Below are 72,089 nucleotides of genomic sequence, written 5' to 3' on the forward strand. Positions count from 1 at the left end.
GATATCTGCATTCAAGTCACAGAGCTGAACATTCCCTTTCATAGCCAAGGTTTGAAACACTCTTTCTGTAGTATCTGGAAGTGGACATTTTGAGCGAATTCAGGCCTACGGTGAAAACAGAAATATCTTCCCATAAAAAAGAGACAGAAAGATTCTCAGAAACTTAATCGGGATGTGTGTACTCAGTTACCAGAGTTGAACCTTTCTGTTGATACAGTAGTTTGGAAACACACTTTTTGTAGAATCTGCATGTGGATATTGGGATAACTTTGAAGATTTCGTTGGAAACGGGAATATCTTCATATAAAATCTAGACAGAAGCATTCTCAGAAACTTCTTTGTGATGTGTTTTCTCTACTTACAGAGTTCAACCTTTCTTTTGATACAGCAGTTTGGAAACACACTTTTTGTAGAATCGGCAAGTGGATATTTGGATAACTGTGAAGAGTTCGTTGGAAACGGGAATATCTTCATATAAAATCTAGACAGAAGCATTCTCAAAAGCTTGTTTGTGATGAGTGTCCTCAACTAACGGAGCTCAACCATTCTTTTGATACAGCAGTTTGGAAACACTCTTTTGGTAGAATCTGCAAGTGGATATTTGGATAACTGTGAAAATTTCGTTGGAAACGGGAATATCTTCATATAAAATCTAGACGGAAGCATTCTCAGAAACGTCTTTGACATGAGTTTCCTCAACTAAAGGAGTTCAACCTTTCTTTTCATACAGCAGTTTGGAAACCCTCTTTTAGAAGAATCTGCAAGTGGATATTTGGATAACAGTGAAGATTTCGTTGGAAACGGGAATATCTTCATATAAAATCTAAACAGAAGCATTCTCAGAAACTTCATTGTGATGTGTGTCCTCCACTAACAGAGTTCAAACTTTCTTTTGACACTGTAGTTTGGAAACACTCTTTTTGTAGAATCTGCAAGTGGATATTTGGATAACTGTGAAGATTTCGTTGGAAATGGGAATATCTTCAAATAAAATCTAGACAGAAGCATTCTCAGAAACATCTTTTTGATGTGTGTCTTCAACGAACCGAGTTCCACCTTTCTTTTGATAGAGCAGTTTGGAAACACTCTTTTTGTAGAATCTGTAAGTGGATATTTGGATACCTCTAACAATTTCATTGGAAACGGGAATATCTTCATATAAAATCTAGACAGAAGCATTCTCAGAAACTTCTTTGTGATGTGTTTTCTCTACTTACAGATTTCAACCTTTCTTTTGATACAGCAGTTTGTAAACACTCTTTTTGTAGAATCGGCAAGTGGATATTTGGGTAACTGTGAAGAGTTCGTTGGAAACGGGAATATCTTCATATAAAATCTAGACAGAAGCATTCTCAAAAGCTTGTTTGTGATGAGTGTCCTCAACTAACGGTGCTCAACCATTCTTTTGATACAGCAGTTTGGAAACATTCTTTTGGTAGAATCTGCAAGTGGATATTTGGATAACTGTGAGAATTTCGTTGGAAACGGGAATATCGTCATATAAAATCTAGACGGAAGCATTCTCAGAACCTTCTTTGACATGAGTTTCCTCGACTAAAGGAGTTCAACCTTTCTTTTCATACAGCAGTTTGGAAACCCTCTTTTAGAAGAATCTGCACGTTGATATTTGGATAACAGTGAAGATTTCGTTGGAAACGGGAATATCTTCATATAAAATCTAAACAGAAGCATTCTCAGAAACTTCATTGTGATGTGTGTCCTCCACTAACAGAGTTCAAACTTTCTTTTGACACTGTAGTTTGGAAACACTCTTTTTGTAGAATCTGCATGTGGATATTTGGATAACTGTGAAGATTTCGTTGGAAATGGGAATATCTTCAAATAAATTCTAGACAGAAGCATTCTCAGAAACATCTTTTTGATGTGTGTCTTCAATTAACCGAGTTCCACCTTTCTTTTGATAGAGCAGTTTGGAAACACCCTTTTTGTCGAATCTGTAAGTGGATATTTGGATACCTCTAACAATTTCATTGGAAACGGGAATATCTTCATATAAAATCTAGACAGAAGCATTCTTCGAAACTTCTTTGTGATGTGTGTCCTCAACTAACAGAGTTCAACCTTTCTTTTGATACAGAAGTTTGAAAACCCCCTTTTGGTAGAATCTGCATGTGGATATTTGGATAACTGTGAAGATTTCGTTGGAAACGGGAATATCTTCATATAAAATCTAGACAGAAGCGTTCTCAGAAGCTTGTGATGAGTGTCCTCAACTAACAGAGTTCAACCATTCTTTTGATACAGCAGTTTGGATACTCTCTTTTTGTAGAATCTGTAAGTGGATATTTGGATACCTCTAAAGATTTCGTTGGAAATGGGAATATCTTCATATAAAATCTAGACAAAAGCATTCTCAGAAACTTCCTTGTGGTGTGCGTCCTCAACTAGCAGAGTTCAACCTTTCTTTAAATAGAGCAGTTTGGAAACTCTCTTTCTCTAGAATCTGTAAGTGGATATTTGGATAGCTCTAACGATTTCGTTGGAAACGGGAATATCTTCATCTAAAATCTACACAGAAGCACTGTCAGAAACTGCTTTGTGATATCTGCATTCAAGTCACAGAGCTGAACATTCCCTTTCATAGCCCATGTTTGAAACACTCTTTCTGTAGTATCTGGAAGTGGACATTTTGAGCGAATTCAGGCCTACGGTGAAAACAGAAATATCTTCCCATAAAAAAGAGACAGAAAGATTCTCAGAAACTTAATCGGGATGTGTGTACTCAGTTACCAGAGTTGAACCTTTCTGTTGATACAGTAGTTTGGAAACACACTTTTTGTAGAATCTGCAAGTGGATATTTGGATAACTTTGAAGATTTCGTTGGAAACGGGAATATCTTCATATAAAATCTAGACAGAAGCATTCTCAGAAACTTCTTTGTGATGTGTTTTCTCTACTTACAGAGTTCAACCTTTCTTTTGATACAGCAGTTTGTAAACACTCTTTTTGTAGAATCGGCAAGTGGATATTTGGGTAACTGTGAAGAGTTCGTTGGAAACGGGAATATCTTCATATAAAATCTAGACAGAAGCATTCTCAAAAGCTTGTTTGTGATGAGTGTCCTCAACTAACGGAGCTCAACCATTCTTTTGATACAGCAGTTTGGAAACATTCTTTTGGTAGAATCTGCAAGTGGATATTTGGATAACTGTGAAAATTTCGTTGGAAACGGGAATATCTACATATAAAATCTAGACGGAAGCATTCTCAGAAACTTCTTTGACATGAGTTTCCTCAACTAAAGGAGTTCAACCTTTCTTTTCATACAGCAGTTTGGAAACCCTCTTTTAGAAGAATCTGCAAGTGGATATTTGGATAACAGTGAAGATTTCGTTGGAAACGGGAATATCTTCATATAAAATCTAAACAGAAGCATTCTCAGAAACTTCATTGTGATGTGTGTCCTCCACTAACAGAGTTCAAACTTTCTTTTGACACTGTAGTTTGGAAACACTCTTTTTGTAGAATCTGCAAGTGGATATTTCGATAACTGTGAAGATTTCGTTGGAAATGGGAATATCTTCAAATAAAATCTAGACAGAAGCATTCTCAGAAACATCTTTTTGATGTGTGTCTTCAACTAACCGAGTTCCACCTTTCTTTTGATAGAGCAGTTTGGAAACACTCTTTTTGTAGAATCCGTAAGTGGATATTTGGATACCTCTAACAATTTCATTGGAAACGGGAATATCTTCATATAAAATCTAGACAGAAGCATTCTTCGAAACTTCTTTGTGATGTGTGTCCTCAACTAACAGAGTTCAACCTTTCTTTTGATATAGAAGTTTGAAAACCCCCTTTTGGTAGAATCTGCATGTGGATATTTGGATAACTGTGAAGATTTCGTTGGAAACGGGAATATCTTCATATAAAATCTAGACAGAAGCATTCTCAGAAGCTTCTTTGTGATGAGTGTCCTCAACTAACAGAGTTCAACCATTCTTTTGATACAGCAGTTTGGATACTCTCTTTTTGTAGAATCTGTAAGTGGATATTTGGATACCTCTAAAGATTTCGTTGGAAACGGGAATATCTTCATATAAAATCTAGACAAAAGCATTCTCAGAAACTTCTTCCTGGTGTGCGTCCTCAACTAACAGAGTTCAACCTTTGTTTAAATAGAGCAGTTTGGAAACTCTCTTTTTGTAGAATCTGTAAGTGGATATTTGGATATCCCTAACGATTTCATTGGAAACGGGAATATCTTCATCTAAAATCTACACAGAAGCACTGTCAGAAACTGCTTTGTGATATCTGCATTCAAGTCACAGAGCTGAACATTCCCTTTCATAGCCCAGGTTTGAAACACTCTTTCTGTAGTATCTGGAAGTGGACATTTTGAGCGAATTCAGGCCTACGGTGAAAACAGAAATATCTTCCCATAAAAAAGAGACAGAAAGATTCTCAGAAACTTAATCGGGATGTGTGTACTCAGTTACCAGAGTTGAACCTTTCTGTTGATACAGTAGTTTGGAAACACTCTTTTTGTAGAATCTGCAAGTGGATATTTGGATAACTTTGAAGATTTCGTTGGAAACGGGAATATCTTCATATAAAATCTAGACAGAAGCATTCTCAGAAACTTCTTTGTGATGTGTTTTCTCTACTTACAGAGTTCAACCTTTCTTTTGATACAGCAGTTTGTAAACACTCTTTTTGTAGAATCGGCAAGTGGATATTTGGGTAACTGTGAAGAGTTCGTTGGAAACGGGAATATCTTCATATAAAATCTAGACAGAAGCATTCTCAAAAGCTTGTTTGTGATGAGTGTCCTCAACTAACGGAGCTCAACCATTCTTTTGATACAGCAGTTTGGAAACATTCTTTTGGTAGAATCTGCAAGTGGATATTTGGATAACTGTGAGAATTTCGTTGGAAACGGGAATATCTTCAAATAAAATCTAGACGGAAGCATTCTCAGAAACTTCTTTGACATGAGTTTCCTCAACTAAAGGAGTTCAACCTTTCTTTTCATACAGCAGTTTGGAAACCCTCTTTTAGAAGAATCTGCAAGTGGATATTTGGATAACAGTGAAGATTTCGTTGGAAACGGGAATATCTTCATATAAAATCTAAACAGAAGCATTCTCAGAAACTTCATTGTGATGTGTGTCCTCCACTAACAGAGTTCAAACTTTCTTTTGACACTGTAGTTTGGAAACACTCTTTTTGTAGAATCTGCAAGTGGATATTTGGATAACTTTGAAGATTTCGTTGGAAACGGGAATATCTTCATATAAAATCTAGACAGAAGCATTCTCAGAAACTTCTTTGTGATGTGTTTTCTCTACTTACAGAGTTCAACCTTTCTTTTGATACAGCAGTTTGTAAACACTCTTTTTGTAGAATCGGCAAGTGGATATTTGGGGAACTGTGAAGAGTTCGTTGGAAACGGGAATATCTTCATATAAAATCTAGACAGAAGCATTCTCAAAAGCTTGTTTGTGATGAGTGTCCTCAACTAACGAAGCTCAACCATTCTTTTGATACAGCAGTTTGGAAACATTCTTTTGGTAGAATCTGAAAGTGGATATTTGGATAACTGTGAGAATTTCGTTGGAAACGGGAATATCTTCATATAAAATCTAGACGGAAGCATTCTCAGAAACTTCTTTGACATGAGTTTCCTCAACTAAAGGAGTTCAACCTTTCTTTTCATACAGCAGTTTGGAAACCCTCTTTTAGAAGAATCTGCAAGTTGATATTTGGATAACAGTGAAGATTTCGTTGGAAACGGGAATATCTTCATATAAAATCTAAACAGAAGCAATCTCAGAAACTTCATTGTGATGTGTGTCCTCCACTAACAGAGTTCAAACTTTCTTTTGACACTGGAGTTTGGAAACACTCTTTTTGTAGAATCTGCAAGTGGATATTTGGATAACTGTGAAGATTTCGTTGGAAATGGGAATATCTTCAAATAAAATCTGGACAGAAGCATTCTCAGAAACATCTTTTTGATGTGTGTCTTCAACTAACAGAGTTCCACCTTTCTTTTGATAGAGCAGTTTGGAAACACTCTTTTTGTAGAATCTGTAAGTGGATATTTGGATACCTCTAAAGATTTCGTTGGAAACGGGAATATCTTCATATAAAATCTAGACAAAAGCATTCTCAGAAACTTCCTTGTGGTGTGCGTCCTCTACTAGCAGAGTTCAACCTTTCTTTAAATAGAGCAGTTTGGAAACTCTCTTTTTGTAGAATCTCTAAGTGCATATTTGGATAGCTCTAACGATTTCGTTGGAAACGGGAATATCTTCATCTAAAATCTACACAGAAGCACTGTCAGAAACTGCTTTGTGATATCTGCATTCAAGTCACAGAGCTGAACATTCCCTTCCATAGCCCAGGTTTGAAACACTCTTTCTGTAGTATCTGGAAGTGGACATTTTGAGCGAATTCAGGCCTACGGTGAAAACAGAAATATCTTCCCATAAAAAAGAGACAGAAAGATTCTCAGAAACTTAATCGGGATGTGTGTACTCAGTTACCAGAGTTGAACCTTTCTGTTGATACAGTAGTTTGGAAACACTCTTTTTGTAGAATCTGCAAGTGGATATTTGGATAACTTTGAAGATTTCGTTGGAAACGGGAATATCTTCATATAAAATCTAGACAGAAGCATTCTCAGAAACTTCTTTGTGATGTGTTTTCTCTACTTACAGAGTTCAACCTTTCTTTTGATACAGCAGTTTGTAAACACTCTTTTTGTAGAATTGGCAAGTGGATATTTGGGTAACTGTGAAGAGTTCGTTGGAAACGGGAATATCTTCATATAAAATCTAGACAGAAGCATTCTCAAAAGCTTGTTTGTGATGAGTGTCCTCAACTAACGGAGCTCAACCATTCTTTTGATACAGCAGTTTGGAAACATTCTTTTGGTAGAATCTGCAAGTGGATATTTGGATAACTGTGAGAATTTCGTTGGAAACGGGAATATCTTCATATAAAATCTAGACGGAAGCATTCTCAGAAACTTCTTTGACATGAGTTTCCTCAACTAAAGGAGTTCAACCTTTCTTTTCATACAGCAGTTTGGAAACCCTCTTTTAGAAGAATCTGCAAGTGGATATTTGGATAACAGTGAAGATTTCGTTGGAAACGGGAATATCTTCATATAAAATCTAAACAGAAGCATTCTCAGAAACTTCATTGTGATGTGTGTCCTCCACTAACAGAGTTCAAACTTTCTTTTGACACTGTAGTTTGGAAACACTCTTTTTGTAGAATCTGCAAGTGGATATTTGGATAACTGTGAAGATTTCGTTGGAAATGGGAATATCTTCAAATAAAATCAAGACAGAAGCATTCTCAGAAACATCTTTTTGATGTGTGTCTTCAACTAACCGAGTTCCACCTTTCTTTTGATAGAGCAGTTTGGAAACACTCTTTTTGTAGAATCCGTAAGTGGATATTTGGATACCTCTAACAATTTCATTGGAAACGGGAATATCTTCATATAAAATCTAGACAGAAGCATTCTTCGAAACTTCTTTGTGATGTGTGTCCTCAACTAACAGAGTTCAACCTTTCTTTTGATACAGCAGTTTGAAAACCCCCTTTTGGTAGAATCTGCATGTGGATATTTGGATAACTGTGAAGATTTTGTTGGAAACGGGAATATCTTCATATAAAATCTAGACAGAAGCATTCTCAGAAGCTTGTGATGAGTGTCCTCAACTAACAGAGTTCAACCATTCTTTTGATACAGCAGTTTGGATACTCTCTTTTTGTAGAATCTGTAAGTGGATATTTGGATACCTCTAAAGATTTCGTTGGAAACGGGAATATCTTCATATAAAATCTAGACAAAACATTCTCAGAAACTTCTTCGTGGTGTGCGTCCTCAACTAACAGAGTTCAACCTTTCTTTAAATAGAGCAGTTTGGAAACTCTCTTTTTGTAGAATCTGTAAGTGGATATTTGGATAGCTCTAACGATTTCATTGGAAACGGGAATATCTTCAGCTAAAATCTACACAGAAGCACTGTCAGAAACTGCTTTGTGATATCTGCATTCAAGTCACAGAGCTGAACATTCCCTTTCATAGCCCAGGTTTGAAACACTCTTTCTGTAGTATCTGGAATTGGACATTTTGAGCGAATTCAGGCCTACGGTGAAAACAGAAATATCTTCCCATAAAAAAGAGACAGAAAGATTCTCAGAAACTTAATCGGGATGTGTGTACTCAGTTACCAGAGTTGAACCTTTCTGTTGATACAGTAGTTTGGAAACACACTTTTTGTAGAATCTGCAAGTGGATATTGGGATAACTTTGAAGATTTCGTTGGAAACGGGAATATCTTCATATAAAATCTAGACAGAAGCATTCTCAGAAACTTCTTTGTGATGTGTTTTCTCTACTTACAGAGTTCAACCTTTCTTTTGATACAGCAGTTTGTAAACACTCTTTTTGTAGAATCGGCAATTGGATATTTGGGTAACTGTGAAGAGTTCGTTGGAAACGGGAATATCTTCATATAAAATCTAGACAGAAGCATTCTCAAAAGCTTGTTTGTGATGAGTGTCCTCAACTAACGGAGCTCAACCATTCTTTTGATACAGCAGTTTGGAAACATTCTTTTGGTAGAATCTGCAAGTGGATATTTGGATAACTGTGAGAATTTCGTTGGAAACGGGAATATCTTCATATAAAATCTAGACGGAAGCATTCTCAGAAACTTCTTTGACATGAGTTTCCTCAACTAAAGGAGTTCAACCTTTCTTTTCATACAGCAGTTTGGAAACCCTCTTTTAGAAGAATCTGCAAGTTGATATTTGGATAACAGTGAAGATTTCATTGGAAACGGGAATATCTTCATATAAAATCTAAACAGAAGCAATCTCAGAAACTTCATTGTGATGTGTGTCCTCCACTAACAGAGTTCAAACTTTCTTTTGACACTGTAGTTTGGAAACACTCTTTTTGTAGAATCTGCAAGTGGATATTTGGATAACTGTGAAGATTTCGTTGGAAATGGGAATATCTTCAAATAAAATCTGGACAGAAGCATTCTCAGAAACATCTTTTTGATGTGTGTCTTCAACTAACCGAGTTCCACCTTTCTTTTGATAGAGCAGTTTGGAAACACTCTTTTTGTAGAATCTGTAAGTGGATATTTGGATACCTCTAAAGATTTCGTTGGAAACGGGAATATCTTCATATAAAATCTAGACAAAAGCATTCTCAGAAACTTCCTTGTGGTGTGCGTCCTCTACTAGCAGAGTTCAACCTTTCTTTAAATAGAGCAGTTTGGAAACTCTCTTTTTGTAGAATCTGTAAGTGGATATTTGGATAGCTCTAACGATTTCATTGGAAACCGGAATATCTTCATCTAAAATCTACACAGAAGCACTGTCAGAAACTGCTTTGTGATATCTGCATTCAAGTCACAGAGCTGAACATTCCCTTTCATAGCCCAGGTTTGAAACACTCTTTCTGTAGTATCTGGAAGTGGACATTTTGAGCGAATTCAGGCCTACGGTGAAAACAGAAATATCTTCCCATAAAAAAGAGACAGAAAGATTCTCAGAAACTTAATCGGGATGTGTGTACTCAGCTACCAGAGTTGAACCTTTCTGTTGATACAGTAGTTTGGAAACACTCTTTTTGTAGAATCTGCAAGTGGATATTTGGATAACTTTGAAGATTTCGTTGGAAACGGGAATATCTTCATATAAAATCTAGACAGAAGCATTCTCAGAAACTTCTTTGTGATGTGTTTTCTCTACTTACAGAGTTCAACCTTTCTTTTGATACAGCAGTTTGTAAACACTCTTTTTGTAGAATCGGCAAGTGGATATTTGGGTAACTGTGAAGAGTTCGTTGGAAACGGGAATATCTTCATATAAAATCTAGACAGAAGCATTCTCAAAAGCTTGTTTGTGATGAGTGTCCTCAACTAACGGAGCTCAACCATTCTTTTGATACAGCAGTTTGGAAACATTCTTTTGGTAGAATCTGCAAGTGGATATTTGGATAACTGTGAGAATTTCGTTGGAAACGGGAATATCTTCATATAAAATCTAGACGGAAGCATTCTCAGAAACTTCTTTGACATGAGTTTCCTCAACTAAAGGAGTTCAACCTTTCTTTTCATACAGCAGTTTGGAAACCCTCTTTTAGAAGAATCTGCAAGTGGATATTTGGATAACAGTTAAGATTTCGTTGGAAACGGGAATATCTTCATATAAAATCTAAACAGAAGCATTCTCAGAAACTTCATTGTGATGTGTGTCCTCCACTAACAGAGTTCAAACTTTCTTTTGACACTGTAGTTTGGAAACACTCTTTTTGTAGAATCTGCAAGTGGATATTTGGATAACTGTGAAGATTTCGTTGGAAATGGGAATATCTTCAAATAAAATCTAGACAGAAGCATTCTCAGAAACATCTTTTTGATGTGTGTCTTCAACTAACCGAGTTCCACCTTTCTTTTGATAGAGCAGTTTGGAAACACTCTTTTTGTAGAATCCGTAAGTGGATATTTGGATACCTCTAACAATTTCATTGGAAACGGGAATATCTTCATATAAAATCTAGACAGAAGCATTCTTCGAAACTTCTTTGTGATGTGTGTCCTCAACTAACAGAGTTCAACCTTTCTTTTGATACAGCAGTTTGAAAACCCCCTTTTGGTAGAATCTGCATGTGGATATTTGGATAACTGTGAAGATTTTGTTGGAAACGGGAATATCTTCATATAAAATCTAGACAGAAGCATTCTCAGAAGCTTGTGATGAGTGTCCTCAACTAACAGAGTTCAACCATTCTTTTGATACAGCAGTTTGGATACTCTCTTTTTGTAGAATCTGTAAGTGGATATTTGGATACCTCTAAAGATTTCGTTGGAAACGGGAATATCTTCATATAAAATCTAGACAAAACATTCTCAGAAACTTCTTCGTGGTGTGCGTCCTCAACTAACAGAGTTCAACCATTCTTTAAATAGAGCAGTTTGGAAACTCTCTTTTTGTAGAATCTGTAAGTGGATATTTGGATAGGTCTAACGATTTCATTGGAAACGGGAATATCTTCATCTAAAATCTACACAGAAGCACTGTCAGAAACTGCTTTGTGATATCTGCATTCAAGTCACAGAGCTGAACATTCCCTTTCATAGCCCAGGTTTGAAACACTCTTTCTGTAGTATCTGGAATTGGACATTTTGAGCGAATTCAGGCCTACGGTGAAAACAGAAATATCTTCCCATAAAAAAGAGACAGAAAGATTCTCAGAAACTTAATCGGGATGTGTGTACTCAGTTACCAGAGTTGAACCTTTCTGTTGATACAGTAGTTTGGAAACACACTTTTTGTAGAATCTGCAAGTGGATATTGGGATAACTTTGAAGATTTCGTTGGAAACGGGAATATCTTCATATAAAATCTAGACAGAAGCATTCTCAGAAACTTCTTTGTGATGTGTTTTCTCTACTTACAGAGTTCAACCTTTCTTTTGATACAGCAGTTTGTAAACACTCTTTTTGTAGAATCGGCAATTGGATATTTGGGTAACTGTGAAGAGTTCGTTGGAAACGGGAATATCTTCATATAAAATCTAGACAGAAGCATTCTCAAAAGCTTGTTTGTGATGAGTGTCCTCAACTAACGGAGCTCAACCATTCTTTTGATACAGCAGTTTGGAAACATTCTTTTGGTAGAATCTGCAAGTGGATATTTGGATAACTGTGAGAATTTCGTTGGAAACGGGAATATCTTCATATAAAATCTAGACGGAAGCATTCTCAGAAACTTCTTTGACATGAGTTTCCTCAACTAAAGGAGTTCAACCTTTCTTTTCATACAGCAGTTTGGAAACCCTCTTTTAGAAGAATCTGCAAGTTGATATTTGGATAACAGTGAAGATTTCATTGGAAACGGGAATATCTTCATATAAAATCTAAACAGAAGCAATCTCAGAAACTTCATTGTGATGTGTGTCCTCCACTAACAGAGTTCAAAATTTCTTTTGACACTGTAGTTTGGAAACACTCTTTTTGTAGAATCTGCAAGTGGATATTTGGATAACTGTGAAGATTTCGTTGGAAACGGGAATATCTTCAAATAAAATCTGGACAGAAGCATTCTCAGAAACATCTTTTTGATGTGTGTCTTCAACTAACCGAGTTCCACCTTTCTTTTGATAGAGCAGTTTGGAAACACTCTTTTTGTAGAATCTGTAAGTGGATATTTGGATACCTCTAAAGATTTCGTTGGAAACGGGAATATCTTCATATAAAATCTAGACAAAAGCATTCTCAGAAACTTCCTTGTGGTGTGCGTCCTCTACTAGCAGAGTTCAACCTTTCTTTAAATAGAGCAGTTTGGAAACTCTCTTTTTGTAGAATCTGTAAGTGGATATTTGGATAGCTCTAACGATTTCATTGGAAACCGGAATATCTTCATCTAAAATCTACACAGAAGCACTGTCAGAAACTGCTTTGTGATATCTGCATTCAAGTCACAGAGCTGAACATTCCCTTTCATAGCCCAGGTTTGAAACACTCTTTCTGTAGTATCTGGAAGTGGACATTTTGAGCGAATTCAGGCCTACGGTGAAAACAGAAATATCTTCCCATAAAAAAGAGACAGAAAGATTCTCAGAAACTTAATCGGGATGTGTGTACTCAGCTACCAGAGTTGAACCTTTCTGTTGATACAGTAGTTTGGAAACACTCTTTTTGTAGAATCTGCAAGTGGATATTTGGATAACTTTGAAGATTTCGTTGGAAACGGGAATATCTTCATATAAAATCTAGACAGAAGCATTCTCAGAAACTTCTTTGTGATGTGTTTTCTCTACTTACAGAGTTCAACCTTTCTTTTGATACAGCAGTTTGTAAACACTCTTTTTGTAGAATCGGCAAGTGGATATTTGGGTAACTGTGAAGAGTTCGTTGGAAACGGGAATATCTTCATATAAAATCTAGACAGAAGCATTCTCAAAAGCTTGTTTGTGATGAGTGTCCTCAACTAACGGAGCTCAACCATTCTTTTGATACAGCAGTTTGGAAACATTCTTTTGGTAGAATCTGCAAGTGGATATTTGGATAACTTTGAAGATTTCGTTGGAAACGGGAATATCTTCATATAAAATCTAGACGGAAGCATTCTCAGAAACTTCTTTGACATGAGTTTCCTCAACTAAAGGAGTTCAACCTTTCTTTTCATACAGCAGTTTGGAAACCCTCTTTTAGAAGAATCTGCAAGTGGATATTTGGATAACAGTGAAGATTTCGTTGGAAACGGGAATATCTTCATATAAAATCTAAACAGAAGCATTCTCAGAAACTTCATTGTGATGTGTGTCCTCCACTAACAGAGTTCAAACTTTCTTTTGACACTGTAGTTTGGAAACACTCTTTTTGTAGAATCTGCAAGTGGATATTTGGATAACTGTGAAGATTTCGTTGGAAATGGGAATATCTTCAAATAAAATCTAGACAGAAGCATTCTCAGAAACATCTTTTTGATGTGTGTCTTCAACTAACCGAGTTCCACCTTTCTTTTGATAGAGCAGTTTGGAAACACTCTTTTTGTAGAATCCGTAAGTGGATATTTGGATACCTCTAACAATTTCATTGGAAACGGGAATATCTTCATATAAACTCTAGACAGAAGCATTCTTCGAAACTTCTTTGGATTGTGTGTCCTCAACTAACAGAGTTCAACCTTTCTTTTGATACAGCAGTTTGAAAACCCCCTTTTGGTAGAATCTGCATGTGGATATTTGGATAACTGTGAAGATTTTGTTGGAAACGGGAATATCTTCATATAAAATCTAGACAGAAGCATTCTCAGAAGCTTGTGATGAGTGTCCTCAACTAACAGAGTTCAACCATTCTTTTGATACAGCAGTTTGGATACTCTCTTTTTGTAGAATCTGTAAGTGGATATTTGGATACCTCTAAAGATTTCGTTGGAAACGGGAATATCTTCATATAAAATCTAGACAAAACATTCTCAGAAACTTCTTCGTGGTGTGCGTCCTCAACTAACAGAGTTCAACCATTCTTTAAATAGAGCAGTTTGGAAACTCTCTTTTTGTAGAATCTGTAAGTGGATATTTGGATAGCTCTAACGATTTCATTGGAAACGGGAATATCTTCATCTAAAATCTACACAGAAGCACTGTCAGAAACTGCTTTGTGATATCTGCATTCAAGTCACAGAGCTGAACATTCCCTTTCATAGCCCAGGTTTGAAACACTCTTTCTGTAGTATCTGGAATTGGACATTTTGAGCGAATTCAGGCCTACGGTGAAAACAGAAATATCTTCCCATAAAAAAGAGACAGAAAGATTCTCAGAAACTTAATCGGGATGTGTGTACTCAGTTACCAGAGTTGAACCTTTCTGTTGATACAGTAGTTTGGAAACACACTTTTTGTAGAATCTGCAAGTGGATATTGGGATAACTTTGAAGATTTCGTTGGAAACGGGAATATCTTCATATAAAATCTAGACAGAAGCATTCTCAGAAACTTCTTTGTGATGTGTTTTCTCTACTTACAGAGTTCAACCTTTCTTTTGATACAGCAGTTTGTAAACACTCTTTTTGTAGAATCGGCAATTGGATATTTGGGTAACTGTGAAGAGTTCGTTGGAAACGGGAATATCTTCATATAAAATCTAGACAGAAGCATTCTCAAAAGCTTGTTTGTGATGAGTGTCCTCAACTAACGGAGCTCAACCATTCTTTTGATACAGCAGTTTGGAAACATTCTTTTGGTAGAATCTGCAAGTGGATATTTGGATAACTGTGAGAATTTCGTTGGAAACGGGAATATCTTCATATAAAATCTAGACGGAAGCATTCTCAGAAACTTCTTTGACATGAGTTTCCTCAACTAAAGGAGTTCAACCTTTCTTTTCATACAGCAGTTTGGAAACCCTCTTTTAGAAGAATCTGCAAGTTGATATTTGGATAACAGTGAAGATTTCATTGGAAACGGGAATATCTTCATATAAAATCTAAACAGAAGCAATCTCAGAAACTTCATTGTGATGTGTGTCCTCCACTAACAGAGTTCAAACTTTCTTTTGACACTGTAGTTTGGAAACACTCTTTTTGTAGAATCTGCAAGTGGATATTTGGATAACTGTGAAGATTTCGTTGGAAACGGGAATATCTTCAAATAAAATCTGGACAGAAGCATTCTCAGAAACATCTTTTTGATGTGTGTCTTCAACTAACCGAGTTCCACCTTTCTTTTGATAGAGCAGTTTGGAAACACTCTTTTTGTAGAATCTGTAAGTGGATATTTGGATACCTCTAAAGATTTCGTTGGAAACGGGAATATCTTCATATAAAATCTAGACAAAAGCATTCTCAGAAACTTCCTTGTGGTGTGCGTCCTCTACTAGCAGAGTTCAACCTTTCTTTAAATAGAGCAGTTTGGAAACTCTCTTTTTGTAGAATCTGTAAGTGGATATTTGGATAGCTCTAACGATTTCATTGGAAACCGGAATATCTTCATCTAAAATCTACACAGAAGCACTGTCAGAAACTGCTTTGTGATATCTGCATTCAAGTCACAGAGCTGAACATTCCCTTTCATAGCCCAGGTTTGAAACACTCTTTCTGTAGTATCTGGAAGTGGACATTTTGAGCGAATTCAGGCCTACGGTGAAAACAGAAATATCTTCCCATAAAAAAGAGACAGAAAGATTCTCAGAAACTTAATCGGGATGTGTGTACTCAGCTACCAGAGTTGAACCTTTCTGTTGATACAGTAGTTTGGAAACACTCTTTTTGTAGAATCTGCAAGTGGATATTTGGATAACTTTGAAGATTTCGTTGGAAACGGGAATATCTTCATATAAAATCTAGACAGAAGCATTCTCAGAAACTTCTTTGTGATGTGTTTTCTCTACTTACAGAGTTCAACCTTTCTTTTGATACAGCAGTTTGGAAATACTCTTTTTGTAGAATCGGCAAGTGGATATTTGGGTAACTGTGAAGAGTTCGTTGGAAACGGGAATATCTTCATATAAAATCTAGACAGAAGCATTCTCAAAAGCTTGTTTGTGATGAGTGTCCTCAACTAACGGAGCTCAACCATTCTTTTGATACAGCAGTTTGGAAACATTCTTTTGGTAGAATCTGCAAGTGGATATTTGGATAACTGTGAGAATTTCGTTGGAAACGGGAATATCTTCATATAAAATCTAGACGGAAGCATTCTCAGAAACTTCTTTGACATGAGTTTCCTCAACTAAAGGAGTTCAACCTTTCTTTTCATACAGCAGTTTGGAAACCCTCTTTTAGAAGAATCTGCAAGTGGATATTTGGATAACAGTTAAGATTTCGTTGGAAACGGGAATATCTTCATATAAAATCTAAACAGAAGCATTCTCAGAAACTTCATTGTGATGTGTGTCCTCCACTAACAGAGTTCAAACTTTCTTTTGACACTGTAGTTTGGAAACACTCTTTTTGTAGAATCTGCAAGTGGATATTTGGATAACTGTGAAGATTTCGTTGGAAATGGGAATATCTTCAAATAAAATCTAGACAGAAGCATTCTCAGAAACATCTTTTTGATGTGTGTCTTCAACTAACCGAGTTCCACCTTTCTTTTGATAGAGCAGTTTGGAAACACTCTTTTTGTAGAATCCGTAAGTGGATATTTGGATACCTCTAACAATTTCATTGGAAACGGGAATATCTTCATATAAAATCTAGACAGAAGCATTCTTCGAAACTTCTTTGTGATGTGTGTCCTCAACTAACAGAGTTCAACCTTTCTTTTGATACAGCAGTTTGAAAACCCCCTTTTGGTAGAATCTGCATGTGGATATTTGGATAACTGTGAAGATTTCGTTGGAAACGGGAATATCTTCATATAAAATCTAGACAGAAGCATTCTCAGAAGCTTGTGATGAGTGTCCTCAACTAACAGAGTTCAACCATTCTTTTGATACAGCAGTTTGGATACTCTCTTTTTGTAGAATCTGTAAGTGGATATTTGGATACCTCTAAAGATTTCGTTGGAAACGGGAATATCTTCATATAAAATCTAGACAAAACATTCTCAGAAACTTCTTCGTGGTGTGCGTCCTCAACTAACAGAGTTCAACCATTCTTTAAATAGAGCAGTTTGGAAACTCTCTTTTTGTAGAATCTGTAAGTGGATATTTGGATAGGTCTAACGATTTCATTGGAAACGGGAATATCTTCATCTAAAATCTACACAGAAGCACTGTCAGAAACTGCTTTGTGATATCTGCATTCAAGTCACAGAGCTGAACATTCCCTTTCATAGCCCAGGTTTGAAACACTCTTTCTGTAGTATCTGGAATTGGACATTTTGAGCGAATTCAGGCCTACGGTGAAAACAGAAATATCTTCCCATAAAAAAGAGACAGAAAGATTCTCAGAAACTTAATCGGGATGTGTGTACTCAGTTACCAGAGTTGAACCTTTCTGTTGATACAGTAGTTTGGAAACACACTTTTTGTAGAATCTGCAAGTGGATATTGGGATAACTTTGAAGATTTCGTTGGAAACGGGAATATCTTCATATAAAATCTAGACAGAAGCATTCTCAGAAACTTCTTTGTGATGTGTTTTCTCTACTTACAGAGTTCAACCTTTCTTTTGATACAGCAGTTTGTAAACACTCTTTTTGTAGAATCGGCAATTGGATATTTGGGTAACTGTGAAGAGTTCGTTGGAAACGGGAATATCTTCATATAAAATCTAGACAGAAGCATTCTCAAAAGCTTGTTTGTGATGAGTGTCCTCAACTAACGGAGCTCAACCATTCTTTTGATACAGCAGTTTGGAAACATTCTTTTGGTAGAATCTGCAAGTGGATATTTGGATAACTGTGAGAATTTCGTTGGAAACGGGAATATCTTCATATAAAATCTAGACGGAAGCATTCTCAGAAACTTCTTTGACATGAGTTTCCTCAACTAAAGGAGTTCAACCTTTCTTTTCATACAGCAGTTTGGAAACCCTCTTTTAGAAGAATCTGCAAGTTGATATTTGGATAACAGTGAAGATTTCATTGGAAACGGGAATATCTTCATATAAAATCTAAACAGAAGCAATCTCAGAAACTTCATTGTGATGTGTGTCCTCCACTAACAGAGTTCAAAATTTCTTTTGACACTGTAGTTTGGAAACACTCTTTTTGTAGAATCTGCAAGTGGATATTTGGATAACTGTGAAGATTTCGTTGGAAACGGGAATATCTTCAAATAAAATCTGGACAGAAGCATTCTCAGAAACATCTTTTTGATGTGTGTCTTCAACTAACCGAGTTCCACCTTTCTTTTGATAGAGCAGTTTGGAAACACTCTTTTTGTAGAATCTGTAAGTGGATATTTGGATACCTCTAAAGATTTCGTTGGAAACGGGAATATCTTCATATAAAATCTAGACAAAAGCATTCTCAGAAACTTCCTTGTGGTGTGCGTCCTCTACTAGCAGAGTTCAACCTTTCTTTAAATAGAGCAGTTTGGAAACTCTCTTTTTGTAGAATCTGTAAGTGGATATTTGGATAGCTCTAACGATTTCATTGGAAACCGGAATATCTTCATCTAAAATCTACACAGAAGCACTGTCAGAAACTGCTTTGTGATATCTGCATTCAAGTCACAGAGCTGAACATTCCCTTTCATAGCCCAGGTTTGAAACACTCTTTCTGTAGTATCTGGAAGTGGACATTTTGAGCGAATTCAGGCCTACGGTGAAAACAGAAATATCTTCCCATAAAAAAGAGACAGAAAGATTCTCAGAAACTTAATCGGGATGTGTGTACTCAGCTACCAGAGTTGAACCTTTCTGTTGATACAGTAGTTTGGAAACACTCTTTTTGTAGAATCTGCAAGTGGATATTTGGATAACTTTGAAGATTTCGTTGGAAACGGGAATATCTTCATATAAAATCTAGACAGAAGCATTCTCAGAAACTTCTTTGTGATGTGTTTTCTCTACTTACAGAGTTCAACCTTTCTTTTGATACAGCAGTTTGTAAACACTCTTTTTGTAGAATCGGCAAGTGGATATTTGGGTAACTGTGAAGAGTTCGTTGGAAACGGGAATATCTTCATATAAAATCTAGACAGAAGCATTCTCAAAAGCTTGTTTGTGATGAGTGTCCTCAACTAACGGAGCTCAACCATTCTTTTGATACAGCAGTTTGGAAACATTCTTTTGGTAGAATCTGCAAGTGGATATTTGGATAACTTTGAAGATTTCGTTGGAAACGGGAATATCTTCATATAAAATCTAGACGGAAGCATTCTCAGAAACTTCTTTGACATGAGTTTCCTCAACTAAAGGAGTTCAACCTTTCTTTTCATACAGCAGTTTGGAAACCCTCTTTTAGAAGAATCTGCAAGTGGATATTTGGATAACAGTGAAGATTTCGTTGGAAACGGGAATATCTTCATATAAAATCTAAACAGAAGCATTCTCAGAAACTTCATTGTGATGTGTGTCCTCCACTAACAGAGTTCAAACTTTCTTTTGACACTGTAGTTTGGAAACACTCTTTTTGTAGAATCTGCAAGTGGATATTTGGATAACTGTGAAGATTTCGTTGGAAATGGGAATATCTTCAAATAAAATCTAGACAGAAGCATTCTCAGAAACATCTTTTTGATGTGTGTCTTCAACTAACCGAGTTCCACCTTTCTTTTGATAGAGCAGTTTGGAAACACTCTTTTTGTAGAATCCGTAAGTGGATATTTGGATACCTCTAACAATTTCATTGGAAACGGGAATATCTTCATATAAACTCTAGACAGAAGCATTCTTCGAAACTTCTTTGTGATGTGTGTCCTCAACTAACAGAGTTCAACCTTTCTTTTGATACAGCAGTTTGAAAACCCCCTTTTGGTAGAATCTGCATGTGGATATTTGGATAACTGTGAAGATTTCGTTGGAAACGGGAATATCTTCATATAAAATCTAGACAGAAGCATTCTCAGAAGCTTGTGATGAGTGTCCTCAACTAACAGAGTTCAACCATTCTTTTGATACAGCAGTTTGGATACTCTCTTTTTGTAGAATCTGTAAGTGGATATTTGGATACCTCTAAAGATTTCGTTGGAAACGGGAATATCTTCATATAAAATCTAGACAAAACATTCTCAGAAACTTCTTCGTGGTGTGCGTCCTCAACTAACAGAGTTCAACCATTCTTTAAATAGAGCAGTTTGGAAACTCTCTTTTTGTAGAATCTGTAAGTGGATATTTGGATAGCTCTAACGATTTCATTGGAAACGGGAATATCTTCATCTAAAATCTACACAGAAGCACTGTCAGAAACTGCTTTGTGATATCTGCATTCAAGTCACAGAGCTGAACATTCCCTTTCATAGCCCAGGTTTGAAACACTCTTTCTGTAGTATCTGGAATTGGACATTTTGAGCGAATTCAGGCCTACGGTGAAAACAGAAATATCTTCCCATAAAAAAGAGACAGAAAGATTCTCAGAAACTTAATCGGGATGTGTGTACTCAGTTACCAGAGTTGAACCTTTCTGTTGATACAGTAGTTTGGAAACACACTTTTTGTAGAATCTGCAAGTGGATATTGGGATAACTTTGAAGATTTCGTTGGAAACGGGAATATCTTCATATAAAATCTAGACAGAAGCATTCTCAGAAACTTCTTTGTGATGTGTTTTCTCTACTTACAGAGTTCAACCTTTCTTTTGATACAGCAGTTTGTAAACACTCTTTTTGTAGAATCGGCAATTGGATATTTGGGTAACTGTGAAGAGTTCGTTGGAAACGGGAATATCTTCATATAAAATCTAGACAGAAGCATTCTCAAAAGCTTGTTTGTGATGAGTGTCCTCAACTAACGGAGCTCAACCATTCTTTTGATACAGCAGTTTGGAAACATTCTTTTGGTAGAATCTGCAAGTGGATATTTGGATAACTGTGAGAATTTCGTTGGAAACGGGAATATCTTCATATAAAATCTAGACGGAAGCATTCTCAGAAACTTCTTTGACATGAGTTTCCTCAACTAAAGGAGTTCAACCTTTCTTTTCATACAGCAGTTTGGAAACCCTCTTTTAGAAGAATCTGCAAGTTGATATTTGGATAACAGTGAAGATTTCATTGGAAACGGGAATATCTTCATATAAAATCTAAACAGAAGCAATCTCAGAAACTTCATTGTGATGTGTGTCCTCCACTAACAGAGTTCAAACTTTCTTTTGACACTGTAGTTTGGAAACACTCTTTTTGTAGAATCTGCAAGTGGATATTTGGATAACTGTGAAGATTTCGTTGGAAACGGGAATATCTTCAAATAAAATCTGGACAGAAGCATTCTCAGAAACATCTTTTTGATGTGTGTCTTCAACTAACCGAGTTCCACCTTTCTTTTGATAGAGCAGTTTGGAAACACTCTTTTTGTAGAATCTGTAAGTGGATATTTGGATACCTCTAAAGATTTCGTTGGAAACGGGAATATCTTCATATAAAATCTAGACAAAAGCATTCTCAGAAACTTCCTTGTGGTGTGCGTCCTCTACTAGCAGAGTTCAACCTTTCTTTAAATAGAGCAGTTTGGAAACTCTCTTTTTGTAGAATCTGTAAGTGGATATTTGGATAGCTCTAACGATTTCATTGGAAACCGGAATATCTTCATCTAAAATCTACACAGAAGCACTGTCAGAAACTGCTTTGTGATATCTGCATTCAAGTCACAGAGCTGAACATTCCCTTTCATAGCCCAGGTTTGAAACACTCTTTCTGTAGTATCTGGAAGTGGACATTTTGAGCGAATTCAGGCCTACGGTGAAAACAGAAATATCTTCCCATAAAAAAGAGACAGAAAGATTCTCAGAAACTTAATCGGGATGTGTGTACTCAGCTACCAGAGTTGAACCTTTCTGTTGATACAGTAGTTTGGAAACACTCTTTTTGTAGAATCTGCAAGTGGATATTTGGATAACTTTGAAGATTTCGTTGGAAACGGGAATATCTTCATATAAAATCTAGACAGAAGCATTCTCAGAAACTTCTTTGTGATGTGTTTTCTCTACTTACAGAGTTCAACCTTTCTTTTGATACAGCAGTTTGTAAACACTCTTTTTGTAGAATCGGCAAGTGGATATTTGGGTAACTGTGAAGAGTTCGTTGGAAACGGGAATATCTTCATATAAAATCTAGACAGAAGCATTCTCAAAAGCTTGTTTGTGATGAGTGTCCTCAACTAACGGAGCTCAACCATTCTTTTGATACAGCAGTTTGGAAACATTCTTTTGGTAGAATCTGCAAGTGGATATTTGGATAACTTTGAAGATTTCGTTGGAAACGGGAATATCTTCATATAAAATCTAGACGGAAGCATTCTCAGAAACTTCTTTGACATGAGTTTCCTCAACTAAAGGAGTTCAACCTTTCTTTTCATACAGCAGTTTGGAAACCCTCTTTTAGAAGAATCTGCAAGTGGATATTTGGATAACAGTGAAGATTTCGTTGGAAACGGGAATATCTTCATATAAAATCTAAACAGAAGCATTCTCAGAAACTTCATTGTGATGTGTGTCCTCCACTAACAGAGTTCAAACTTTCTTTTGACACTGTAGTTTGGAAACACTCTTTTTGTAGAATCTGCAAGTGGATATTTGGATAACTGTGAAGATTTCGTTGGAAATGGGAATATCTTCAAATAAAATCTAGACAGAAGCATTCTCAGAAACATCTTTTTGATGTGTGTCTTCAACTAACCGAGTTCCACCTTTCTTTTGATAGAGCAGTTTGGAAACACTCTTTTTGTACAATCCGTAAGTGGATATTTGGATACCTCTAACAATTTCATTGGAAACGGGAATATCTTCATATAAAATCTAGACAGAAGCATTCTTCGAAACTTCTTTGTGATGTGTGTCCTCAACTAACAGAGTTCAACCTTTCTTTTGATACAGCAGTTTGAAAACCCCCTTTTGGTAGAATCTGCATGTGGATATTTGGATAACTGTGAAGATTTCGTTGGAAAAGGGAATATCTTCATATAAAATCTAGACAGAAGCATTCTCAGAAGCTTCTTTGTGATGAGTGTCCTCAACTAACAGAGTTCAACCATTCTTTTGATACAGCAGTTTGGATACTCTCTTTTTGTAGAATCTGTAAGTGGATATTTGGATACCTCTAAAGATTTCGTTGGAAACGGGAATATCTTCATATAAAATCTAGACAAAAGCATTCTCAGAAACTTCCTTGTGGTGTGCGTCCTCAACTAATAGAGTTCAACCTTTCTTTAAATAGAGGAGTTTGGAAATTCTCTTTTTGTAGAATCTGTAAGTGGATATTTGGATAGCTCTAACGATTTCGTTGGAAACGGGAATATCTTCATCTAAAATCTACACAGAAGCACTGTCAGAAACTGCTTTGTGATATCTGCATTCAAGTCACAGAGCTGAACATTCCCTTTCATAGCCCAGGTTAGAAACACTCTTTCTGTAGTATCTGGAAGTGGACATTTTGAGCGAATTCAGGCCTACGGTGAAAACAGAAATATCTTCCCATAAAAAAGAGACAGAAAGATTCTCAGAAACTTAATCGGGATGTGTGTACTCAGTTACCAGAGTTGAACCTTTCTGTTGATACAGTAGTTTGGAAACACACTTTTTGTAGAATCTGCAAGTGGATATTTGGATAACTTTGAAGATTTCGTTGGAAACGGGAATATCTTCATATAAAATCTAGACAGAAGCATTCTCAGAAACTTCTTTGTGATGTGTTTTCTCTACTTACAGAGTTCAACCTTTCTTTTGATACAGCAGTTTGTAAACACTCTTTTTGTAGAATCGGCAAGTGGATATTTGGGTAACTGTGAAGAGTTCGTTGGAAACGGGAATATCTTCATATAAAATCTAGACAGAAGCATTCTCAAAAGCTTGTTTGTGATGAGTGTCCTCAACTAACGGAGCTCAACCATTCTTTTGATACAGCAGTTTGGAAACATTCTTTTGGTAGAATCTGCAAGTGGATATTTGGATAACTGTGAGAATTTCGTTGGAAACGGGAATATCTTCATATAAAATCTAGACGGAAGCATTCTCAGAAACTTCTTTGACATGAGTTTCCTCAACTAAAGGAGTTCAACCTTTCTTTTCATACAGCAGTTTGGAAACCCTCTTTTAGAAGAATCTGCAAGTGGATATTTGGATAACAGTGAAGATTTCGTTGGAAACGGGAATATCTTCATATAAAATCTAAACAGAAGCATTCTCAGAAACTTCATTGTGATGTGTGTCCTCCACTAACAGAGTTCAAACTTTCTTTTGACACTGTAGTTTGGAAACACTCTTTTTGTAGAATCTGCAAGTGGATATTTGGATAACTGTGAAGATTTCGTTGGAAATGGGAATATCTTCAAATAAAATCTAGACAGAAGCATTCTCAGAAACATCTTTTTGATGTGTGTCTTCAACTAACCGAGTTCCACCTTTCTTTTGATAGAGCAGTTTGGAAACACTCTTTTTGTAGAATCCGTAAGTGGATATTTGGATACCTCTAACAATTTCATTGGAAACGGGAATATCTTCATATAAAATCTAGACAGAAGCATTCTTCGAAACTTCTTTGTGATGTGTGTCCTCAACTAACAGAGTTCAACCTTTCTTTTGATACAGCAGTTTGAAAACCCCCTTTTGGTAGAATCTGCATGTGGATATTTGGATAACTGTGAAGATTTTGTTGGAAACGGGAATATCTTCATATAAAATCTAGACAGAAGCATTCTCAGAAGCTTGTGATGAGTGTCCTCAACTAACAGAGTTCAACCATTCTTTTGATACAGCAGTTTGGATACTCTCTTTTTGTAGAATCTGTAAGTGGATATTTGGATACCTCTAAAGATTTCGTTGGAAACGGGAATATCTTCATATAAAATCTAGACAAAACATTCTCAGAAACTTCTTCGTGGTGTGCGTCCTCAACTAACAGAGTTCAACCATTCTTTAAATAGAGCAGTTTGGAAACTCTCTTTTTGTAGAATCTGTAAGTGGATATTTGGATAGCTCTAACGATTTCATTGGAAACGGGAATATCTTCATCTAAAATCTACACAGAAGCACTGTCAGAAACTGCTTTGTGATATCTGCATTCAAGTCACAGAGCTGAACATTCCCTTTCATAGCCCAGGTTTGAAACACTCTTTCTGTAGTATCTGGAATTGGACATTTTGAGCGAATTCAGGCCTACGGTGAAAACAGAAATATCTTCCCATAAAAAAGAGACAGAAAGATTCTCAGAAACTTAATCGGGATGTGTGTACTCAGTTACCAGAGTTGAACCTTTCTGTTGATACAGTAGTTTGGAAACACACTTTTTGTAGAATCTGCAAGTGGATATTGGGATAACTTTGAAGATTTCGTTGGAAACGGGAATATCTTCATATAAAATCTAGACAGAAGCATTCTCAGAAACTTCTTTGTGATGTGTTTTCTCTACTTACAGAGTTCAACCTTTCTTTTGATACAGCAGTTTGTAAACACTCTTTTTGTAGAATCGGCAATTGGATATTTGGGTAACTGTGAAGAGTTCGTTGGAAACGGGAATATCTTCATATAAAATCTAGACAGAAGCATTCTCAAAAGCTTGTTTGTGATGAGTGTCCTCAACTAACGGAGCTCAACCATTCTTTTGATACAGCAGTTTGGAAACATTCTTTTGGTAGAATCTGCAAGTGGATATTTGGATAACTGTGAGAATTTCGTTGGAAACGGGAATATCTTCATATAAAATCTAGACGGAAGCATTCTCAGAAACTTCTTTGACATGAGTTTCCTCAACTAAAGGAGTTCAACCTTTCTTTTCATACAGCAGTTTGGAAACCCTCTTTTAGAAGAATCTGCAAGTTGATATTTGGATAACAGTGAAGATTTCATTGGAAACGGGAATATCTTCATATAAAATCTAAACAGAAGCAATCTCAGAAACTTCATTGTGATGTGTGTCCTCCACTAACAGAGTTCAAACTTTCTTTTGACACTGTAGTTTGGAAACACTCTTTTTGTAGAATCTGCAAGTGGATATTTGGATAACTGTGAAGATTTCGTTGGAAACGGGAATATCTTCAAATAAAATCTGGACAGAAGCATTCTCAGAAACATCTTTTTGATGTGTGTCTTCAACTAACCGAGTTCCACCTTTCTTTTGATAGAGCAGTTTGGAAACACTCTTTTTGTAGAATCTGTAAGTGGATATTTGGATACCTCTAAAGATTTCGTTGGAAACGGGAATATCTTCATATAAAATCTAGACAAAAGCATTCTCAGAAACTTCCTTGTGGTGTGCGTCCTCTACTAGCAGAGTTCAACCTTTCTTTAAATAGAGCAGTTTGGAAACTCTCTTTTTGTAGAATCTGTAAGTGGATATTTGGATAGCTCTAACGATTTCATTGGAAACCGGAATATCTTCATCTAAAATCTACACAGAAGCACTGTCAGAAACTGCTTTGTGATATCTGCATTCAAGTCACAGAGCTGAACATTCCCTTTCATAGCCCAGGTTTGAAACACTCTTTCTGTAGTATCTGGAAGTGGACATTTTGAGCGAATTCAGGCCTACGGTGAAAACAGAAATATCTTCCCATAAAAAAGAGACAGAAAGATTCTCAGAAACTTAATCGGGATGTGTGTACTCAGCTACCAGAGTTGAACCTTTCTGTTGATACAGTAGTTTGGAAACACTCTTTTTGTAGAATCTGCAAGTGGATATTTGGATAACTTTGAAGATTTCGTTGGAAACGGGAATATCTTCATATAAAATCTAGACAGAAGCATTCTCAGAAACTTCTTTGTGATGTGTTTTCTCTACTTACAGAGTTCAACCTTTCTTTTGATACAGCAGTTTGTAAACACTCTTTTTGTAGAATCGGCAAGTGGATATTTGGGTAACTGTGAAGAGTTCGTTGGAAACGGGAATATCTTCATATAAAATCTAGACAGAAGCATTCTCAAAAGCTTGTTTGTGATGAGTGTCCTCAACTAACGGAGCTCAACCATTCTTTTGATACAGCAGTTTGGAAACATTCTTTTGGTAGAATCTGCAAGTGGATATTTGGATAACTTTGAAGATTTCGTTGGAAACGGGAATATCTTCATATAAAATCTAGACGGAAGCATTCTCAGAAACTTCTTTGACATGAGTTTCCTCAACTAAAGGAGTTCAACCTTTCTTTTCATACAGCAGTTTGGAAACCCTCTTTTAGAAGAATCTGCAAGTGGATATTTGGATAACAGTGAAGATTTCGTTGGAAACGGGAATATCTTCATATAAAATCTAAACAGAAGCATTCTCAGAAACTTCATTGTGATGTGTGTCCTCCACTAACAGAGTTCAAACTTTCTTTTGACACTGTAGTTTGGAAACACTCTTTTTGTAGAATCTGCAAGTGGATATTTGGATAACTGTGAAGATTTCGTTGGAAATGGGAATATCTTCAAATAAAATCTAGACAGAAGCATTCTCAGAAACATCTTTTTGATGTGTGTCTTCAACTAACCGAGTTCCACCTTTCTTTTGATAGAGCAGTTTGGAAACACTCTTTTTGTAGAATCCGTAAGTGGATATTTGGATACCTCTAACAATTTCATTGGAAACGGGAATATCTTCATATAAACTCTAGACAGAAGCATTCTTCGAAACTTCTTTGTGATGTGTGTCCTCAACTAACAGAGTTCAACCTTTCTTTTGATACAGCAGTTTGAAAACCCCCTTTTGGTAGAATCTGCATGTGGATATTTGGATAACTGTGAAGATTTTGTTGGAAACGGGAATATCTTCATATAAAATCTAGACAGAAGCATTCTCAGAAGCTTGTGATGAGTGTCCTCAACTAACAGAGTTCAACCATTCTTTTGATACAGCAGTTTGGATACTCTCTTTTTGTAGAATCTGTAAGTGGATATTTGGATACCTCTAAAGATTTCGTTGGAAACGGGAATATCTTCATATAAAATCTAGACAAAACATTCTCAGAAACTTCTTCGTGGTGTGCGTCCTCAACTAACAGAGTTCAACCATTCTTTAAATAGAGCAGTTTGGAAACTCTCTTTTTGTAGAATCTGTAAGTGGATATTTGGATAGCTCTAACGATTTCATTGGAAACGGGAATATCTTCATCTAAAATCTACACAGAAGCACTGTCAGAAACTGCTTTGTGATATCTGCATTCAAGTCACAGAGCTGAACATTCCCTTTCATAGCCCAGGTTTGAAACACTCTTTCTGTAGTATCTGGAAGTGGACATTTTGAGCGAATTCAGGCGTACGGTGAAAACAGAAATATCTTCCCATAAAAAAGAGACAGAAAGATTCTCAGAAACTTAATCGGGATGTGTGTACTCAGTTACCAGAGTTGAACCTTTCTGTTGATACAGTAGTTTGTAAACACTCTTTTTGTAGAATCGGCAATTGGATATTTGGGTAACTGTGAAGAGTTCGTTGGAAACGGGAATATCTTCATATAAAATCTAGACAGAAGCATTCTCAAAAGCTTGTTTGTGATGAGTGTCCTCAACTAACGGAGCTCAACCATTCTTTTGATACAGCAGTTTGGAAACATTCTTTTGGTAGAATCTGCAAGTGGATATTTGGATAACTGTGAGAATTTCGTTGGAAACGGGAATATCTTCATATAAAATCTAGACGGAAGCATTCTCAGAAACTTCTTTGACATGAGTTTCCTCAACTAAAGGAGTTCAACCTTTCTTTTCATACAGCAGTTTGGAAACCCTCTTTTAGAAGAATCTGCAAGTTGATATTTGGATAACAGTGAAGATTTCATTGGAAACGGGAATATCTTCATATAAAATCTAAACAGAAGCAATCTCAGAAACTTCATTGTGATGTGTGTCCTCCACTAACAGAGTTCAAACTTTCTTTTGACACTGTAGTTTGGAAACACTCTTTTTGTAGAATCTGCAAGTGGATATTTGGATAACTGTGAAGATTTCGTTGGAAACGGGAATATCTTCAAATAAAATCTGGACAGAAGCATTCTCAGAAACATCTTTTTGATGTGTGTCTTCAACTAACCGAGTTCCACCTTTCTTTTGATAGAGCAGTTTGGAAACACTCTTTTTGTAGAATCTGTAAGTGGATATTTGGATACCTCTAAAGATTTCGTTGGAAACGGGAATATCTTCATATAAAATCTAGACAAAAGCATTCTCAGAAACTTCCTTGTGGTGTGCGTCCTCTACTAGCAGAGTTCAACCTTTCTTTAAATAGAGCAGTTTGGAAACTCTCTTTTTGTAGAATCTGTAAGTGGATATTTGGATAGCTCTAACGATTTCATTGGAAACGGGAATATCTTCATCTAAAATCTACACAGAAGCACTGTCAGAAACTGCTTTGTGATATCTGCATTCAAGTCACAGAGCTGAACATTCCCTTTCATAGCCCAGGTTTGAAACACTCTTTCTGTAGTATCTGGAAGTGGACATTTTGAGCGAATTCAGGCCTACGGTGAAAACAGAAATATCTTCCCATAAAAAAGAGACAGAAAGATTCTCAGAAACTTAATCGGGATGTGTGTACTCAGCTACCAGAGTTGAACCTTTCTGTTGATACAGTAGTTTGGAAACACTCTTTTTGTAGAATCTGCAAGTGGATATTTGGATAACTTTGAAGATTTCGTTGGAAACGGGAATATCTTCATATAAAATCTAGACAGAAGCATTCTCAGAAACTTCTTTGTGATGTGTTTTCTCTACTTACAGAGTTCAACCTTTCTTTTGATACAGCAGTTTGTAAACACTCTTTTTGTAGAATCGGCAAGTGGATATTTGGGTAACTGTGAAGAGTTCGTTGGAAACGGGAATATCTTCATATAAAATCTAGACAGAAGCATTCTCAAAAGCTTGTTTGTGATGAGTGTCCTCAACTAACGGAGCTCAACCATTCTTTTGATACAGCAGTTTGGAAACATTCTTTTGGTAGAATCTGCAAGTGGATATTTGGATAACTGTGAGAATTTCGTTGGAAACGGGAATATCTTCATATAAAATCTAGACGGAAGCATTCTCAGAAACTTCTTTGACATGAGTTTCCTCAACTAAAGGAGTTCAACCTTTCTTTTCATACAGCAGTTTGGAAACCCTCTTTTAGAAGAATCTGCAAGTTGATATTTGGATAACAGTGAAGATTTCATTGGAAACGGGAATATCTTCATATAAAATCTAAACAGAAGCAATCTCAGAAACTTCATTGTGATGTGTGTCCTCCACTAACAGAGTTCAAACTTTCTTTTGACACTGTAGTTTGGAAACACTCTTTTTGTAGAATCTGCAAGTGGATATTTGGATAACTGTGAAGATTTCGTTGGAAACGGGAATATCTTCAAATAAAATCTGGACAGAAGCATTCTCAGAAACATCTTTTTGATGTGTGTCTTCAACTAACCCAGTTCCACCTTTCTTTTGATAGAGCAGTTTGGAAACACTCTTTTTGTAGAATCTGTAAGTGGATATTTGGATACCTCTAAAGATTTCGTTGGAAACGGGAATATCTTCATATAAAATCTAGACAAAAGCATTCTCAGAAACTTCCTTGTGGTGTGCGTCCTCTACTAGCAGAGTTCAACCTTTCTTTAAATAGAGCAGTTTGGAAACTCTCTTTTTGTAGAATCTGTAAGTGGATATTTGGATAGCTCTAACGATTTCATTGGAAACCGGAATATCTTCATCTAAAATCTACACAGAAGCACTGTCAGAAACTGCTTTGTGATATCTGCATTCAAGTCACAGAGCTGAACATTCCCTTTCATAGCCCAGGTTTGAAACACTCTTTCTGTAGTATCTGGAAGTGGACATTTTGAGCGAATTCAGGCCTACGGTGAAAACAGAAATATCTTCCCATAAAAAAGAGACAGAAAGATTCTCAGAAACTTAATCGGGATGTGTGTACTCAGCTACCAGAGTTGAACCTTTCTGTTGATACAGTAGTTTGGAAACACTCTTTTTGTAGAATCTGCAAGTGGATATTTGGATAACTTTGAAGATTTCGTTGGAAACGGGAATATCTTCATATAAAATCTAGACAGAAGCATTCTCAGAAACTTCTTTGTGATGTGTTTTCTCTACTTACAGAGTTCAACCTTTCTTTTGATACAGCAGTTTGTAAACACTCTTTTTGTAGAATCGGCAAGTGGATATTTGGGTAACTGTGAAGAGTTCGTTGGAAACGGGAATATCTTCATATAAAATCTAGACAGAAGCATTCTCAAAAGCTTGTTTGTGATGAGTGTCCTCAACTAACGGAGCTCAACCATTCTTTTGATACAGCAGTTTGGAAACATTCTTTTGGTAGAATCTGCAAGTGGATATTTGGATAACTTTGAAGATTTCGTTGGAAACGGGAATATCTTCATATAAAATCTAGACGGAAGCATTCTCAGAAACTTCTTTGACATGAGTTTCCTCAACTAAAGGAGTTCAACCTTTCTTTTCATACAGCAGTTTGGAAACCCTCTTTTAGAAGAATCTGCAAGTGGATATTTGGATAACAGTGAAGATTTCGTTGGAAACGGGAATATCTTCATATAAAATCTAAACAGAAGCATTCTCAGAAACTTCATTGTGATGTGTGTCCTCCACTAACAGAGTTCAAACTTTCTTTTGACACTGTAGTTTGGAAACACTCTTTTTGTAGAATCTGCAAGTGGATATTTGGATAACTGTGAAGATTTCGTTGGAAATGGGAATATCTTCAAATAAAATCTGGACAGAAGCATTCTCAGAAACATCTTTTTGATGTGTGTCTTCAACTAACCGAGTTCCACCTTTCTTTTGATAGAGCAGTTTGGAAACACTCTTTTTGTAGAATCTGTAAGTGGATATTTGGATACCTCTAACAATTTCATTGGAAACGGGAATATCTTCATATAAAATCTAGACAGAAGCATTCTTCGAAACTTCTTTGTGATGTGTGTCCTCAACTAACAGAGTTCAAACTTTCTTTTGATACAGAAGTTTGAAAACCCCCTTTTGGTAGAATCTGCATGTGGATATTTGGATAACTGTGAAGATTTCGTTGGAAACGGGAATATCTTCATATAAAATCTAGACAGAAGCATTCTCAGAAGCTTCTTTGTGATGAGTGTCCTCAACTAACAGAGTTCAACCATTCTTTTGATACAGCAGTTTGGATACTCTCTTTTTGTAGAATCTGTAAGTGGATATTTGGATACCTCTAAAGATTTCGTTGGAAACGGGAATATCTTCATATAAAATCTAGACAAAAGCATTCTCAGAAACTTCCTTGTGGTGTGCGTCCTCTACTAGCAGAGTTCAACCTTTCTTTAAATAGAGCAGTTTGGAAACTCTCTTTTTGTAGAATCTGTAAGTGGATATTTGGATAGCTCTAACGATTTCATTGGAAACGGGAATATCTTCATCTAAAATCTACACAGAAGCACTGTCAGAAACTGCTTTGTGATATCTGCATTCAAGTCACAGAGCTGAACATTCCCTTTCATAGCCCAGGTTTGAAACACTCTTTCTGTAGTATCTGGAAGTGGACATTTTGAGCGAATTCAGGCCTACGGTGAAAACAGAAATATCTTCCCATAAAAAAGAGACAGAAAGATTCTCAGAAACTTAATCGGGATGTGTGTACTCAGTTACCAGAGTTGAACCTTTCTGTTGATACAGTAGTTTGGAAACACACTTTTTGTAGAATCTGCAAGTGGATATTTGGATAACTTTGAAGATTTCGTTGGAAACGGGAATATCTTCATATAAAATCTAGACAGAAGCATTCTCAGAAACTTCTTTGTGATGTGTTTTCTCTACTTACAGAGTTCAACCTTTCTTTTGATACAGCAGTTTGGAAATACTCTTTTTGTAGAATCGGCAAGTGGATATTTGGGTAACTGTGAAGAGTTCGTTGGAAACGGGAATATCTTCATATAAAATCTAGACAGAAGCATTCTCAAAAGCTTGTTTGTGATGAGTGTCCTCAACTAACGGAGCTCAACCATTCTGTTGATACAGCAGTTTGGAAACACTCTTTTGGTAGAATCTGCAAGTGGATATTTGGATAACTGTGAGAATTTCGTTGGAAACGGGAATATCTTCATATAAAATCTAGACGGAAGCATTCTCAGAAACTTCTTTGACATGAGTTTCCTCAACTAAAGGAGTTCAAACTTTCTTTTCATACATCAGTTTGGAAACCCTCTTTTAGAAGAATCTGCAAGTGGATATTTGGATAACAGTGAAGATTTCGTTGGAAACGGGAATATCTTCATATAAAATCTAAACAGAAGCATTCTCAGAAACTTCATTGTGATGTGTGTCCTCCACTAACAGAGTTCAAACTTTCTTTTGACACTGTAGTTTGGAAACACTCTTTTTGTAGAATCTGCAAGTGGATATTTGGATAACTGTGAAGATTTCGTTGGAAATGGGAATATCTTCAAATAAAATCTAGACAGAAGCATTCTCAGAAACATCTTTTTGATGTGTGTCTTCAACTAACCGAGTTCCACCTTTCTTTTGATAGAGCAGTTTGGAAACACTCTTTTTGTAGAATCCGTAAGTGGATATTTGGATACCTCTAACAATTTCATTGGAAACGGGAATATCTTCATGTAAAATCTAGACAGAAGCATTCTTCGAAACTTCTTTGTGATGTGTGTCCTCAACTAACAGAGTTCAACCTTTCTTTTGATACAGAAGTTTGAAAACCCCCTTTTGGTAGAATCTGCATGTGGATATTTGGATAACTGTGAAGATTTCGTTGGAAACGGGAATATCTTCATATAAAATCTAGACAGAAGCATTCTCAGAAGCTTCTTTGTGATGAGTGTCCTCAACTAACAGAGTTCAACCATTCTTTTGATACAGCAGTTTGGATACTCTCTTTTTGTAGAATCTGTAAGTGGATATTTGGATACCTCTAAAGATTTCGTTGGAAACGGGAATATCTTCATATAAAATCTAGACAAAAGCATTCTCAGAAACTTCCTTGTGGTGTGCGTCCTCAACTAATAGAGTTCAACCTTTCTTTAAATAGAGCAGTTTGGAAACTCTCTTTTTGTAGAATCTGTAAGTGGATATTTGGATAGCTCTAACGATTTCGTTGGAAACGGGAATATCTTCATCTAAAATCTACACAGAAGCACTGTCAGAAACTGCTTTGTGATATCTGCATTCAAGTCACAGAGCTGAACATTCCCTTTCATAGCCCAGGTTTGAAACACTCTTTCTGTAGTATCTGGAAGTGGACATTTTGAGCGAATTCAGGCCTACGGTGAAAACAGAAATATCTTCCCATAAAAAAGAGACAGAAAGATTCTCAGAAACTTAATCGGGATGTGTGTACTCAGTTACCAGAGTTGAACCTTTCTGTTGATACAGTAGTTTGGAAACACACTTTTTGTAGAATCTGCAAGTGGATATTTGGATAACTTTGAAGATTTCGTTGGAAACGGGAATATCTTCATATAAAATCTAGACAGAAGCATTCTCAGAAACTTCTTTGTGATGTGTTTTCTCTACTTACAGAGTTCAACCTTTCTTTTGATACAGCAGTTTGTAAACACTCTTTTTGTAGAATCGGCAAGTGGATATTTGGGTAACTGTGAAGAGTTCGTTGGAAACGGGAATATCTTCATATAAAATCTAGACAGAAGCATTCTCAGAAGCTTGTTTGTGATGAGTGTCCTCAACTAACGGAGCTCAACCATTCTTTTGATACAGCAGTTTGGAAACATTCTTTTGGTAGAATCTGCAAGTGGATATTTGGATAACTGTGAGAATTTCGTTGGAAACGGGAATATCTTCATATAAAATCTAGACGGAAGCATTCTCAGAAACTTCTTTGACATGAGTTTCCTCAACTAAAGGAGTTCAACCTTTCTTTTCATACAGCAGTTTGGAAACCCTCTTTTGGAAGAATCTGCAAGTGGATATTTGGATAACAGTGAAGATTTCGTTGGAAACGGGAATATCTTCATATAAAATCTAAACAGAAGCATTCTCAGAAACTTCATTGTGATGTGTGTCCTCCACTAACAGAGTTCAAACTTTCTTTTGACACTGTAGTTTGGAAACACTCTTTTTGTAGAATCTGCAAGTGGATATTTGGATAACTGTGAAGATTTCGTTGGAAATGGGAATATCTTCAAATAAAATCTGGACAGAAGCATTCTCAGAAACATCTTTTTGATGTGTGTCTTCAACTAACCGAGTTCCACCTTTCTTTTGATAGAGCAGTTTGGAAACACTCTTTTTGTAGAATCTGTAAGTGGATATTTGGATACCTCTAACAATTTCATTGGAAACGGGAATATCTTCATATAAAATCTAGACAGAAGCATTCTTCGAAACTTCTTTGTGATGTGTGTCCTCAACTAACAGAGTTCAACCTTTCTTTTGATACAGAAGTTTGAAAACCCCCTTTTGGTAGAATCTGCATGTGGATATTTGAATAACTGTGAAGATTTCGTTGGAAACGGGAATATCTTCATATAAAATCTAGACAGAAGCGTTCTCAGAAGCTTCTTTGTGATGAGTGTCCTCAACTAACAGAGTTCAACCATTCTTTTGATACAGCAGTTTGGATACTCTCTTTTTGTAGAATCTGTAAGTGGATATTTGGATACCTCTAAAGATTTCGTTGGAAACGGGAATATCTTCATATAAAATCTAGACAAAAGCATTCTCAGAAACTTCCTTGTGGTGTGCGTCCTCTACTAGCAGAGTTCAACCTTTCTTTAAATAGAGCAGTTTGGAAACTCTCTTTTTGTAGAATCTGTAAGTGGATATTTGGATAGCTCTAACGATTTCATTGGAAACGGGAATATCTTCATTTAAAATCTACACAGAAGCACTGTCAGAAACTGCTTTGTGATATCTGCATTCAAGTCACAGAGCTGAACATTCCCTTTCATAGCCCAGGTTTGAAACACTCTTTCTGTAGTATCTGGAAGTGGACATTTTGAGCGAATTCAGGCCTACGGTGAAAACAGAAATATCTTCCCATAAAAAAGAGACAGAAAGATTCTCAGAAACTTAATCGGGATGTGTGTACTCAGTTACCAGAGTTGAACCTTTCTGTTGATACAGTAGTTTGGAAACACACTTTTTGTAGAATCTGCAAGTGGATATTTGGATAACTTTGAAGATTTCATTGGAAACGGGAATATCTTCATATAAAATCTAGACAGAAGCATTCTCAGAAACTTCTTTGTGATGTGTTTTCTCTACTTACAGAGTTCAACCTTTCTTTTGATACAGCAGTTTGGAAATACTCTTTTTGTAGAATCGGCAAGTGGATATTTGGGTAACTGTGAAGAGTTCGTTGGAAACGGGAATATCTTCATATAAAATCTAGACAGAAGCATTCTCAAAAGCTTGTTTGTGATGAGTGTCCTCAACTAACGGAGCTCAACCATTCTGTTGATACAGCAGTTTGGAAACACTCTTTTGGTAGAATCTGCAAGTGGATATTTGGATAACTGTGAGAATTTCGTTGGAAACGGGAATATCTTCATATAAAATCTAGACGGAAGCATTCTCAGAAACTTCTTTGACATGAGTTTCCTCAACTAAAGGAGTTCAAACTTTCTTTTCATACATCAGTTTGGAAACCCTCTTTTAGAAGAATCTGCAAGTGGATATTTGGATAACAGTGAAGATTTCGTTGGAAACGGGAATATCTTCATATAAAATCTAAACAGAAGCATTCTCAGAAACTTCATTGTGATGTGTGTCCTCCACTAACAGAGTTCAAATTTTCTTTTGACACTGTAGTTTGGAAACACTCTTTTTGTAGAATCTGCAAGTGGATATTTGGATAACTGTGAAGATTTCGTTGGAAATGGGAATATCTTCAAATAAAATCTAGACAGAAGCATTCTCAGAAACATCTTTTTGATGTGTGTCTTCAACTAACCGAGTTCCACCTTTCTTTTGATAGAGCAGTTTGGAAACACTCTTTTTGTAGAATCCGTAAGTGGATATTTGGATACCTCTAACAATTTCATTGGAAACGGGAATATCTTCATGTAAAATCTAGACAGAAGCATTCTTCGAAACTTCTTTGTGATGTGTGTCCTCAACTAACAGAGTTCAACCTTTCTTTTGATACAGAAGTTTGAAAACCCCCTTTTGGTAGAATCTGCATGTGGATATTTGGATAACTGTGAAGATTTCGTTGGAAACGGGAATATCTTCCTATAAAATCTAGACAGAAGCATTCTCAGAAGCTTCTTTGTGATGAGTGTCCTCAACTAACAGAGTTCAACCATTCTTTTGATACAGCAGTTTGGATACTCTCTTTTTGTAGAATCTGTAAGTGGATATTTGGATACCTCTAAAGATTTCGTTGGAAACGGGAATATCTTCATATAAAATCTAGACAAAAGCATTCTCAGAAACTTCCTTGTGGTGTGCGTCCTCTACTAGCAGAGTTCAACCTTTCTTTAAATAGAGCAGTTTGGAAACTCTCTTTTTGTAGAATCTGTAAGTGGATATTTGGATAGCTCTAAGGATTTCGTTGGAAACGGGAATATCTTCATCTAAAATCTACACAGAAGCACTGTCAGAAACTGCTTTGTGATATCTGCATTCAAGTCACAGAGCTGAACATTCCCTTTCATAGCCCAGGTTTGAAACACTCTTTCTGTAGTATCTGGAAGTGGACATTTTGAGCGAATTCAGGCCTACGGTGAAAACAGAAATATCTTCCCATAAAAAAGAGACAGAAAGATTCTCAGAAACTTAATCGGGATGTGTGTACTCGGTTACCAGAGTTGAACCTTTCTGTTGATACAGTAGTTTGGAAACACACTTTTTGTAGAATCTGCAAGTGGATATTTGGATAACTTTGAAGATTTCGTTGGAAACGGGAATATCTTCATATAAAATCTAGACAGAAGCATTCTCAGAAACTTCTTTGTGATGTGTTTTCTCTACTTACAGAGTTCAACCTTTCTTTTGATACATCACTTTGGAAATACTCTTTTTGTAGAATCGGCAAGTGGTTATTTGGGTAACTGTGAAGAGTTCGTTGGAAACGGGAATATCTTCATATAAAATCTAGACAGAAGCATTCTCAAAAGCTTGTTTGTGATGAGTGTCCTCAACTAACGGAGCTCAACCATTCTGTTGATACAGCAGTTTGGAAACACTCTTTTGGTAGAATCTGCAAGTGGATATTTGGATAACTGTGAGAATTTCGTTGGAAACGGGAATATCTTCATATAAAATCTAGACGGAAGCATTCTCAGAAACTTCTTTGACATGAGTTTCCTCAACTAAAGGAGTTCAACCTTTCTTTTCATACATCAGTTTGGAAACCCTCTTTTAGAAGAATCTGCAAGTGGATATTTGGATAACAGTGAAGATTTCGTTGGAAACGGGAATATCTTCATATAAAATCTAAACAGAAGCATTCTCAGAAACTTCATTGTGATGTGTGTCCTCCACTAACAGAGTTCAAACTTTCTTTTGACACTGTAGTTTGGAAACACTCTTTTTGTAGAATCTGCAAGTGGATATTTGGATAACTGTGAAGATTTCGTTGGAAATGGGAATATCTTCAAATAAAATCTAGACAGAAGCATTCTCAGAAACATCTTTTTGATGTGTGTCTTCAACTAACCGAGTTCCACCTTTCTTTTGATAGAGCAGTTTGGAAACACTCTTTTTGTAGAATCCGTAAGTGGATATTTGGATACCTCTAACAATTTCATTGGAAACGGGAATATCTTCATGTAAAATCTAGACAGAAGCATTCTTCGAAACTTCTTTGTGATGTGTGTCCTCAACTAACAGAGTTCAACCTTTCTTTTGATACAGAAGTTTGAAAACCCCCTTTTGGTAGAATCTGCATGTGGATATTTGGATAACTGTGAAGATTTCGTTGGAAACGGGAATATCTTCATATAAAATCTAGACAGAAGCGTTCTCAGAAGCTTCTTTGTGATGAGTGTCCTCAACTAACAGAGTTCAACCATTCTTTTGATACAGCAGTTTGGATACTCTCTTTTTGTAGAATCTGTAAGTGGATATTTGGATACCTCTAAAGATTTCGTTGGAAACGGGAATATCTTCATATAAAATCTAGACAAAAGCATTCTCAGAAACTTCCTTGTGGTGTGCGTCCTCTACTAGCAGAGTTCAACCTTTCTTTAAATAGAGCAGTTTGGAAACTCTCTTTTTGTAGAATCTGTAAGTGGATATTTGGATAGCTCTAACGATTTCATTGGAAACGGGAATATCTTCATTTAAAATCTACACAGAAGCACTGTCAGAAACTGCTTTGTGATATCTGCATTCAAGTCACAGAGCTGAACATTCCCTTTCATAGCCCAGGTTTGAAACACTCTTTCTGTAGTATCTGGAAGTGGACATTTTGAGCGAATTCAGGCCTACGGTGAAAACAGAAATATCTTCCCATAAAAAAGAGACAGAAAGATTCTCAGAAACTTAATCGGGATGTGTGTACTCAGTTACCAGAGTTGAACCTTTCTGTTGATACAGTAGTTTGGAAACACACTTTTTGTAGAATCTGCAAGTGGATATTTGGATAACTTTGAAGATTTCATTGGAAACGGGAATATCTTCATATAAAATCTAGACAGAAGCATTCTCAGAAACTTCTTTGTGATGTGTTTTCTCTACTTACAGAGTTCAACCTTTCTTTTGATACAGCAGTTTGGAAATACTCTTTTTGTAGAATCGGCAAGTGGATATTTGAGTAACTGTGAAGAGTTCGTTGGAAACGGGAATATCTTCATATAAAATCTAGACAGAAGCATTCTCAAAAGCTTGTTTGTGATGAGTGTCCTCAACTAACGGAGCTCAACCATTCTGTTGATACAGCAGTTTGGAAACACTCTTTTGGTAGAATCTGCAAGTGGATATTTGGATAACTGTGAGAATTTCGTTGGAAACGGGAATATCTTCATATAAAATCTAGACGGAAGCATTCTCAGAAACTTCTTTGACATGAGTTTCCTCAACTAAAGGAGTTCAAACTTTCTTTTCATACATCAGTTTGGAAACCCTCTTTTAGAAGAATCTGCAAGTGGATATTTGGATAACAGTGAAGATTTCGTTGGAAACGGGAATATCTTCATATAAAATCTAAACAGAAGCATTCTCAGAAACTTCATTGTGATGTGTGTCCTCCACTAACAGAGTTCAAATTTTCTTTTGACACTGTAGTTTGGAAACACTCTTTTTGTAGAATCTGCAAGTGGATATTTGGATAACTGTGAAGATTTCGTTGGAAATGGGAATATCTTCAAATAAAATCTAGACAGAAGCATTCTCAGAAACATCTTTTTGATGTGTGTCTTCAACTAACCGAGTTCCACCTTTCTTTTGATAGAGCAGTTTGGAAACACTCTTTTTGTAGAATCCGTAAGTGGATATTTGGATACCTCTAACAATTTCATTGGAAACGGGAATATCTTCATGTAAAATCTAGACAGAAGCATTCTTCGAAACTTCTTTGTGATGTGTGTCCTCAACTAACAGAGTTCAACCTTTCTTTTGATACAGAAGTTTGAAAACCCCCTTTTGGTAGAATCTGCATGTGGATATTTGGATAACTGTGAAGATTTCGTTGGAAACGGGAATATCTTCATATAAAATCTAGACAGAAGCATTCTCAGAAGCTTCTTTGTGATGAGTGTCCTCAACTAACAGAGTTCAACCATTCTTTTGATACAGCAGTTTGGATACTCTCTTTTTGTAGAATCTGTAAGTGGATATTTGGATACCTCTAAAGATTTCGTTGGAAACGGGAATATCTTCATATAAAATCTAGACAAAAGCATTCTCAGAAACTTCCTTGTGGTGTGCGTCCTCTACTAGCAGAGTTCAACCTTTCTTTAAATAGAGCAGTTTGGAAACTCTCTTTTTGTAGAATCTGTAAGTGGATATTTGGATAGCTCTAAGGATTTCGTTGGAAACGGGAATATCTTCATCTAAAATCTACACAGAAGCACTGTCAGAAACTGCTTTGTGATATCTGCATTCAAGTCACAGAGCTGAACATTCCCTTTCATAGCCCAGGTTTGAAACACTCTTTCTGTAGTATCTGGAAGTGGACATTTTGAGCGAATTCAGGCCTACGGTGAAAACAGAAATATCTTCCCATAAAAAAGAGACAGAAAGATTCTCAGAAACTTAATCGGGATGTGTGTACTCGGTTACCAGAGTTGAACCTTTCTGTTGATACAGTAGTTTGGAAACACACTTTTTGTAGAATCTGCAAGTGGATATTTGGATAACTTTGAAGATTTCGTTGGAAACGGGAATATCTTCATATAAAATCTAGACAGAAGCATTCTCAGAAACTTCTTTGTGATGTGTTTTCTCTACTTACAGAGTTCAACCTTTCTTTTGATACATCAGTTTGGAAATACTCTTTTTGTAGAATCGGCAAGTGGTTATTTGGGTAAGTGTGAAGAGTTCGTTGGAAACGGGAATATCTTCATATAAAATCTAGACAGAAGCATTCTCAAAAGCTTGTTTGTGATGAGTGTCCTCAACTAACGGAGCTCAACCATTCTGTTGATACAGCAGTTTGGAAACACTCTTTTGGTAGAATCTGCAAGTGGATATTTGGATAACTGTGAGAATTTCGTTGGAAACGGGAATATCTTCATATAAAATCTAGACGGAAGCATTCTCAGAAACTTCTTTGACATGAGTTTCCTCAACTAAAGGAGTTCAACCTTTCTTTTCATACATCAGTTTGGAAACCCTCTTTTAGAAGAATCTGCAAGTGGATATTTGGATAACAGTGAAGATTTCGTTGGAAACGGGAATATCTTCATATAAAATCTAAACAGAAGCATTCTCAGAAACTTCATTGTGATGTGTGTCCTCCACTAACAGAGTTCAAACTTTCTTTTGACACTGTAGTTTGGAAACACTCTTTTTGTAGAATCTGCAAGTGGATATTTGGATAACTGTGAAGATTTCGTTGGAAATGGGAATATCTTCAAATAAAATCTAGACAGAAGCATTCTCAGAAACATCTTTTTGATGTGTGTCTTCAACTAACCGAGTTCCACCTTTCTTTTGATAGAGCAGTTTGGAAACACTCTTTTTGTAGAATCCGTAAGTGGATATTTGGATACCTCTATCAATTTCATTGGAAACGGGAATATCTTCATGTAAAATCTAGACAGAAGCATTCTTCGAAACTTCTTTGTGATGTGTGTCCTCAACTAACAGAGTTCAACCTTTCTTTTGATACAGAAGTTTGAAAACCCCCTTTTGGTAGAATCTGCATGTGGATATTTGGATAACTGTGAAGATTTCGTTGGAAACGGGAATATCTTCATATAAAATCTAGACAGAAGCGTTCTCAGAAGCTTGTGATGAGTGTCCTCAACTAACAGAGTTCAACCATTCTTTTGATACAGCAGTTTGGATACTCTCTTTTTTAGAATCTGTAAGTGGATATTTGGATACCTCTAAAGATTTCGTTGGAAACGGGAATATCTTCATATAAAATCTAGACAAAAGCATTCTCAGAAACTTCTTCGTGGTGTGCATCCTCAACTAACAGAGTTCAACCTTTCTTTAAATAGAGCAGTTTGGAAACTCTCTTTTTGTAGAATCTGTAAGTGGATATTTGGATAGCTCTAACGATTTCGTTGGAAACGGGAATATGTTCATCTAAAATCTACACAGAAGCACTGTCAGAAACTGCTTTGTGATATCTGCATTCAAGTCACAGAGCTGAACATTCCCTTTCATAGCCCAGGTTTGAAACACTCTTTCTGTAGTATCTGGAAGTGGACATTTTGAGCGAATTCAGGCCTACGGTGAAAACAGAAATATCTTCCCATAAAAAAGAGACAGAAAGATTCTCAGAAACTTAATCGGGATGTGTGTACTCAGCTACCAGAGTTGAACCTTTCTGTTGATACAGTAGTTTGGAAACACTCTTTTTGTAGAATCTGCAAGTGGATATTTGGATAACTTTGAAGATTTCGTTGGAAACGGGAATATCTTCATATAAAATCTAGACAGAAGCATTCTCAAAAGCTTGTTTGTGATGAGTATCCTCAACTAACCGAGCTGAACCATTCTTTTGATACAGCAGTTTGGAAACATTCTTTTGGTAGAATCTGCAAGTGGATATTTGGATAACTGTGAGAATTTCGTTGGAAACGGGAATATCTACATATAAAATCTAGACGGAAGCATTCTCAGAAACTTCTTTGACATGAGTTTCCTCAACTAAAGGAGTTCAACCTTTCTTTTCATACAGCAGTTTGGAAACCCTCTATTAGAAGAATCTGCAAGTGGATATTAGGATAACAGTGAAGATTTCGTTGGAAACGGGAATATCTTCATATAAAATCTAAACAGAAGCATTCTTCGAAACTTCTTTGTGATGTTTGTCCTCAACTAACAGAGTTCAACCTTTCTTTTGATACAGAAGTTTGAAAACCCCCTTTTGGTAGAATCTGCAAGTGGATATTTGGATAACAGTGAAGATTTCGTTGGAAACGGGAATATCTTCATATAAAATCTAGACAGAAGCGTTCTCAGAAGCTTGTGATGAGTGTCCTCAACTAACAGAGTTCAACCATTCTTTTGATACAGCAGTTTGGATACTCTCTTTTTGTAGAATCTGTAAGTGGATATTTGGATACCTCTAAAGATTTCGTTGGAAACGGGAATATCTTCATATAAAATCTAGACAAAAGCATTCTCAGAAACTTCTTTGTGGTGTGCGTCCTCAACTAACAGAGTTCAACCTTTCTTTAAATAGAGCAGTTTGGAAACTCTCTTTTTGTAGAATCTGTAAGTGGATATTTGGATAGCTCTAACGATTTCGTTGGAAACGGAAATATCTTCATCTAAAATCTACGCAGAAGCACTGTCAGAAACTGCTTTGTGATATCTGCATTCAAGTCACAGAGCTGAACATTCCCTTTCATAGCCCAGGTTTGAAACACTCTTTCTGTAGTATCTGGAAGTGGATATTTTGAGCGAATTCAGGCCTACGGTGAAAACAGAAATATCTTCCCATAAAAAGGAGACAGAAAGATTCTCAGAAACTTAATCGGGATGTGTGTACTCAGTTACCAGAGTTGAACCTTTCTGTTGATACTGTAGTTTGGAAAGACACTTTTTGTAGAATCTGCAAGTGGATATTTCGATAACTTTGAAGATTTCGTTGGAAACGGGAATATCTTCATATAAAATCTAGACAGAAGCATTCTCAGAAACTTCTTTGTGATGTGTTTTCTCTACTTACAGAGTTCAACCTTTCTTTTGATACAGCAGTTTGGAAACACTCTTTTTGTAGAATCGGCAAGTGGATATTTGGATAACTGTGAAGAGTTCGTTGGAAACGGGAATATCTTCATATAAAATCTAGACAGAAGCATTCTCAAAAGCTTGTTTGTGATGAGTGTCCTCAACTAACGGAGCTCAACCATTCTTTTGATACAGCAGTTTGGAAACACTCTTTTGGTAGAATCTGCAAGTGGATATTTGGATAACTGTGAAAATTTCGTTGGAAACGGGAACATCTTCATATAAAATCTAGACGGAAGCATTCTCAGAAACTTCTTTGACATGAGTTTCCTCAACTAAAGGAGTTCAACCTTTCTTTTCATACAGCAGTTTGGAAACCCTCTTTTAGAAGAATCTGCAAGTGGATATTTGGATAACAGTGAAGATTTCGTTGGAAACGGGAATATCTTCATATAAAATCTAAACAGAAGCATTCTCAGAAACTTCATTGTGATGTGTGTCCTCCACTAACGGAGTTCAAACTTTCTTTTGACACTGTAGTTTGGAAACACTCTTTTTGTTGAATCTGCAAGTGGATATTTCGATAACTGTGAAGATTTCGTTGGAAATGGGAATACCTTCAAATAAAATCTAGACAGAAGCATTCTCAGAAACATCTTTTTGATGTGTGTCTTCAATTAACCGAGTTCCACCTTTCTTTTGATAGAGCAGTTTGGAAACACCCTTTTTGTAGAATCTGTAAGTGGATATTTGGATACCTCTAACAATTTCATTGGAAACGGGAATATCTTCATATAAAATCTAGACAGAAGCATTCTTCGAAACTTCTTTGTGATGTGTGTCCTCAACTAACAGAGTTCAACCTTTCTTTTGATACAGAAGTTTGAAAACCCTCTTTTGGTAGAATCTGCATGTGGATATTTGGATAACTGTGAAGATTTCGTTGGAAATTTGAATATCTTCATATAAAATCTAGACAGAACCATTCTCAGAAGCTTGAGATGAGTGTCCTCAACTAACAGAGTTCAACCATTCTTTTGATACAGCAGTTTGGATACTCTCTTTTTGTAGAATCTGTAAGTGGATATTTGGATACCTCTAAAGATTTCGTTGGAAACGGGAATATCTTCATATAAAATCTTGACAAAAGCATTCTCAGAAACTTCTTCGTGGTGTGCGTCCTCAACTAGTAGAGTTCAACCTTTCTTTAAATAGAGCAGTTTGGAAACTCTCTTTTTGTAGAATCTGTAAGTGGATATTTGGATAGCTCTAACGATTTCGTTGGAAACGGGAATATCTTCATCTAAAATCTACACAGAAGCACTGTCAGAAACTGCTTTGTGATATCTGCATTCAAGTCACAGAGCTGAACATTCCCTTTCATAGCCCAGGTTTGAAACACTCTTTCTGTAGTATCTGGAAGTGGACATTTTGAGCGAATTCAGGCCTACGGTGAAAACAGAAATATCTTCCCATAAAAAAGAGACAGAAAGATTCTCAGAAACTTAATCGGGATGTGTGTACTCAGTTACCAGAGTTGAACCTTTCTGTTGATACAGTAGTTTGGAAACACACTTTTTGTCGAATCTGCAAGTGGATATTTGGATAACTTTGAAGATTTCGTTGGAAACGGGAATATCTTCACATAAAATCTAGACAGAAGCATTCTCAGAAACTTCTTTGTGATGTGTTTTCTCTACTTACAGAGTTCAACCTTTCTTTTGATACAGCAGTTTGTAAACACTCTTTTTGTAGAATCGGCAAGTGGATATTTGGATAACTGTGAAGAGTTCGTTGGAAACGGGAATATCTTCATATAAAATCTAGACAGAAGCATTCTCAAAAGCTTGTTTGTGATGAGTGTCCTCAACTAACGGAGCTCAACCATTCTTTTGATACAGCAGTTTGGAAATATTCTTTTGGTAGAATCTGCAAGTGGATATTTGGATAACTGTGAGAATTTCGTTGGAAACGGGAATATCTTCATATAAAATCTAGACGGAAGCATTCTCAGAAACTTCTTAGACATGAGTTTCCTCAACTAAAGGAGTTCAACCTTTCTTTTCATACAGCAGTTTGGAAACCCTCTTTTAGAAGAATCTGCAAGTGGATATTTGGATAACAGTGAAGATTTCATTGGAAACGGGAATATCTTCATATAAAATCTAAACAGAAGCATTCTCAGAAACTTCATTGTGATGTGTGTCCTCCACTAACAGAGTTCAAACTTTCTTTTGACACTGTAGTTTGGAAACACTCTTTTTGTAGAATCTGAAAGTGGATATTTGGATAACTGTGAAGATTTCGTTGGAAATGGGAATATCTTCAAATAAAATCTAGACAGAAGCATTCTCAGAAACATCTTTTTGATGTGTGTCTTCAACTAACCGAGTTCCACCTTTCTTTTTATAGAGCAGTTTGGAAACACTCTTTTTGTAGAATCCGTAAGTGGATATTTGGATACCTCTAACAATTTCATTGGAAACGGGAATATCTTCATATAAAATCTAGACAGAAGCATTCTTCGAAACTTCTTTGTGATGTGTGTCCTCAACTAACAGAGTTCAACCTTTCTTTTGATACAGAAGTTTGAAAACCCCATTTTGGTAGAATCTGCATGTGGATATTTGGATAACTGTGAAGATTTCGTTGGAAACGGGAATATCTTCATATAAAATCTAGACAGAAGCGTTCTCAGAAGCTTGTGATGAGTGTCCTCAACTAACAGAGTTCAACCATTCTTTTGATACAGCAGTTTGGATACTCTCTTTTGTAGAATCTGTAAGTGGATATTTGGATACCTCTAAAGATTTCGTTGGAAGCGGGAATATCTTCATATAAAAATTAGACAAAAGCATTCTCAGAAACTTCTTTGTGGTGTGCGTCCTCAACTAACAGAGTTCAACCTTTCTTTAAATAGAGCAGTTTGGAAACTCTCTTTTTGTAGAATCTGTAAGTGGATATTTGGATAGCTCTAACGATTTCGTTGGAAACGGGAATATCTTCATCTGAAATCTACACAGAAGCACTGTCAGAAACTGCTTTGTGATATCTGCGTTCAAGTCACAGAGCTGAACATTCCCTTTCATAGCGCAGGTTTGAAACACTCTTTCTGTAGTATCTGGAAGTGGACATTTTGAGCGAATTCAGGCCTACGGTGAAAACAGAAATATCTTCCCATAAAAAAGAGACAGAAAGATTCTCAGAAACTTAATCGGGATGTGTGTACTCAGTTACCAGAGTTGAACCTTTCTGTTGATACAGTAGTTTGGAAACACACTTTTTGTAGAATCTGCAAGTGGATATTTGGATAACTTTGAAGATTTCGTTGGAAACGGGAATATCTTCATGTAAAATCTAGACAGAAGCATTCTCAGAAACTTCTTTGTGATGTGTTTTCTCTACTTACAGAGTTCAACCTTTCTTTTGATACAGCAGTTTGTAAACACTCTTTTTGTAGAATCGGCAAGTGGATATTTGGGTAACTGTGAAGAGTTCGTTGGAAACGGGAATATCTTCATATAAAATCTAGACAGAAGCATTCTCAAAAGCTTGTTTGTGATGAGTGTCCTCAACTAACGGAGCTCAAACATTCTTTTGATACAGCAGTTTGGAAACATTCTTTTGGTAGAATCTGCAAGTGGATATTTGGATAACTGTGAGAATTTCGTTGGAAACGGGAATATCTTCATATAAAATCTAGACGGAAGCATTCTCAGAAACTTCTTAGACATGAGTTTCCTCAACTAAAGGAGTTCAACCTTTCTTTTCATACAGCAGTTTGGAAACCCTCTTTTAGAAGAATCTGCAAGTGGATATTAGGATAACAGTGAAGATTTCATTGGAAACGGGAATATCTTCATATAAAATCTAAACAGAAGCATTCTCAGAAACTTCATTGTGATGTGTGTCCTCCACTAACAGAGTTCAAACTTTCTTTTGACACTGTAGTTTGGAAACACTCTTTTTGTAGAATCTGAAAGTGGATATTTGGATAACTGTGAAGATTTCGTTGGAAATGGGAATATCTTCAAATAAAATCTAGACAGAAGCATTCTCAGAAACATCTTTTTGATGTGTGTCTTCAACTAACCGAGTTCCACCTTTCTTTTTATAGAGCAGTTTGGAAACACTCTTTTTGTAGAATCCGTAAGTGGATATTTGGATACCTCTAACAATTTCTTTGGAAACGGGAATATCTTCATATAAAATCTAGACAGAAGCATTCTTCGAAACTTCTTTGTGATGTGTGTCCTCAACTAACAGAGTTCAACCTTTCTTTTGATACAGAAGTTTGAAAACCCCATTTTGGTAGAATCTGCATGTGGATATTTGGATAACTGTGAAGATTTCGTTGGAAACGGGAATATCTTCATATAAAATCTAGACAGAAGCGTTCTCAGAAGCTTGTGATGAGTGTCCTCAACTAACAGAGTTCAACCATTCTTTTGATACAGCAGTTTGGATACTCTCTTTTGTAGAATCTGTAAGTGGATATTTGGATACCTCTAAAGATTTCGTTGGAAGCGGGAATATCTTCATATAAAAATTAGACAAAAGCATTCTCAGAAACTTCTTTGTGGTGTGCGTCCTCAACTAACAGAGTTCAACCTTTCTTTAAATAGAGCAGTTTGGAAACTCTCTTTTTGTAGAATCTGTAAGTGGATATTTGGATAGCTCTAACGATTTCGTTGGAAACGGGAATATCTTCATCTGAAATCTACACAGAAGCACTGTCAGAAACTGCTTTGTGATATCTGCGTTCAAGTCACAGAGCTGAACATTCCCTTTCATAGCGCAGGTTTGAAACAATCTTTCTGTAGTATCTGGAAGTGGACATTTTGAGCGAATTCAGGCCTACGGTGAAAACAGAAATATCTTCCCATAAAAAAGAGACAGAAAGATTCTCAGAAACTTAATCGGGATGTGTGTACTCAGTTACCAGAGTTGAACCTTTCTGTTGATACAGTAGTTTGGAAACACTCTTTTTGTAGAATCTGCAAGTGGATATTTGGATAACTTTGAAGATTTCGTTGGAAACGGGAATATCTTCATATAAAATCTAGACAGAAGCATTCTCAGAAACTTCTTTGTGATGTGTTTTCTCTACTTACAGAGTTCAACCTTTCTTTTGATACAGCAGTTTGGAAACACCCTTTTTGTAGAATCGGCAAGTGGATATTTGGATAACTGTGAAGAGTTCGTTGGAAACGGGAATATCTTCATATAAAATCTAGACAGAAGCATTCTCAAAAGCTTGTTTGTGATGAGTGTCCTCAACTAACGGAGCTCAACCATTCTTTTGATACAGCAGTTTGGAAACACTCTTTTGGTAGAATCTGCAAGTGGATACTTGGATAACTGTGAAAATTTCGTTGGAAACGGGAATATCTTCATATAAAATCTAGACGGAAGCATTCTCAGAAACTTCTTTGACATGAGTTTCCTCAACTAAAGGAGTTCAACCTTTCTTTTCATACAGCAGTTTGGAAACCCTCTTTTAGAAGAATCTTCAAGTGGATATTTGGATAACAGTGAAGATTTCGTTGAAAACGGGAATATCTTCATATAAAATCTAAACAGAAGCATTCTCAGAAACTTCATTGTGATGTGTGTCCTCCACTAACAGAGTTCAAACTTTCTTTTGACACTGTAGTTTGGAAACACTCTTTTTGTAGAATCTGCAGGTGGATATTTCGATAACTGTGAAGATTTCGTTGGAAATGGGAATATCTTCAAATAAAATCTAGACAGAAGCATTCTCAGAAACATCTTTTTGATGTGTGTCTTCAACGAACCGAGTTCCACCTTTCTTTTGATAGAGCAGTTTGGAAACACTCTTTTTGTAGAATCTGTAAGTGGATATTTGGATACCTCTAACAATTTCATTGGAAACGGGAATATCTTCACATAAAATCTAGACAGAAGCATTCTCAGAAACTTCTTTGTGATGTGTTTTCTCTACTTACAGAGTTCAACCTTTCTTTTGATACAGCAGTTTGTAAACACTCTTTTTGTAGAATCGGCAAGTGGATATTTGGGTAACTGTGAAGAGTTCGTTGGAAACGGGAATATCTTCATATAAAATCTAGACAGAAGCATTCTCAAAAGCTTGTTTGTGATGAGTGTCCTCAACTAACGGTGCTCAACCATTCTTTTGATACAGCAGTTTGGAAACATTCTTTTGGTAGAATCTGCAAGTGGATATTTGGATAACTGTGAGAATTTCGTTGGAAACGGGAATATCTTCATATAAAATCTAGACGGAAGCATTCTCAGAAACTTCTTTGACATGAGTTTCCTCAACTAAAGGAGTTCAACCTTTCTTTTCATACAGCAGTTTGGAAACCCTCTTTTAGAAGAATCTGCAAGTGGATATTTGGATAACAGTGAAGATTTCGTTGGAAACGGGAATATCTTCATATAAAATCTAAACAGAAGCATTCTCAGAAACTTCATTGTGATGTGTGTCCTCCACTAACAGAGTTCAAACTTTCTTTTGACACTGTAGTTTGGAAACACTCTTTTTGTAGAATCTGCAAGTGGATATTTGGATAACTGTGAAGATTTCGTTGGAAATGGGAATATCTTCAAATAAAATCTAGACAGAAGCATTCTCAGAAACATCTTTTTGATGTGTGTCTTCAATTAACCGAGTTCCACCTTTCTTTTGATAGAGCAGTTTGGAAACACCCTTTTTGTAGAATCTGTAAGTGGATATTTGGATACCTCTAACAATTTCATTGGAAACGGGAATATCTTCATATAAAATCTAGACAGAAGCATTCTTCGAAACTTCTTTGTGATGTGTGTCCTCAACTAACAGAGTTCAACCTTTCTTTTGATACAGAAGTTTGAAAACCCCCTTTTGGTAGAATCTGCATGTGGATATTTGGATAACTGTGAAGATTTCGTTGGAAACGGGAATATCTTCATATAAAATCTAGACAGAACCATTCTCAGAAGCTTGTGATGAGTGTCCTCAACTAACAGAGTTCAACCATTCTTTTGATACAGCAGTTTGGATACTCTCTTTTTGTAGAATCTGTAAGTGGATATTTGGATACCTCTAAAGAGTTCGTTGGAAACGGGAATATCTTCATATAAAACCTAGACAGAAGCATTCTCAAAAGCTTGTTTGTGATGAGTGTCCTCAACTAACGGAGCTCAACCATTCTTTTGATACAGCAGTTTGGAAACACTCTTTTGGTAGAAGCTGCAAGTGGATACTTGGATAACTGTGAAAATTTCGTTGGAAACGGGAATATCTTCATATAAAATCTAGACGGAAGCATTCTCAGAAACTTCTTTGACATGAGTTTCCTCAACTAAAGGAGTTCAACCTTTCTTTTCATACAGCAGTTTGGAAACCCTCTTTTAGAAGAATCTTCAAGTGGATATTTGGATAACAGTGAAGATTTCGTTGGAAACGGGAATATCTTCATATAAAATCTAAACAGAAGCATTCTCAGAAACTTCATTGTGATGTGTGTCCTCCACTAACGGAGTTCAAACTTTCTTTTGACACTGTAGTTTGGAAACACTCTTTTTGTAGAATCTGCAAGTGGATATTTCGATAACTGTGAAGATTTCGTTGGAAATGGGAATATCTTCAAATAAAATCTAGACAGAAGCATTCTCAGAAACATCTTTTTGATGTGTGTCTTCAACGAACCGAGTTCAACCTTTCTTTTGATAGAGCAGTTTGGAAACACTCTTTTTGTAGAATCTGTAAGTGGATATTTGGATACCTCTAACAATTTCATTGGAAACGGGAATATCTTCATATAAAATCTAGACAGAAGCATTCTCAGAAACTTCTTTGTGATGTGTTTTCTCTACTTACAGAGTTCAACCTTTCTTTTGATACAGCAGTTTGGAAACACTCTTTTTGTAGAATCGGCAAGTGGATATTTGGGTAACTGTGAAGAGTTCGTTGGAAACGGGAATATCTTCATATAAAATCTAGACGGAAGCATTCTCAGAAACTTCTTTGACATGAGTTTCCTCAACTAAAGGAGTTCAACCTTTCTTTTCATACAGCAGTTTGGAAACCCTCTTTTAGAAGAATCTGCAAGTGGATATTTGGATAACAGTGAAGATTTCGTTGGAAACGGGAATATCTTCATATAAAATCTAAACAGAAGCATTCTCAGAAACTTCATTGTGATGTGTGTCCTCCACTAACAGAGTTCAAACTTTCTTTTGACACTGTAGTTTGGAAACACTCTTTTTGTAGAATCTGCAAGTGGATATTTGGATAACTGTGAAGATTTCGTAGGAAATGGGAATATCTTCAAATAAATTCTAGACAGAAGCATTCTCAGAAACATCTTTTTGATGTGTGTCTTCAATTAACCGAGTTCCACCTTTCTTTTGATAGAGCAGTTTGGAAACACCCTTTTTGTCGAATCTGTAAGTGGATATTTGGATACCTCTAACAATTTCATTGGAAACGGGAATATCTTCATATAAAATCTAGACAGAAGCATTCTTCGAAACTTCTTTGTGATGTGTGTCCTCAACTAACAGAGTTCAACTTTTCTTTTGATACAGAAGTTTGAAAATCCCCTTTTGGTAGAATCTGCATGTGGATATTTGGATAACTGTGAAGATTTCGTTGGAAACGGGAATATCTTCATATAAAATCTAGACAGAAGCGTTCTCAGAAGCTTGTGATGAGTGTCCTCAACTAACAGAGTTCAACCATTCTTTTGATACAGCAGTTTGGATACTCTCTTTTTGTAGAATCTGCAAGTGGATATTTGGATAACTTTGAAGATTTCGTTGGAAACGGGAATATCTTCATATAAAATCTAGACAAAAGCATTCTCAGAAACTTCCTTGTGGTGTGCGTCCTCAACTAACAGAGTTCAACCTTTCTTTAAATAGAGCAGTTTGGAAACTCTCTTTTTGTTGAATCTGTAAGTGGATATTTGGATAGCTCTAAGGATTTCGTTGGAAACGGGAATATCTTCATCTAAAATCTACACAGAAGCACTGTCAGAAACTGCTTTGTGATATCTGCATTCAAGTCACAGAGCTGAACATTCCCTTTCATAGCCCAGGTTTGAAACACTCTTTCTGTAGTATCTGGAAGTGGACATTTTGAGCGAATTCAGGCCTACGGTGAAAACAGAAATATCTTCCCATAAAAAAGAGACAGAAAGATTCTCAGAAACTTAATCGGGATGTGTGTACTCAGTTACCAGAGTTGAACCTTTCTGTTGATACAGTAGTTTGGAAACACTCTTTTTGTAGAATCTGCAAGTGGATATTTGGATAACTTTGAAGATTTCATTGGAAACGGGAATATCTTCATATAAAATCTAGACAGAAGCATTCTCAGAAACTTCTTTGTGATGTGTTTTCTCTACTTACAGAGTTCAACCTTTCTTTTGATACAGCAGTTTGTAAACACTCTTTTTGTAGAATCGGCAAGTGGATATTTGGGTAACTGTGAAGAGTTCGTTGGAAACGGGAATATCTTCATATAAAATCTAGACAGAAGCATTCTCAAAAGCTTGTTTGTGATGAGTGTCCTCAACTAACGGAGCTCAACCATTCTTTTGATACAGCAGTTTGGAAACATTCTTTTGGTAGAATCTGCAAGTGGATATTTGGATAACTGTGAGAATTTCGTTGGAAACGGGAATATCTTCATATAAAATCTAGACGGAAGCATTCTCAGAAACTTCTTTGACATGAGTTTCCTCAACTAAAGGAGTTCAAACTTTCTTTTCATACAGCAGTTTGGAAACCCTCTTTTAGAAGAATCTGCAAGTGGATATTTGGATAACAGTGAAGATTTCGTTGGAAACGGGAATATCTTCATATAAAATCTAAACAGAAGCATTCTCAGAAACTTCATTGTGATGTGTGTCCTCCACTAACAGAGTTCAAACTTTCTTTTGACACTGTAGTTTGGAAACACTCTTTTTGTAGAATCTGCAAGTGGATATTTGGATAACTGTGAAGATTTCGTTGGAAATGGGAATATCTTCAAATAAAATCTAGACAGAAGCATTCTCAGAAACATCTTTTTGATGTGTGCCTTCAACTAACCGAGTTCCACCTTTCTTTTGATAGAGCAGTTTGGAAACACTCTTTTTGTAGAATCCGTAAGTGGATATTTGGATACCTCTAACAATTTCATTGGAAACGGGAATATCTTCATATAAAATCTAGACAGAAGCATTCTTCGAAACTTCTTTGTGATGTGTGTCCTCAACTAACAGAGTTCAACCTTTCTTTTGATACAGAAGTTTGAAAACCCCCTTTTGGTAGAATCTGCATGTGGATATTTGGATAACTGTGAAGATTTCGTTGGAAACGGGAATATCTTCATATAAAATCTAGACAGAACCATTCTCAGAAGGTTGTGATGAGTGTCCTCAACTAACAGAGTTCAACCATTCTTTTGATACAGCAGTTTGGATACTCTCTTTTTGTAGAATCTGTAAGTGGATATTTGGATACCTCTAAAGATTTCGTTGGAAACGGGAATATCTTCATATAAAATCTAGACAAAAGCATTCTCAGAAACTTCTTCGTGGTGTGCGTCCTCAACTAACAGAGTTCAACCTTTCTTTAAATAGAGCAGTTTGGAAACTCTCTTTTTGTAGAATCTGTAAGTGGATATTTGGATAGCCCTAACGATTTCGTTGGAAACGGGAATATGTTCATCTAAAATCTACACAGAAGCACTGTCAGAAACTGCTTTGTGATATCTGCATTCAAGTCACAGAGCTGAACATTCCCTTTCATAGCCCAGGTTTGAAACACTCTTTCTGTAGTATCTGGAAGTGGACATTTTGAGCGAATTCAGGCCTACGGTGAAAACAGAAATATCTTCCCATAAAAAAGAGACAGAAAGATTCTCAGAAACTTAATCGGGATGTGTGTACTCAGTTACCAGAGTTGAACCTTTCTGTTGATACAGTAGTTTGGAAACACTCTTTTTGTAGAATCTGCAAGTGGATATTTGGATAACTTTGAAGATTTCGTTGGAAACGGGAATATCTTCATATAAAATCTAGACAGAAGCATTCTCAGAAACTTCTTTGTGATGTGTTTTCTCTACTTACAGAGTTCAACCTTTCTTTTGATACAGCAGTTTGTAAACACTCTTTTTGTAGAATCGGCAAGTGGATATTTGGATAACTGTGAAGAGTTCGTTGGAAACGGGAATATCTTCATATAAAATCTAGACAGAAGCATTCTCAGAAGCTTGTGATGAGTGTCCTCAACTAACAGAGTTCAACCATTCTTTTGATACAGCAGTTTGGATACTCTCTTTTTGTAGAATCTGTAAGTGGATATTTGGATACCTCTAAAGATTTCGTTGGAAACGGGAATATCTTCATATAAAATCTAGACAAAAGCATTCTCAGAAACTTCCTTGTGGTGTGCGTCCTCAACTAGCAGAGTTCAACCTTTCTTTAAATAGAGCAGTTTGGAAACTCTCTTTTTGTAGAATCTGTAAGTGGATATTTGGATAGCTCTAGCGATTTCGTTGGAAACGGGAATATCTTCATCTAAAATCTACACAGAAGCACTGTCAGAAACTGCTTTGTGATATCTGCATTCAAGTCACAGAGCTGAACATTCCCTTTCATAGCCCAGGTTTGAAACACTCTTTCTGTAGTATCTGGAAGTGGACATTTTGAGCGAATTCAGGCCTACGGTGAAAACAGAAATATCTTCCCATAAAAAAGAGACAGAAAGATTCTCAGAAACTTAATCGGGATGTGTGTACTCAGTTACCAGAGTTGAACCTTTCTGTTGATACAGTAGTTTGGAAACACACTTTTTGTAGAATCTGCAAGTGGATATTTGGATAACTTTGAAGATTTCGTTGGAAACTGGAATATCTTCATATAAAATCTAGATGGAAGCATTCTCAGAAACTTCTTTGACATGAGTTTCCTCAACTAAAGGAGTTCAACCTTTCCTTTCATACAGCAGTTTGGAAACCCTCTTTTAGAAGAATCTGCAAGTGGATATTTGGATAACAGTGAAGATTTCGTTGGAAACGGGAATATCTTCATATAAAATCTAAACAGAAGCATTCTCAGAAACTTCATTGTGATGTGTGTCCTCCACTAACAGAGTTCAAACTTTCTTTTGACACTGTAGTTTGGAAACACTCTTTTTGTAGAATCTGCAAGTGGATATTTGGATAACTGTGAAGATTTCGTTGGAAATGGGAATATCTTCAAATAAAATCTAGACAGAAGCATTCTCAGAAACATCTTTTTGATGTGTGTCTTCAACTAACCGAGTTCCACCTTTCTTTTGATAGAGCAGTTTGGAAACACTCTTTTTGTAGAATCCGTAAGTGGATATTTGGATACCTCTAACAATTTCATTGGAAACGGGAATATCTTCATATAAAATCTAGACAGAAGCATTCTTCGAAACTTCTTTGTGATGTGTGTCCTCAACTAACAGAGTTCAACCTTTCTTTTGATACAGAAGTTTGAAAACCCCCTTTTGGTAGAATCTGCAAGTGGATATTTCGATAACTGTGAAGATTTCGTTGGAAACGGGAATATCTTCATATAAAATCTAGACAGAATCGTTCTCAGAAGCTTGTGATGAGTGTCCTCAACTAACAGAGTTCAACCATTCTTTTGATACAGCAGTTTGGATACTCTCTTTTTGTAGAATCTGTAAGTGGATATTTGGATACCTCTAAAGATTTCGTTGGAAACGGGAATATCTTCATATATAATCTAGACAAAAGCATTCTCAGAAACTTCTTTGTGGTGTGCGTCCTCAACTAACAGAGTTCAACCTTTCTTTAAATAGAGCAGTTTGGAAACTCTCTTTTTGTAGAATCTGTAAGTGGATATTTGGATAGCTCTAACGATTTCGTTGGAAACGGGAATATCTTCATCTAAAATCTACACAGAAGCACTGTCAGAAACTGCTTTGTGATATCTGCATTCAAGTCACAGAGCTGAACATTCCCTTTCATAGCCCAGGTTTGAAACACTCTTTCTGTAGTATCTGGAAGTGGACATTTTGAGCGAATTCAGGCCTACGGTGAAAACAGAAATATCTTCCCATAAAAAAGAGACAGAAAGATTCTCAGAAACTTAATCGGGATGTGTGTACTCAGTTACCAGAGTTGAACCTTTCTGTTGATACAGTAGTTTGGAAACACTCTTTTTGTAGAATCTGCAAGTGGATATTTGGATAACTTTGAAGATTTCGTTGGAAACGGGAATATCTTCATATAAAATCTAGACAGAAGCATTCTCAGAAACTTCTTTGTGATGTGTTTTCTCTACTTACAGAGTTCAACCTTTCTTTTGATACAGCAGTTTGGAAACACTCTTTTTGTAGAATCGGCAAGTGGATATTTGGATAACTGTGAAGAGTTCGTTGGAAACGGGAATATCTTCATATAAAATCTAGACAGAAGCATTCTTCGAAACTTCTTTGTGATGTGTGTCCTCAACTAACAGAGTTCAACCTTTCTTTTGATACAGAAGTTTGAAAACCCCCTTTTGGTAGAATCTGCAAGTGGATATTTGGATAACTGTGAAGATTTCGTTGGAAACGGGAATATCTTCATATAAAATCTAGACAGAATCGTTCTCAGAAGCTTGTGATGAGTGTCCTCAACTAACAGAGTTCAACCATTCTTTTGATACAGCAGTTTGGATACTCTCTTTTTGTAGAATCTGTAAGTGGATATTTGGATACCTCTAAAGATTTCGTTGGAAACGGGAATATCTTCATATAAAATCTAGACAAAAGCATTCTCAGAAACTTCTTTGTGGTGTGCGTCCTCAACTAACAGAGTTCAACCTTTCTTTAAATAGAGCAGTTTGGAAACTCTCTTTTTGTAGAATCTGTAAGTGGATATTTGGATAGCTCTAACGATTTCGTTGGAAACGGGAATATCTTCATCTAAAATCTACACAGAAGCACTGTCAGAAACTGCTTTGTGATATCTGCATTCAAGTCACAGAGCTGAACATTCCCTTTCATAGCCCAGGTTTGAAACACTCTTTCTGTAGTATCTGGAAGTGGACATTTTGAGCGAATTCAGGCCTACGGTGAAAACAGAAATATCTTCCCATAAAAAAGAGACAGAAAGATTCTCAGAAACTTAATCGGGATGTGTGTACTCAGTTACCAGAGTTGAACCTTTCTGTTGATACAGTAGTTTGGAAACACTCTTTTTGTAGAATCTGCAAGTGGATATTTGGATAACTTTGAAGATTTCGTTGGAAACGGGAATATCTTCATATAAAATCTAGACAGAAGCATTCTCAGAAACTTCTTTGTGATGTGTTTTCTCTACTTACAGAGTTCAACCTTTCTTTTGATACAGCAGTTTGGAAACACTCTTTTTGTAGAATCGGCAAGTGGATATTTGGATAACTGTGAAGAGTTCGTTGGAAACGGGAATATCTTCATATAAAATCTAGACAGAAGCATTCTTCGAAACTTCTTTGTGATGTGTGTCCTCAACTAACAGAGTTCAACCTTTCTTTTGATACAGAAGTTTGAAAACCCCCTTTTGGTAGAATCTGCAAGTGGATATTTGGATAACTGTGAAGATTTCGTTGGAAACGGGAATATCTTCATATAAAATCTAGACAGAATCGTTCTCAGAAGCTTGTGATGAGTGTCCTCAACTAACAGAGTTCAACCATTCTTTTGATACAGCAGTTTGGATACTCTCTTTTTGTAGAATCTGTATGTGGATATTTGGATACCTCTAAAGATTTCGTTGGAAACGGGAATATCTTCATATAAAATCTAGACAAAAGCATTCTCAGAAACTTCTTTGTGGTGTGCGTCCTCAACTAACAGAGTTCAACCTTTCTTTAAATAGAGCAGTTTGGAAACTCTCTTTTTGTAGAATCTGTAAGTGGATATTTGGATAGCTCTAACGATTTCGTTGGAAACGGGAATATCTTCATCTAAAATCTACACAGAAGCACTGTCAGAAACTGCTTTGTGATATCTGCATTCAAGTCACAGAGCTGAACATTCCCTTTCATAGCCCAGGTTTGAAACACTCTTTCTGTAGTATCTGGAAGTGGACATTTTGAGCGAATTCAGGCCTACGGTGAAAACAGAAATATCTTCCCATAAAAAAGAGACAGAAAGATTCTCAGAAACTTAATCGGGATGTGTGTACTCAGTTACCAGAGTTGAACCTTTCTGTTGATACAGTAGTTTGGAAACACTCTTTTTGTAGAATCTGCAAGTGGATATTTGGATAACTTTGAAGATTTCGTTGGAAACGGGAATATCTTCATATAAAATCTAGACAGAAGCATTCTCAGAAACTTCTTTGTGATGTGTTTTCTCTACTTACAGAGTTCAACCTTTCTTTTGATACAGCAGTTTGGAAACACTCTTTTTGTAGAATCGGCAAGTGGATATTTGGATAACTGTGAAGAGTTCGTTGGAAACGGGAATATCTTCATATAAAATCTAGACAGAAGCATTCTTCGAAACTTCTTTGTGATGTGTGTCCTCAACTAACAGAGTTCAACCTTTCTTTTGATACAGAAGTTTGAAAACCCCCTTTTGGTAGAATCTGCAAGTGGATATTTGGATAACTGTGAAGATTTCGTTGGAAACGGGAATATCTTCATATAAAATCTAGACAGAATCGTTCTCAGAAGCTTGTGATGAGTGTCCTCAACTAACAGAGTTCAACCATTCTTTTGATACAGCAGTTTGGATACTCTCTTTTTGTAGAATCTGTAAGTGGATATTTGGATACCTCTAAAGATTTCGTTGGAAACGGGAATATCTTCATATAAAATCTAGACAAAAGCATTCTCAGAAACTTCTTTGTGGTGTGCGTCCTCAACTAACAGAGTTCAACCTTTCTTTAAATAGAGCAGTTTGGAAACTCTTTTTTTGTAGAATCTGTAAGTGGATATTTGGATAGCTCTAAGGATTTCGTTGGAAACGGGAATATCTTCATCTAAAATCTACACAGAAGCACTGTCAGAAACTGCTTTGTGATATCTGCATTCAAGTCACAGAGCTGAACATTCCCTTTCATAGCCCAGGTTTGAAACACTCTTTCTGTAGTATCTGGAAGTGGACATTTTGAGCGAATTCAGGCCTACGGTGAAAACAGAAATATCTTCCCATAAAAAAGAGACAGAAAGATTCTCAGAAACTTAATCGGGAAGTGTGTACTCAGTTACCAGAGTTGAACCTTTCTGTTGATACAGTAGTTTGGAAACACTCTTTTTGTAGAATCTGCAAGTGGATATTTGGATAACTTTGAAGATTTCGTTGGAAACGGGAATATCTTCATATAAAATCTAGACAGAAGCATTCTCAGAAACTTCTTTGTGATGTGTTTTCTCTACTTACAGAGTTCAACCTTTCTTTTGATACAGCAGTTTGGAAACACTCTTTTTGTAGAATCGGCAAGTGGATATTTGGATAACTGTGAAGAGTTCGTTGGAAACGGGAATATCTTCATATAAAATCTAGACAGAAGCATTCTTCGAAACTTCTTTGTGATGTGTGTCCTCAACTAACAGAGTTCAACCTTTCTTTTGATACAGAAGTTTGAAAACCCCCTTTTGGTAGAATCTGCAAGTGGATATTTGGATAACTGTGAAGATTTCGTTGGAAATGGGAATATCTTCATACAAAATCTAGACAGAATCGTTCTCAGAAGCTTGTGATGAGTGTCCTCAACTAACAGAGTTCAACCATTCTTTTGATACAGCAGTTTGGATACTCTCTTTTTGTAGAATCTGTATGTGGATATTTGGATACCTCTAAAGATTTCGTTGGAAACGGGAATATCTTCATATAAAATCTAGACAAAAGCATTCTCAGAAACTTCTTTGTGGTGTGCGTCCTCAACTAACAGAGTTCAACCTTTCTTTAAATAGAGCAGTTTGGAAACTCTCTTTTTGTAGAATCTGTAAGTGGATATTTGGATAGCTCTAACGATTTCGTTGGAAACGGGAATATCTTCATCTAAAATCTACACAGAAGCACTGTCAGAAACTGCTTTGTGATATCTGCATTCAAGTCACAGAGCTGAACATTCCCTTTCATAGCCCAGGTTTGAAACACTCTTTCTGTAGTATCTGGAAGTGGACATTTTGAGCGAATTCAGGCCTACGGTGAAAACAGAAATATCTTCCCATAAAAAAGAGACAGAAAGATTCTCAGAAACTTAATCGGGATGTGTGTACTCAGTTACCAGAGTTGAACCTTTCTGTTGATACAGTAGTTTGGAAACACTCTTTTTGTAGAATCTGCAAGTGGATATTTGGATAACTTTGAAGATTTCGTTGGAAACGGGAATATCTTCATATAAAATCTAGACAGAAGCATTCTCAGAAACTTCTTTGTGATGTGTTTTCTCTACTTACAGAGTTCAACCTTTCTTTTGATACAGCAGTTTGGAAACACTCTTTTTGTAGAATCGGCAAGTGGATATTTGGATAACTGTGAAGAGTTCGTTGGAAACGGGAATATCTTCATATAAAATCTAGACAGAAGCATTCTTCGAAACTTCTTTGTGATGTGTGTCCTCAACTAACAGAGTTCAACCTTTCTTTTGATACAGAAGTTTGAAAACCCCCTTTTGGTAGAATCTGCAAGTGGATATTTGGATAACTGTGAAGATTTCGTTGGAAACGGGAATATCTTCATATAAAATCTAGACAGAATCGTTCTCAGAAGCTTGTGATGAGTGTCCTCAACTAACAGAGTTCAACCATTCTTTTGATACAGCAGTTTGGATACTCTCTTTTTGTAGAATCTGTAAGTGGATATTTGGATACCTCTAAAGATTTCGTTGGAAACGGGAATATCTTCATATAAAATCTAGACAAAAGCATTCTCAGAAACTTCTTTGTGGTGTGCGTCCTCAACTAACAGAGTTCAACCTTTCTTTAAATAGAGCAGTTTGGAAACTCTCTTTTTGTAGAATCTGTAAGTGGATATTTGGATAGCTCTAAGGATTTCGTTGGAAACGGGAATATCTTCATCTAAAATCTACACAGAAGCACTGTCAGAAACTGCTTTGTGATATCTGCATTCAAGTCACAGAGCTGAACATTCCCTTTCATAGCCCAGGTTTGAAACACTCTTTCTGTAGTATCTGGAAGTGGACATTTTGAGCGAATTCAGGCCTACGGTGAAAACAGAAATATCTTCCCATAAAAAAGAGACAGAAAGATTCTCAGAAACTTAATCGGGAAGTGTGTACTCAGTTACCAGAGTTGAACCTTTCTGTTGATACAGTAGTTTGGAAACACTCTTTTTGTAGAATCTGCAAGTGGATATTTGGATAACTTTGAAGATTTCGTTGGAAACGGGAATATCTTCATATAAAATCTAGACAGAAGCATTCTCAGAAACTTCTTTGTGATGTGTTTTCTCTACTTACAGAGTTCAACCTTTCTTTTGATACAGCAGTTTGGAAACACTCTTTTTGTAGAATCGGCAAGTGGATATTTGGATAACTGTGAAGAGTTCGTTGGAAACGGGAATATCTTCATATAAAATCTAGACAGAAGCATTCTTCGAAACTTCTTTGTGATGTGTGTCCTCAACTAACAGAGTTCAACCTTTCTTTTGATACAGAAGTTTGAAAACCCCCTTTTGGTAGAATCTGCAAGTGGATATTTGGATAACTGTGAAGATTTCGTTGGAAATGGGAATATCTTCATACAAAATCTAGACAGAATCGTTCTCAGAAGCTTGTGATGAGTGTCCTCAACTAACAGAGTTCAACCATTCTTTTGATACAGCAGTTTGGATACTCTCTTTTTGTAGAATCTGTAAGTGGATATTTGGATACCTCTAAAGATTTCGTTGGAAACGGGAATATCTTCATATAAAATCTAGACAAAAGCATTCTCAGAAACTTCTTTGTGGTGTGCGTCCTCAACTAACAGAGTTCAACCTTTCTTTAAATAGAGCAGTTTGGAAACTCTCTTTTTGTAGAATCTGTAAGTGGATATTTGGATAGCTCTAACGATTTCGATGGAAACGGGAATATCTTCATCTAAAATCTACACAGAAGCACTGTCAGAAACTGCTTTGTGATATCTGCATTCAAGTCACAGAGCTGAACATTCCCTTTCATAGCCCAGGTTTGAAACACTCTTTCTGTAGTATCTGGAAGTGGACATTTTGAGCGAATTCAGGCCTACGGTGAAAACAGAAATATCTTCCCATAAAAAAGAGACAGAAAGATTCTCAGAAACTTAATCGGGATGTGTGTACTCAGTTACCAGAGCTGAACCTTTCTGTTGATACAGTAGTTTGGAAACACTCTTTTTGTAGAATCTGCAAGTGGATATTTGGATAACTTTGAAGATTTCGTTGGAAACGGGAATATCTTCATATAAAATCTAGACAGAAGCATTCTCAGAAACTTCTTTGTGATGTGTTTTCTCTACTTACAGAGTTCAACCTTTCTTTTGATACAGCAGTTTGGAAACACTCTTTTTGTAGAATCGGCAAGTGGATATTTGGATAACTGTGAAGAGTTCGTTGGAAACGGGAATATCTTCATATAAAATCTAGACAGAAGCATTCTCAAAAGCTTGTTTGTGATGAGTGTCCTCAACTAACGGAGCTCAACCATTCTTTTGATACAGCAGTTTGGAAACACTCTTTTGGTAGAATCTGCAAGTGGATATTTGGATAACTGTGAAAATTTCGTTGGAAATGGGAATATCTTCATATAAAATCTAGACGGAAGCATTCTCAGAAACTTCTTTGACATGAGTTTCCTCAACTAAAGGAGTTCAACCTTTCTTTTCATACAGCAGTTTGGAAACCCTCTTTTAGAAGAATCTGCAAGTGGATATTTGGATAACAGTGAAGATTTCGTTGGAAACGGGAATATCTTCATATAAAATCTAAACAGAAGCATTCTCAGAAACTTCATTGTGATGTGTGTTCTCCACTAACAGAGTTCAAACTTTCTTTTGACACTGTAGTTTGGAAACACTCTTTTTGTAGAATCTGCAAGTGGATATTTCGATAACTGTGAAGATTTCGTTGGAAATGGGAATATCTTCAAATAAAATCTAGACAGAAGCATTCTCAGAAACATCTTTTTGATGTGTGTCTTCAACTAACCGAGTTCCACCTTTCTTTTGATAGAGCAGTTTGGAAACACTCTTTTTGTAGAATCTGTAAGTGGATATTTGGATACCTCTAACAATCTCATTGGAAACGGGAATATCTTCATATAAAATCTAGACAGAATCATTCTTCGAAACTTCTTTGTGATGTGTGTCCTCAACTAACAGAGTTCAACCTTTCTTTTGATACAGAAGTTTGAAAACCCCCTTTTGGTAGAATCTGCATGTGGATATTTGGATAACTGTGAAGGTTTCGTTGGAAACGGGAATATCTTCATATAAAATCTAGACAGAACCATTCTCAGAAGCTTGTGATGAGTGTCCTCAACTAACAGAGTTCAACCATTCTTTTGATACAGCAGTTTGGATACTCTCTTTTTGTAGAATCTGTAAGTGGATATTTGGATACCTCTAAAGATTTCGTTGGAAACGGGAATATCTTCATATAAAATCTAGACAAAAGCATTCTCAGAAACTTCCTTGTGGTGTGCGTCCTCAACTAGCAGAGTTCAACCTTTCTTTAAATAGAGCAGTTTGGAAACTCTCTTTTTGTAGAATCTGTAAGTGGATATTTGGATAGCTCTAGCGACTTCGTTGGAAACGGGAATATCTTCATCTAAAATCTACACAGAAGCACTGTCAGAAACTGCTTTGTGATATCTGCATTCAAGTCACAGAGCTGAACATTCCCTTTCATAGCCCAGGTTTGAAACACTCTTTCTGTAGTATCTGGAAGTGGACATTTTGAGCGAATTCAGGCCTACGGTGAAAACAGAAATATCTTCCCATAAAAAAGAGACAGAAAGATTCTCAGAAACTTAATCGGGATGTGTGTACTCAGTTACCAGAGTTGAACCTTTCTGTTGATACAGTAGTTTGGAAACACACTTTTTGTAGAATCTGCAAGTGGATATTTGGATAACTTTGAAGATTTCGTTGGGAACGGGAATATCTTCATATAAAATCTAGACAGAAGCATTCTCAGAAACTTCTTTGTGATGTGTTTTCTCTACTTACAGAGTTCAACCTTTCTTTTGATACAGCAGTTTGGAAACACTCTTTTTGTAGAATCGGCAAGTGGATATTTGGGTAACTGTGAAGAGTTCGTTGGAAACGGGAATATCTTCCTATAAAATCTAGACAGAAGCATTCTCAAAAGCTTGTTTGTGATGAGTGTCCTCAACTAACGGAGCTCAGCCATTCTTTTGATACAGCAGTTTGGAAACACTCTTTTGGTAGAAGCTGCAAGAGGATATTTGGGTAACTTTGAAAATTTCGTTGGAAACGGGAATATCTTCATATAAAATCTAGACGGAAGCATTCTCAGAAACTTCTTTGACATGAGTTTCCTCAACTAAAGGAGTTCAACCTTTCTTTTAATACAGCAGTTTGGAAACCCTCTTTTAGAAGAATCTGCAAGTGGATATTTGGATAACAGTGAAGATTTTGTTGGAAACGGGAATATCTTCATATAAAATCTAAACAGAAGCATTCTCAGAAACTTCATTGTGATGTGTGTCCTCCACTAACAGAGTTCAAACTTTCTTTTGACACTGTAGTTTGGAAACACTCTTTTTGTAGAATCTGCAAGTGGATATTTCGATAACTGTGAAGATTTCATTGGAAATGGGAATATCTTCAAATAAAATCTAGACAGAAGCATTCTCAGAAACATCTTTTTGATGTGTGTCTTCAACTAACCGAGTTCCACCTTTCTTTTGATAGAGCAGTTTGGAAACACTCTTTTTGTAGAATCTGTAAGTGGATATTTGGATACCTCTAACAATTTCATTGGAAACGGGAATATCTTCATATAAAATCTAGACAGAAGCATTCTTCGAAACTTCTTTGTGATGTGTGTCCTCAACTAACAGAGTTCAACCTTTCTTTTGATACAGAAGTTTGAAAACCCCCTTTTGGTAGAATCTGCAAGTGGATATTTGGATAACTGTGAAGATTTCGTTGGAAACGGGAATATCTTCATATAAAATCTAGACAGAAGCATTCTCAGAAGCTTCTTTGTGATGAGTGTCCTCAACTAACAGAGTTCAACCATTCTTTTGATACAGCAGTTTGGATACTCTCTTTTTGTGGAATCTGTAAGTGGATATTTGGATACCTCTAAAGATTTCGTTGGAAACGGGAATATCTTCATATAAAATCTAGACAAAAGCATTCTCAGAAACTTCCTTGTGGTGTGCATCCTCAACTAGCAGAGTTCAACCTTTCTTTAAATAGAGCAGTTTGGAAACTCTCTTTTTGTAGAATCTGTAAGTGGATATTTGGATAGCTCTAGCGATTTCGTTGGAAACGGGAATATCTTCATCTAAAATCTACACAGAAGCACTGTCAGAAACTGCTTTGTGATATCTGCATTCAAGTCACAGAGCTGAACATTCCCTTTCATAGCCCAGGTTTGAAACAATCTTTCTGTAGTATCTGGAAGTGGACATTTTGAGCGAATTCAGGCCTACGGTGAAAACAGAAATATCTTCCCATAAAAAAGAGACAGAAAGGTTCTCAGAAACTTAATCGGGATGTGTGTACTCAGTTACCAGAGTTGAACCTTTCTGTTGATACAGTAGTTTGGAAACACACTTTTTGTAGAATCTGCAAGTGGATATTTGGATAACTTTGAAGATTTCGTTGGAAACGGGAATATCTTCATATAAAATCTAGACAGAAGCATTCTCAGAAACTTCTTTGTGATGTGTTTTCTCTACTTACAGAGTTCAACCTTTCTTTTGATACAGCAGTTTGTAAACACTCTTTTTGTAGAATCGGCAAGTGGATATTTGGGTAACTGTGAAGAGTTCGTTGGAAACGGGAATATCTTCATATAAAATCTAGACAGAAGCATTCTCAAAAGCTTGTTAGTGATGAGTGTCCTCAACTAACGGAGCTCAACCATTCTTTTGATACAGCAGTTTGGAAACATTCTTTTGGTAGAATCTGCAAGTGGATATTTGGATAATTGTGAAAATTTCGTTGGAAACGGGAATATCTTCATATAAAATCTAGACGGAAGCATTCTCAGAAACTTCTTTGACATGAGTTTCCTCAACTAAAGGAGTTCAACCTTTCTTTTCATACAGCAGTTTGGAAACCCTCTTTTAGAAGAATCTGCAAGTGGATATTTGGATAACAGTGAAGATTTCGTTGGAAACGGGAATATCTTCATATAAAATCTAAACAGAAGCATTCTCAGAAACTTCATTGTGATGTGTGTCCTCCACAAACAGAGTTCAAACTTTCTTTTGACACTGTAGTTTGGAAACACTCTTTTTGTAGAATCTGCAAGTGGATATTTCGATAACTGTGAAGATTTCGTTGGAAATGGGAATATCTTCAAATAAAATCTAGACAGAAGCATTCTCAGAAACATCTTTTTGATGTGTGTCTTCAACTAACCGAGTTCCACCTTTCTTTTGATAGAGCAGTTTGGAAACACTCTTTTTGTAGAATCTGTAAGTGGATATTTGGATACCTCTAACAATTTCATTGGAAACGGGAATATCTTCATATAAAATCTAGACAGAACCATTCTCAGAAGCTTGTGATGAGTGTCCTCAACTAACAGAGTTCAACCATTCTTTTGATACAGCAGTTTGGATACTCTCTTTTTGTGGAATCTGTAAGTGGATATTTGGATACCTCTAAAGATTTCGTTGGAAACGGGAATATCTTCATATAAAATCTAGACAAAAGCATTCTCAGAAACTTCCTTGTGGTGTGCATCCTCAACTAGCAGAGTTCAACCTTTCTTTAAATAGAGCAGTTTGGAAACTCTCTTTTTGTAGAATCTGTAAGTGGATATTTGGATAGCTCTAGCGATTTCGTTGGAAATGGGAATATCTTCATCTAAAATCTACACAGAAGCACTGTCAGAAACTGCTTTGTGATATCTGCATTCAAGTCACAGAGCTGAACATTCCCTTTCATAGCCCAGGTTTGAAACACTCTTTCTGTAGTATCTGGAAGTGGACATTTTGAGCGAATTCAGGCCTACGGTGAAAACAGAAATATCTTCCCATAAAAAAGAGACAGAAAGATTCTCAGAAACTTAATCGGGATGTGTGTACTCAGTTACCAGAGTTGAACCTTTCTGTTGATACAGTAGTTTGGAAACACACTTTTTGTAGAATCTGCAAGTGGATATTTGGATAACTTTGAAGATTTCGTTGGAAACGGGAATATCTTCATATAAAATCTAGACAGAAGCATTCTCAGAAACTTCTTTGTGATGTGTTTTCTCTACTTACAGAGTTCAACCTTTCTTTTGATACAGCAGTTTGTAAACACTCTTTTTGTAGAATCGGCAAGTGGATATTTGGGTAACTGTGAAGAGTTCGTTGGAAACGGGAATATCTTCATATAAAATCTAGACAGAAGCATTCTCAAAAGCTTGTTTGTGATGAGTGTCCTCAACTAACGGAGCTCAACCATTCTTTTGATACAGCAGTTTGGAAACATTCTTTTGGTAGAATCTGCAAGTGGATATTTGGATAATTGTGAAAATTTCGTTGGAAACGGGAATATCTTCATATAAAATCTAGACGGAAGCATTCTCAGAAACTTCTTTGACATGAGTTTCCTCAACTAAAGGAGTTCAACCTTTCTTTTCATACAGCAGTTTGGAAACCCTCTTTTAGAAGAATCTGCAAGTGGATATTTGGATAACAGTGAAGATTTCGTTGGAAACGGGAATATCTTCATATAAAATCTAAACAGAAGCATTCTCAGAAACTTCATTGTGATGTGTGTCCTCCACTAACAGAGTTCAAACTTTCTTTTGACACTGTAGTTTGGAAACAGTCTTTTTGTAGAATCTGCAAGTGGATATTTCGATAACTGTGAAGATTTCGTTGGAAATGGGAATATCTTCAAATAAAATCTAGACAGAAGCATTCTCAGAAACATGTTTTTGATGTGTGTCTTCAACTAACCGAGTTCCACCTTTCTTTTGATAGAGCAGTTTGGAAACACTCTTTTTGTAGAATCTGTAAGTGGATATTTGGATACCTCTAACAATTTCATTGGAAACGGGAATATCTTCATATAAAATCTAGACAGAAGCATTCTTCGAAACTTCTTTGTGATGTGTGTCCTCAATTAACAGAGTTCAACCTTTCTTTTGATACAGAAGATTGAAAACCCCCTTTTGGTAGAATCTGCATGTGGATATTTGGATAACTGTGAAGATTTCGTTGGAAACGGGAATATCTTCATATAAAATCTAGACAGAACAATTCTCAGAAGCTTGTGATGAGTGTCCTCAACTAACAGAGTTCAACCATTCTTTTGATACAGCAGTTTGGATACTCTCTTTCTGTAGAATCTGTAAGTGGATATTTGGATACCTCTAAAGATTTCGTTGGAAACGGGAATATCTTAATATAAAATCTAGACAAAAGCATTCTCAGAAACTTCTTTGTGGTGTGCGTCCTCAACTAACAGAGTTCAACCTTTCTTTAAATAGAGCAGTTTGGAAACTCTCTTTTTGTAGAATCTGTAAGTGGATATTTGGATAGCTCTAACGATTTCGTTGGAAACGGGAATACCTTCATCTAAAATCTACACAGAAGCACTGTCAGAAACTGCTTTGTGATATCTGCATTCAAGTCACAGAGGTGAACATTCCCTTTCATAGCCCAGGTTTGAAACACTCTTTCTGTAGTATCTGGAAGTGGACATTTTGAGTGAATTCAGGCCTACGGTGAAAACAGAAATATCTTCCCATAAAAAAGAGACAGAAAGATTCTCAGAAACTTAATCGGGATGTGTGTACTCAGTTACCAGAGTTGAACCTTTCTGTTGATACAGTAGTTTGGAAACACACTTTTTGTAGAATCTGCAAGTGGATATTTGGATAACTTTGAAGATTTCGTTGGAAACGGGAATATCTTCATATAAAATCTAGACAGAAGCATTCTCAGAAACTTCTTTGTGATGTGTTTTCTCTACTTACAGAGTTCAACCTTTCTTTTGATACAGCAGTTTGTAAACACTCTTTTTGTAGAATCGGCAAGTGGATATTTGGGTAACTGTGAAGAGTTCGTTGGAAACGGGAATATCTTCCTATAAAATCTAGACAGAAGCATTCTCAAAAGCTTGTTTGTGATGAGTGTCCTCAACTAACGGAGCTCAGCCATTCTTTTGATACAGCAGTTTGGAAACACTCTTTTGGTAGAAGCTGCAAGAGGATATTTGGGTAACTTTGAAAATTTCGTTGGAAACGGGAATATCTTCATATAAAATCTAGACGGAAGCATTCTCAGAAACTTCTTTGACATGAGTTTCCTCAACTAAAGGAGTTCAACCTTTCTTTTCATACAGCAGTTTGGAAACCCTCTTTTAGAAGAATCTGCAAGTGGATATTTGGATAACAGTGAAGATTTCGTTGGAAACGGGAATATCTTCATATAAAATCTAAACAGAAGCATTCTCAGAAACTTCATTGTGATGTGTGTCCTCCACTAACAGAGTTCAAACTTTCTTTTGACACTGGAGTTTGGAAACACTCTTTTTGTAGAATCTGCAAGTGGATATTTGGATAACTGTGAAGATTTCGTTGGAAATGGGAATATCTTCAAATAAAATCCAGACAGAAGCATTCTCAGAAACATCTTTTTGATGTGTGTCTTCAACTAACCGAGTTCCACCTTTCTTTTGATAGAGCAGTTTGGAAACACTCTTTTTGTAGAATCTGTAAGTGGATATTTGGATACCTCTAACAATTTCATTGGAAACGGGAATATCTTCATAGAAAATCTAGACAGAAGCATTCTCCGAAACTTCTTTGTGATGTGTGTCCTCAACTAACAGAGTTCAACCTTTCTTTTGATACAGAAGTTTGAAAACCCCCTTTTGGTAGAATCTGCAAGTGGATATTTGGATAACTGTGAAGATTTCGTTGGAAACGGGAATATCTTCATATAAAATCTAGACAGAAGCATTCTCAGAAGCTTCTTTGTGATGAGTGTCATCAACTAACAGAGTACAACCATTCTTTTGATACAGCAGTTTGGATACTCTCTTTTTGTAGAATCTGTAAGTGGATATTTGGATACCTCTAAAGATTTCGTTGGAAACGGGAATATCTTCATATAAAATCTAGACAAAAGCATTCTCAGAAACTTCTTTGTGGTGTGCATCCTCAACTAACAGAGTTCAACCTTTCTTTAAATAGAGCAGTTTGGAAACTCTCTTTTTGTAGAATCTGTAAGTGGATATTTGGATAGCTCTAACGATTTCGTTGGAAACGGGAATATCTTCATCTAAAATCTACACAGAAGCACTGTCAGAAACTGCTTTCTGATATCTGCATTCAAGTCACAGAGCTGAACATTCCCTTTCATAGCCCAGGTTTGAAACACTCTTTCTGTAGTATCTGGAAGTGGACATTTTGAGCGAATTCAGGCCTACGGTGAAAACAGAAATATCTTCCCATTAGAAAGAGACAGAAAGATTCTCAGAAACTTAATCGGGATGTGTGTACTCAGTTACCAGAGTTTAACCTTTCTGTTGATACAGTAGTTTGGAAACACTCTTTTTGTAGAATCTGCAAGTGGATATTTGGATAACTTTGAAGATTTCGTTGGAAACGGGAATATCTTCATATAAAATCTAGACAGAAGCATTCTCAGAAACTTCTTTGTGATGTGTTTTCTCTACTTACAGAGTTCAACCTTTCTTTTGATACA

The sequence above is a fragment of the Gorilla gorilla genome, chromosome 15 (assembly GCF_029281585.2).
Source record: "Gorilla gorilla gorilla isolate KB3781 chromosome 15, NHGRI_mGorGor1-v2.1_pri, whole genome shotgun sequence".
Taxonomy (NCBI): Eukaryota; Metazoa; Chordata; class Mammalia; order Primates; family Hominidae; genus Gorilla; species Gorilla gorilla.